At 34.5% G+C, this 72,089-nt stretch overlaps 1 protein-coding gene across 4 annotated transcripts; it reads right to left on the bottom strand.

Moving 5' to 3' along the window:
• Positions 1 to 38,383: 38,383 nt before the first annotated feature.
• Positions 38,384 to 61,754, bottom strand: LOC149535743 (uncharacterized). Of its 4 annotated transcripts, none has more exons than XM_089804434.1 (4): positions 61,285 to 61,754; positions 51,740 to 51,763; positions 38,957 to 41,047; positions 38,384 to 38,849 (listed from the first exon to the last, which is right to left on the bottom strand). In XM_089804434.1, the coding sequence occupies exons 1-4, from the start codon at positions 61,511 to 61,513 to the stop codon at positions 38,803 to 38,805; spliced, it is 2,391 nt and encodes a 796-aa protein (XP_089660560.1). In that variant the 5' UTR covers positions 61,514 to 61,754; the 3' UTR covers positions 38,384 to 38,802. The 4 variants fall into 4 exon arrangements, with proteins under 4 accessions (XP_089660560.1, XP_089660564.1, XP_089660561.1 ...); XM_089804438.1 differs by lacking the exons at positions 51,740 to 51,763; positions 61,285 to 61,754 and adding exons at positions 41,158 to 41,199; positions 51,694 to 51,728; XM_089804435.1 differs by lacking the exon at positions 51,740 to 51,763 and having other exon boundaries at positions 61,285 to 61,753.
• Between the last annotated feature and the right edge of the window lie 10,335 nt (positions 61,755 to 72,089).

Genomic DNA, 72,089 nt, shown 5'->3' with positions numbered 1-72,089 from the left:
CAGGGTTGTTTCTATTTGAGTGGTTGGTTGGGTGGTCCTTTTCTTATCTAGGGTTTACTCACTGCTTCGGCTCTACAGATGTTGGTTTCTAATAGTATGATTTTGATTGATCTCTGTCTATGGGGTGTTGTTGGTTCCCTATTTTGCATCAGCTTATTACATGTACAGTTTTTATGATAAATATAAGCACAAGTCTTCGATAGTAGAATTGCACCTTCTTTTTTGTAGCTATCTAGTTTTAAGGTAAATCTTGCATTTAAGGTTTGGTTTTTTAGTGCTCTTCTTTCGCTATTTGTGATGTAGTCATTTGTATTTTGATAGCCTCTCATAGCTGATAGCTATATTCTAGATATTGATATGTATCTTTTGATAGGTTAGGTTCTTCAACTATTTAGCTGCTAACTCACCACATCATCAGCTTTTGTTAGGTGACCAGGATGGGTGGGGTTGGATTAATTATAAATAAACTAGATTGTAAGTTAAATATTACACATTTTAATTAACTTTAAATACTAGGAATGAGAAGGAACATAATATAGATCTCAAAATAAAGAGTAGATCTAAACTTGATGTAACTAATCCTAAAAAGTAACAATTAGATCTTTCTATTTTCATAGTGAAATGGGAGGTATTTTGAATAAAAATGGTAAAGTATTAAATCATAACCATATACTATTATTAACCAATCCAAGGTAATTATTTATTCTACACAAATCAACCTAACAATTATCAGGAAGATAAAATATAGAACTGAGCTTAAAATTTCAACTTAATTTAAAGAAGACAAGTTCTTAAGTATTAAGTTTCAAATCAGTCAAGTATTTAATTTAGTTTCCTTTTTTTCTAAGCAAAGAAGAATATGAAGTGATAGATAGTATTAACTTTAAAAAAAACAAGTTTGAAGTGGTTTGTGATCATAGAGAATCAATAAGTTATTCCTCATTGATAGAGCACAAATTTAAAAGGAAATTAAGAGGAGGTTTAGGCTATGATAAAAAACATCGGTGGACTATTGATAAAAGATTTACAAAAGAACTTTGGATTCACCTCCAATGTTTCAATTGTATTAGATTTTAGTTATTAAAATTAGTAACAAGAGAAAATTAGTATAGAATTTCATATTATGATGATCAAACTCTAAAACTAGGGAATGCCCCTTTTATAAATGTAATCTGTAAAGGACTAAGGTCCCATGCAAGATTGGAGGTTTTCTTCTCCATTCTTTCCTACCAGTGCCCATTTGAATGGAGTAATGTGTAATTATATATTTTTATAATATTATATAAAGGCTTTGATTGTTTACCAATAAAAAAAAAAAAATCAATATTAAATCTTAAATATTTTAATAATCTTTATCTAAAATAGACTTTTAAATTAAAACACATATTTAATTAATTATATAATTTTTAATATTTTAATATTATCTTTTTAATAAAAAATTATTAATTTTCAATATTATATGAATAATCTAAAAATTATTATTAAATTTTTTACTTAGTAAATTGCATAGTCAAAATCACATAAAGGTAACATATGCACAACCGACCAAAACCAAAATAAAACAACACATGTAAAGATAAACTTAGAGGTTTAAAAGGGTAGGAGGTCAAATACACGCCCTTCTCAGGACAAGTAATTAGACTGTGGTTGGGATTGGACCTAAACATTATCTCCTCATTCTTCCATTGAGTTGTTGTAAAAGGCACACTTATCTTGGAAATTCAAGGAAGTCAATGTTTGATACTTGCTAACTTGTATAAAAGAGAGCATGTACATGTGCATATATATTTAAGCTAAACAAACAATGACATGGAGTGGTGTATTGTGTAGATCCTAACTAGGAGGTGACTATGACTCCCTCTCTCAACCACATCAAATAGGAATGCACACCATACACATGCAAGTATGGGGTAAGTATAATAGTAAATCCTAAATATAAATAACATCATATTCTAATATGAACATCTCATCATCATGAGAACACAATAAACATCTTTCAAAAACATATCATATGACATCACCTTGAAAGTAATTTCATTAACTAAGAGTAATTAAAGAATCATCATTGCAAGTAGGCAATTATTACTACCTAACATAATCAATTACTCAATATATCAAAGTACTGCATTTCAAATATCAATTAAGAGCTAACACATTTGACATAAGAGTCATATAAGATTTTAGCAATTAATTTTACAATGATAGAAAGTAATGGGTACTACATCCTTCTCCCCTTAAAATAGGCTTACTCCCTGAAGTCGACTATTACTACTAAGTTAACTAAAAGTCAAATGTTAAATTCAAAGGATCAAATAATTAAATTTACTAAATATACACATCCATCCACTAAGAGAAATATGGTTATCGTTTAAGCATAAATTAAAAACCACCTTGATCAACATACATTTTTTAACAATTTCTTAAATAAGTTTATATTCATATTCAATAAGCATCATAAATGATATCCAAAAAATATCATTATATTGAATAATAGATTTAGAATCTCATATAATCATAATTAATGCAACATTTACATGATCATAATTAATGTGGCACTCATGCAACCTATGAGGTCCAAATATGTTTCCTATATAATATCCTCTCTTATATGTACTATCAAATGTCCTTAGTGAACATGACAGAAAAAATACTTGTCACATAATAGGGCCAACAATACCAAACATTTAGATAGTCATTGTAGAATTCAAAGAGAAAAACTTGAGTGGGTGAATATTAAGTTCAACAGTAAATGAAAAGTACATTGCATAATTATTTTCAATAGTAAATCAAGGGTGACCAATGTTACAAAATAGACAATGAAAAGAGAGTAAGGTGACTATAATTCAAACATAAGAAAAAAAATCAAAATTTCAATGCTAGCCCACTCACATCACTAACAAATCATCAAATAAAGCATCTTCTATGATGAAGAAGCCTATGAATGGGCTTGCGAATGCTTTTAGGCCTACAATTTTGATCGTGTGTACACTTGCTCCTGACCCATCTTTCGCCTCTGCCCTAGTCTTGTCCAGGGTTGCATTTGTGCCTAGGGATGGATTGTTGTCTGCCTCATTTTTTGGGTTGTGCAACAATGCCCTAGCTCAGAACCTACCCTCTCCCGCTCATGCTTTTTGCATTGGCTTTTGTTTGGTGGCTCCTACTAGGATGGTTGTGGCTCTGTCTCATGGTGATGTTGGAAGATTTGCCATATCTTATGTGGATGTTGTTGCATACAAGGTCGACATTAGTGGTGAGAATGTGAGGTCAGGGTTCATGGTCGGTAGTGGTCTAAATGGGAGGTCGAGGTTCTGTGATGCTATGCTAGTCGTTGTTAGCAACCCGTTAATGTTGGATTTAGAGCCAAACATTGTTAAGGAAATATCCACTTATTTGGATGATTTCTCCTCTACTATTGCTATCTTCTGCTTTAAGGGTTTATGGCCCTCTCTGTTGGACTTACATGCATGGATTGGTCATGTTTGGTAGCCCCTCATTTTTGCAACAGCTCACATATACCCTATTGCAAGGGGTTTCTTCATCGTGAAGTTTGAAATTGTTGATGATAGAAATGCCATTCTACACCTTGGTTTCTCTTGGGAGGAGAAGTTTCTCTTGATGGCTAAACCCTAGTATAAGGATTTTGACCCCTTGAAAAAATCCTTTAATAAGATCCCTTTGTGAGTCATGTTGCCAAATTTTCCCCTTCACCTATGGGTGGATTTTGTCTCGGAGGCGGTGGGGGAGGCCCTAGGGGATTTCTTGCTGGTATATTTTGCTTCTTCCAATGTGTTTCACACGACATATGCTCATTTCCTAGTTGAGGTCGACATCTCCAAGGGACTCCCTGAAAAGATTAGGTTGGACTCACCGCTTGGATCTTGGATCCAACTTCTTGATTATGAGGGTATCCCCTTCCGATGTAGGAAGTGCTACAAGACTAGTCACCTTGCTGCTCATTGCTCCTTTGAAAAATCTAGACCAAAGAAGTCTCCTTGGTGTAAGGGTGTTTCAGATGATCATTACACTATTCATAAAGCCCCCTCTGTTGGGGATGGTGACTCTTCTCAGAAAACTTTGGGGGCAAGCATGAGTGTTCTCTTAGATGACACTCCTATTGCCCCTACATTGGTGATCTCCTCTGTTTAATCCCTTTCAGATTCAGGCTCTGGTGTTAATTCCCATCCTATAGCTCCATCTCCAGATGTTGCTACCCCATCTTTATATGTTGTTGTCCCTACTTCTATCATGATTAGTTCCTCACCTACTATTTGTGGTGTTACTGATTATGGTGATGTTATCTTTGCATGGTAGAAGGTTGTTGGTTTGGTGGAGGATGGGTGGACCACAGTAAAGGGCAAAAAGGTCAAGCCCTCCACTCCTTTTGATATGGCATTATGTTCTCAGAAAAAAAGGACCGAAAGGGAAAGTTTGATTCCCTTTTGTGGATGTCTCATTTTTGTTTTTCCTAGCTCCTTTCGCATGTTGTTTTTTGTATTCTATCATGGTATGTTTTACCTTGGGATTTCAAGTGCCCATTATAAACCTATTTTTGTGGCTGGAGAATATTGTTTATTTGCGATGCCACCCTAGTCACATGTTCTTGGTTGTTGACCTGTTTCACCTTGGGCCTATAGTATTTTTTGGTTTGGGCTTCTTTGAATATTTTATGTTATGTACAGGGTTTTAGGGCCCTTCAAAACCTATTTTCCTTAATAAAAAAACAAATCATCAAATAACCAAAAATGTTTTTCATAAAAATATGTTTCACATAACAAGATGACTAGTGGTAGCCACACCTCTAGGGAGTAACTGTTTCATGACATCTAGGGGTTTAATATATTAGATGTGCTAGAGAATGCACTTAAACAAAATTAATAGATAGATCATTAATGATTGTTACAAATATCTTTCATATTATTCCATGTAGTTATTACCCCTACTTACTAGTAATCATGCAATATTTATTATAATGGTCAATAAGATCCAATCAATACACATACGTCTAAGCATAAACTCGAAATCAATGTCACATAGTAAGCTATAAGATAACAAAGATGAAATGTGCAATCACGAAACAACTTTTGAAACACAAAGTGTTATGAACCCAAGTTTCATAGTTCAAAATTTCTATTGTCTCATATTAATTTTCCAAATTATTTGGTCTAAGTTCTATGTTGATAAGTTATGATGTTTAAATATTGTTGCAAGTTTAACTACTTGTTAACTAATGACACACAATATTTCTAGAGTTCCCAAAGTTGAAACTCAGGCTTTGATACTAAATGTAAAGCCTCGCTCGAGAACCCAAAAGAAACAAACCTAATATATTACAAAGTTCAATGAAGTAATTTTTTTTTGTTAAAGTATATACAACATCAAAGTAACAATGTAGAAGCAATATAGACATACACATCATTGATACTTATGTAACTACCATAAAAATTTTATTCCTCAAGGGTTCCTTCATGTTGAGTCATGTTTAAGAAAGTTTTATTACCTAGTTGTAATATTAAGTGCAATGTCCATATCATAGCTTAATAACATATACATAGTCTCATGAGTAGATACATAAATAAAACTCATATAATGAGGCATGTCCAAATAAAAAAATCCACTACACATGTCGCAAGGTATGCAATAATAAATACAAGTACATCAAAATACTATACAACATCCCATAGAATCTCAAATACAAGATACATAATACACATAGATACAACATTTGAACAAAAATATCCACGATAAAAATAAGAATGATAATGATACAATTGAATCATTGAACATCCAACATTTGTGAATTTGAGGGGGACCCAAATAATAAGAAGTCACTGCCTCCCAATCGCATGGTCACCTAATCAGGCTCCTACTCCCACCATGTAGGGGATATAATGTATGATCCGCACATGAATATCAAATCATAAAATCAATTCTAGGCAAGGAGTCATAATAGCTAAATCTACCATAAGGGTACAAAAACTATTGATAAAGAAATATAACCAAAGTCGAACCGACAATCAACGAATTCCAATACTAGATACCAAAGTTAACAACATATACCAAATATAAATCAATTATTGAAACCAAAGAGATACGACACTAAAAGAATAACCATTTTGAAATCAAGTGTCAAATATCAAAAGTACAATAACTAATAGATAACAATTGTATCAACGAGAGTAAATTTATAATCAATAACTCCAACAATAAATACACACCACCAATGAATAACAAAAATTTGTCAATAAAGGTTAACCATCAATGATAAATGACATCCACTCAATGAATAACAACTCATAGTAAATACACCAACAAAGTAACATTCAACAAGTACACCACTAGAGGTAAAAATAAAAATCACAAAGGAGATTCAGGTTACATACTAAGGAGTGTCATCACATGGTCAAACTACTTGAGTTACCTTGGATTAGTCTCTCACTAGACTATAGACCCTCAGGTATTGAGTTACCCTTAACTAGTCACTCTGGACCTAGATCCTCAACGTGACACATGTGGAACCAAAATACCCTCTCATAAAAATGAGAAAATTAGTCATACCTCTCACTAGGTGTTATCACATTACCATCCTTAGCCTATACAAGCACTCAAGGCATGGGCAAGGAAACATCTCTATTTTTTTTTAAAAATGTGTGTCTAAATATTTTAATTACTATGTTACTACTTATCACACAACTTACTATGAGTTACCCTGGGAGCAACTTTAGGCCCAGACCCCCATTGCAAACCACTCTCATAGAATGTACCTGGACACCTTCCAAAAGATCATAAGGCACAATTTTGTCCCATACCATAAAAGCAATACTCGTTGAATTTAGTTCCATAACAAGCAACCAAAAAAATACATTGGTTCTCAAAATTCAAATCATCATAAATGATTTTCAAATAAATCTCACAAATATAAACCTCAATTTGAATCATAAAATACATCATAACACCTAGTCAAATAATCGTCATAAAAGAAATGAAAAAGGAAGCCTCTGATGCACATCCTATTGTGGACAACTACAGGAGTCACTCCAAACCATCACAAAATGAAAATCACAAGACTTTAAACAAAACATAAAGAAACACATAGTTTTCAACTGTATGGTTTAATTCTATCATTTTTTGTTGTTTAGTTTGGGTCATAAAGATGTATTTAGCAATAAGATAAAATATACATGTTAATATAAATTTTTATGCTAATATACTTATTTAATTGAATAAGTATTTAAATGTTAAATTTCTTTGTGCATATAAAATGTTATGCAATATTATTATGCTATTAATTTAAATAATCTTAAATCATAAATGACGATTAATAACATAAATGTATATTATTAGATTAAATATTAATATTAATTTTATTTCTAAAATATTAATTTGACTTCTATTTAAATCCAATATCAATATTTACATTTTTTTTAATTCATAATGCAACTAGAGATAATGCAAAGTTAAATTTATAATCATAATGAAATTATTTATAATCTCTCATAATATTAAATATTCATAACTAGATGATTATATAGTGAACTCCACTATAACTTCTATTAAAATATAACTAAATCACAAATATATATTTATTAACTTAAAAACTCCATTTACATTAATAAATATATAATAGATTATATCCAACTAAGAGTTTTGAAAATCATTTATATTAAAAATTAGGAAATAAGTAGTATTTATTTATTAATTTTATATAAATCCAAAAATTAAATTATGTATTTTTAAAATAAAAATATGCATGCAATTAGTGTTTTCACATGCATGTGATCTTTTGAAAATATGTAAGCATAATATACTTTGTTCTCTATCTTAAATGAATTTGTTTTTCTCTAATTTTCTATTGTTGAAATTCTCATATTAAAAATGGTTTTGAAATAAACATAAAAATTATTACATTCTAATTTCTCTAAATTTTATTGTGAATTTCCTACTGGTTGCTCGAATCTAGATTTTTCAATACAAATTTCAACATTGTGATTCTACTGTTTACTTCTCACATAGTTTCCCAAACAATACATGAATCAAATTCTATTTCTAAATGCAAACCATAATTGTTTTAGAGATATCATCCTAAAAAAATTAATAAGTAAATTCCAACAACGTGGCAAGCACAAGGTAGAATGCATGAATCAAATTCTATTTTCAAATGCAAACCAAAATTGTCTTAGAGACATCATCCTATAAATTTTAATAAGTAAATTCTAGCAATGTGGCAGATACAAGGTAGACAGATTTTCCAAAATAATTTTCATAGAGAGATTCTTAAACCCTACCTCAATTTGACAGCTAATATTCTGGACAATATGATGAACATGTGCAATCCATGTATCCATGATCCTTCAATAATTCTTTGACTTCAATTCCTAAGTCACTCTTGCAAAACTTACGTGTTCAAATCACCGAAGAAGACCTCTAATAAAGAACCTTAATCCTACTTAGGGTTTCTAATCTCTAATTTATTAAAAAACTAGTAACTTAATTAAATACTAAATAGTTTAATTTATTTAATCTTTTCATGCACACTTACAACACTATTTCTTTAAAAGAATCTTCTATTTCTTTTCCTTCACTTTATTAGTTAGTGCAATCACTTTTAAAAGCATAATTTATTATTTGAATTCATAATGTTGGGATATCCTAGGTGTCAATCTATGGAAAGCAATAGAAGCTTCAAGAAATGCAGGATCACTACTATTGAAATCAACAACACCATTTTAACACTAATAACAAAAAGAATAAACGATGAGGAAACATGAGACTTCTGACCGATAGCCCTTTGCAATATGATATACAACATATTGTCAAAAGCATTAGTAAGTAGACTCGAAATCTTACTACCAAAACTAATCTCAGAAGAACAAACATGATTTGTTCTTGGAAGGTCTATGCTAGATGGGATCATCATCATCCAAGAATTAATAAACTCAACCCAAAACCAAGGAATTCTATATTCTAATGAAGTTAGACATTCAAAAAACATATGATAAGGTTGACTGGAGATTTCTTTGCAAAACTTTAGAAGTCTTTGGATTTTCTAAACAATGGATCAATCTAATCTTTACATGTATTGCAACTCCTAAAATATCCTTCCTTATTAATGGATCAGTAGTGGGATTTTTTTGCATTTCAAGAGGAATTAGACAAGAGGACCCGATCTCACCATTCCTCTTTATTATTATGCCAAAGGTATTTTGAAAAGCAAAAAAAAAGCACAAGAAGAGGGGAAAATATAAGGAATCATAGTAACAGAAGACATTCCTTACAGTACACGCCTACAATTTTTTGATGACACAATACTCCCTAGAGAAAGCTCGATTGAGGAAGCTCAAAACTTTAAAGAAATTATACAAACTTACATGGAGGCATTAGGAAAAAAGGGAAATCAGAAATTTTCTTTTTAAACACACATCCAGAAGTGGAAAAGAACACATATACCTTAATGGGCTTTGGGAAAGGAAACTTCCCTTGCAAATATCTAGGAATCAACTTAGAAAAAGGTGCTAAAGTTTCAAAAACTTGGAAACCCATAATGGAAAAAATTGAGAAACACATATATAGTTGGAAGGGGAAGTGGTTAACTAAGGCATAAGGAGAAAATAAGTTCAAAGTAGTCCTAACTGTTATCCCTACCTACCAAATGTCATGTATTCTGCTACCAAAAGGGGTAAAGAAAAAAATTAGATAGTAAACTTAGAACTTTCTTTTGGAAAGGAATTGAAGAGAAAAAGAAACAAGCAATGATTAAGTGGGAAAATATTTGTAAACCAAAAGATTTAGGAGGTTTAGGAATCACAAACTTAAGCTGAAAAAATGAAGCCCTAGGAGAAAAGTTAATATGGAGAATGTACTAGAAAAAAGAAAGGAAATGGCTCAAAATCTTGTTTCATATATACTTAAATCATACATATCCATTATCTATCTTCAAAACTAGAAATCCTCCTAAAGGCTCCAATACCTAGAATCTAATGCTACGATGTTGTCCTATTATTAACAACCACCTAACTTGGGACATAGGGGAAGGCTCAGAAGTTTTGTTCTAGGAAGATTCATGGGATAGACTCCTAGCTCTAGATAACTTCAACTTCCAATCAACATAAAAAATATCTTAGTAGTTTTGTGGGGTAAACATGTCCTAAACTACATAGAAGTAGTAAATGAAGAAGTGAATGAAATATGGAAATGAATATCAAGAGAAGAAGAAAATCTATCATCACAAGATAAACAAATCTTTAAAAATCTAATTGATCAAAGACAAGTAAATCATAAAATAAGGTAAGATAGATTGATTTGGGGAGCATCCAAGAACAGTCAATATAGTGTAAAGAGAGGATGTGATTTGATAATAAAGTCCCAAAGATGGGAAAAGATAAATATACCATTGAACTTATGCTAGGATACAACTTGTCTTCCTAAAGCAGGTATATTCCTATGGGCAGCAACAGAAAAAAGAATTTTAACAATAGATAGATTCACCAAAATGGGCTTTGAGGGTGCTTCAAGATGTCTCCTTTGTAAAAAAGACATAGAGATAACACTTATTATTTCAAAGTATCTTTTCTGAAAAAGTTGGCAATGGCTTCACCAAAAAATTAACTAGAATATAACCCTATCTGAGAACCTTGGGAATCATCTAAATAGTTGGCCAAATCAAGGAGAGGAAAAATTATATAGTTAACTTTTCAACATATCTCTGCCTATCGTTCTATGAGAAATTTAGAAAGAAGGGAATAGAAGAATATTCAAAAAAATAGAAACATCATTTTCCTCATTTTTCAACAGAATAGAAGCAAGCATCATAGAAGTTATGAATAATAATTTTAGAAAATTAGTAAAAGAGGAAGGAACATTCACATACTGGGATGCAAAAATGTGGAAGTATTTGAGCAACCTAATTAATCCACCATTAGTGTATTCCAAGGAAAATAAGAAAGCAAGAAAAGAGTGTAAATGGGAATCTCCACTAGTTGGATGGTTCAAATTGAATTCTAACGAAACATCCCGAGACAATCCAAGCAAGGTAGGACTAGGTTGTATTATATGTTCACAGAAAGGGGAATGGATAGCTAAGAGAACCAAATCTTTAGGAATAGTGTCAAATATTGTAGCATAATTACAAGCCTTAAAGGAAGGTCTACATCTATGTTTAAAAATGAACATTGCAAAAATAATTATAGAAGGGGAATCAAAAATTATATTAAACACAATTAGAAAATGAAGTACACTAAATTGGAAAATAAATTCAAAACTTGAAGATGCACTAATTCTTATTGATAAATTTGAAGAAATTAGAGTTCATCACATTTATAGGGAAGGAAATAAGGAAGTGGACCTATTGGAAAATTTAGGAGCAGATGGAGAAGAACTCTTATTAAAAAGATCTAAAAAACCAAGCAAAATAAGAATAATCCACAAAAATCCTCTAACTTAAAAGATGATAAGTAAAGAAAATAAGATCTTAAACTCTAAAACCTAATTGAAAAGTAGAAATTTTATACATCATCCCTCAAATCATTGACTTTTTTGTTTATTAAACTTTACCCAAAAACAAAGTATTTTTCAAATAGATTTCAAATTTAAACAAAATTAAAATTAAAAAGAACACATAAATACAACACTCAAGATGACTTTTAAATGTCATTTCTACTACATTAAAAAATGGAAGTCGATTGATCTGAACAATAAGACAAATGATAAGGAATGATTATATTGGAAATATTTTTTTGGACTAATGAAATTTTTAGAAAGAAGAATTACTAAGTTGCAAGAACCCTGGAGGAAATGCTTAAGAGACAAAATTGTTCCCAAAAACATCCTAAAATGAAGCGATGATCAAAGAGAGACAAAGGAAGGAATAAGATGTAAAGAAGAGAAAGCTCTATTAAAGTCCAAAATCTAAAAGGGCTTAAGTAGAAAGAAAGAAATACTTGTAATAACATCGGACTTTGTCCCAGGCAAGACTGGAGGTTTTCTACTCGGGTCTTTCCTACCAGTGCCCATTTGAAAGGAGAAATTGATATTTTGCTTCAATTTTTTTTAATCTATATATATCAAGGCATTGGTCGCTTACCAATTAAAAAAAATTAAAGCTCATTATTTTAATGCAATTCAAAATTAATTAAATAATTATAATAAATTAATATTTAATATTTAATATTTTAGTTCTCTTTATCGAATTTTTCAAAATAGACTTTTAAATTATCATTTTTGAATTAAAGCACACATTTTCTTAATTTCTAATTAATTAGATATTCTCATATTGTAATATTTTATTTTTAATCAAATAATATTTAATAATTCTCAATATTGCATGATTAATTCAAATGTTATAATTAAGTCATTTACCCATTAAATCACATACTCAAATTCACATAAAGGCAACATAAGCACGACCGATCAAAAGAAAAATCAAATAACACATGCAAAAACAAACTCATGGGTTTAAAAATGGTAGGAAGTCATATACATGTCATCCTTCTTAGGATAAGTAATTAAGCTATGACTAGGATTGGACTTGAACATTATCTCTTCATTCTCACCATTGAGTTATTGTGATAGGGCGCACTCATCTTGGTAATTTAGGGAAGTTTATGTCTAGTACTTGAAAACCTGTATAAATGATGAGCATGTACATGTGCATATAGATCTAAGCTAAATAGACAATGATAGTGACTGGTGCATCATGTAGATCTCAACTAGCAAGTGACTATGACTCCCTCCCTCAACCATATCAAGCATGACAAATAGAATGTAAAACAGACACAACATACACATGCAAGTATGGGGTAACTATATATAGTAAGTCTTGAATATAAATAACATCATATTCCAATATTAACATCTCATCATTATGAGGACATAATACACATCTTTCAAAGGCATGTCATATGACATCATTATGAAAGTAATTTCATTAACTAACTAAGAGCCACAACTACATTTGGGCTTGAATTACGATGGTAATTGTGATGGTCACTTGTCACCCAAGTGACACCACCATAATTTGGCTCTAGTCGAATGTGCATTAGACTTTTGTTGTTGCAAATTACAATAGAAAGGGAGTCTGTTGCAATTGTGATGGATAAAGCTGTCATGACTTGGAACAAGACCACGACAAGAGTTCATTTATACACAGTCATAATTGTGACAACTAGCTATTGGGGCCAAAATTGCAGGTATGATGAAAAGCGACAACAATGTTGTGGGAGCGACAACTAGCTGTCAGCACATGTCGTCGCAATAGCAATGGGTATGTGACAACAATTCAGTGGGAGTGACAACTAACTGTCTGAAGAAGTCGTCGCAATTGCGATGGCTTTCTATATTAATAAAATTATTTTCTTTGGCTCAAAGTTAGCTATGATGCTCTCATAGGTTGCAGTAGATTCACACAATTAGTTTTCATGCAATCATAGATTCACACAGTTAGTTGTCATGCAATCATAGGTTTATATTGAGCTTCACTTGGTTTTGAGAATAGTTTAATATTCTCTACTAATTAGGGCCAACCACGTGAAGGTGGAAGCTCATTTGGCCCCACCCCCCCCAGACATCTAAATTCCCCCCCATCGCACCCACCCCCGGCCAACATCTAAATTCCTCTTTAACATGTAAAATCTTTAAGAAATGAACAATCTTTAAAGTACAAAAAAAGATTCCAAACCTGCAAAAGTGACATCATTTTCCCATCTTCTAGTGCATGTCATTTTTTCCATTGCATCCAAAATAATATTGCCACTCTAAATTGATAATGCACGTGCAGTTGCATTCTGTATGCATGGACAATAGGCAAAGCTGAAAAAACCCAACACGTTTACATTTATTTAATGGGTCTATGCAAACCTGTTGGGTTTTTTCAGCTCCACCTGATGTCATATTCATATGAATTGAGATTGTGTATTGAACTTTGGCATCCTTTTGCATTGCTTGAAACCAAGAGATTCACACAGTTAGTTGTCATGCAATCATAAGTTAATGTTGAGCTTCACTTGGCACAACCCCCCTCCCAACATCTAAATTTCCCATTAACATCTAAATTCTGTAAGGATCAATCTTTAGGTACAAAAAAAGGTTGTAGACCTGCAAAAGTGACATCATTTTTTTGTCGCATCCAAAATAAGATTCTACCACTTTGAATCAAGAATGCACATGCAACTACGTTCAAATGCATGGGCAACAGGTGGAGCTAAAAAAACATAACACGATTACATTTATTTAATAGGTCTATTAAGTTTTTAAAATTATAGACCATCATGAACAATGTTTGTGATGGTCTATAACTTAAAATAACTAATTAAAGACCTCTAAAAAAATGCAAACCTGTTGCATTTTTTAGCTCCACCTGATGTCGTATGCATATGAATTGAGATTGTATATTGAACTATGGCATCCTTATGCATTATCTCAAACCAAGAGATTCACATAGTTAGTTGTCATGCAATCATAGGTTAATGTTGAGCTTCACTTGGTTTCAAGAATAGTTTAATATTCTCTACTAATCAGGGCCAACATGAAGGTGGAAGCTCATTTGCACCCCCTCACCTCCCCCAAATCTAAATTTCTCATTAATATCTAAAATCTTTAAGAAATGATCAATTTTTAAAGTACCTAGAATGTCCTCATCACCTCCTTCTACTTTCAAGGGAAGTCCATCTTCATTGCTCATAAGAAATTCATCACATGGGTACATCTGAGAATGTCCTCATTGCCTCTTGCATAAAATGAATCCGATATTACAAAATGCCCCCTAAGAAATAATAGTTCAAGTGAAATAAACATGAAAGATGAGAGAGAGAGAAAAAGAAGAATATACTTACCAATAGGTGTTGTCATCGCATTTGTGGCCATGCTACGTGTTGAGTGAGCTTTATTATTTTTCTATTGTGCCAAGATCTCTCTGTTTATATACATACATACATACATACATAGACACACACATATGTGTGTGTATGTATGTATATATACACATATACATATATATAGATACATACATATATAGAGATCACAAGGGCATGACAACGAGATGCAGAGATCACAAGGGCACGACAATGAGATGCAGAGATCACAAGGGCACGACAATGAAATGCAGCGATCACAAGGGCACACCAACAAAATCCTAGATCTCCATTGATCTCTACAATCCACAAGATCTCTATGTATACATACATACAGATATATACATACATACATATACACACACACACACACACACACACACACACACATATATATATATACACATACATACATATATATACATACATACAGATATATACATACATACGTACACACACACACACACACACACACACACACACACACACACACACATACATACATACATCCTTTGCATGGTTTAGAGGTAATTTCATTGTGGCAAAGGCTTCTGCAAGGGAATGAACCTCATGATTATGGAATTTACATAGAAGTAGAACTTGCTTTTTCAACTCCTTACACTCAACTCTTCACCGAAGTTATTCTTCCAGTAGTGAGAATAGCACTACAAATTCCTGGGAGCCAAGTGACCTTGAACCTATGCTACATTTTCTAGAGACATGGGAGAAGTTACTACCAACTTTAGTACTTCATAACATTCTGGATCATATAGTGATGCCCAAATTAATAGCAACAGTAGATACTTGGGATCCTTGTAGGGAGAGCATGCCAATACATGCATGGTTACACTCTTGGCTTCCATTGTTGGGCTAGCATATGGAGACTTTATATCCAACCATTTTTTATAAATTTGGGAATGTGCTTCATGCCTGGCATTCAAGTCATGCATTTGTATATGCAATTTTATCACCTTGAAAATTTGTATTTGATCCTGCAAGCTGTGAACAACTGATTGTTCATTTTATTGTACCTAATATGATGGTAGTTCTACAAGAATTTGTAATCAACCCAGCTAATCAACTACTAGACCAATTTAACTGGGTTATGACTCGGGCACGTGCGATTCCCATTTATCATATGGTTGCAATGTTGGAGGCAACATTATTTCCAAAGTGACAACAGGTTTGTATCATTGGCTTTGTTCAAGTCTTGATTTTAATGAGCTGATAAAGTGGTTTTTAGGGTGGAAAGGACTATATAATGAAGAGGAAACTTGAAAGCTTCAATGTTGAAAATGCTGAAATGAAAGCTATCGAGGATCAAACACCTATGCCAAAGTTACAACACAATGTGAAGTAATCATGTGTAACATATGAAAATTGTTGAATTGAAAATGAAATAGGTGCCATGGATGAGATAATATGCTATTGAATCACTCTAAAATCCCTTTACATTCAAGTCAAAAACTCCTTGGAAATATGTAATGTTTATTAAGTTATCAAGTCCCTTAACATCAATAGATTATTTATGTGAATGGCCTTGATATTGAGTTTTTTCTCCCATTTTCTAAACATATAACCGTACCCATAGGTTTCATCACCTTATACAGAATTTGATGGATTCTTATAATAAAATTAATAAAGAAATGAATGATCATAAGAAAAATGTATATGAAAATTTAATAATGGAAGTCACCTTGAGGAACTTGTGTAGACTCTTGGCAAACATGTCATCGAAAATGCTCATGACCATTTTTACTTCTACATGTTTTTGCATGGAGTCTTCACACACCTAGTGCTCACAAATGTCTACTTAAGAATGTATGTGAACCTGCAATGCACTGCTATGTGGTGAAATATGTAGAAAATCATATAATACTTCATCACACAAGGTCTTTCGCTTGGTGTGCTCATTCATTAAGTTAAGCACCCAAGTATGCAATATGCTTAAGCATTTGATAATTAAAACTACTAAGTCTACACTGTGCAATATGCTTAAGCATGTGAAAATTAAAACTACTAAGTCTACACTATGCAATGGCTCAGTTAATGGAGCACACAGACAACATTGGCCCTTGTACATGAAAATTTGACAATTGACTTCAAATGCTATCAACAAATCACTAATTGTCTCATCCTCTAATAATGTTTAGCTAAAAAATAAAAATCAACTGTATAAAGATTAGATATAAGATTGAACAAGACAGTGTGAAGAAGTCTTAATTCATCTTGGTTATAATAAGCTTATTGATTTTATCCTCATGATTTCCAGCATCTCCACCTTGAATGTAATGGTTCCAATTCATTTCTAGCCTACTTGATTGATCACTAAATATTGTGTTGCATGTCCACCTTCTCATAGCCTCTCTTATATATGATCAACTCATAGATACTCTTCAAGTTAGGATAGACATAAGTCACATACCTCAACCTTATGCAACATACTCATAGTTGCCTCCTTGACTTAAAGGAAGATTCTATAACAGATCTCCTTCAAACTCAACAATTGTAAAATATTCTCTATTTTTAATGCATGTCATTGATACCACTAACTCACATGAAAATGATAGCTTTACTCCCAGCTAAACAAAATGAAATTCCTATTAAATTAGCATGTCACTTCAAATTTTACTCTTGTTTTGAAAAAAAAATAAAGTCCGAAAAGGATAGCATCTACCTTTCAACTAGAATATATATCTTAGGAATGATTCAACAACTTAGAATTCTTTTGAATAATAAATGGTTTTAGTCACTTCTGTTTCAATGTTTCAATTCATTGTTTGATCTGCACAAGCAAATGATTGTGTCATTCATCAAAACACTACCATGAAATTAATTTATATATAAAATGCTCTAAAGGGTTGCATTACACTTAAGCATGCATTTTGGAATATGTATGTAGCTGGATCAATTTTTCTATTGTGCCAAGATCTCTCTATGTATATACACACATATATACATATACATATGTATATGTATGTGTATACATACATACATATATACATACATACATATACATAAATAATAGTAATATATGGATTGCATTTGCATTTGCTTTGTCATTGCTTATAAGAGTGTTTCAAGGTTGGGAACCACTTCAACATCCTTTGCATGGTTTAAGGGTAATGTGATTGTGGTAGAGGCTTTTGCAAGGGAATGAGCCTCGTGAGTTAACATATAATATCTTTAAAAAGTTAACTGCTACCTAACTATGTCCAAGTCATACTTTGCGTACCAGGCTGCCTACATACCTATATCCATGGGATCAAGACCCTTGAATTACTCACTCTAACAAATATGTAGTTCTAGTTTCTAATTTTTTTGATCTAGTTGTATTCCTATAACCATTGGTGAGCTTTACTCACCTAATATAGATCTTCGCCTTCATACACCCACTTGGGTGAATCAGACGGTTTTCTATAGTTACAATACTATAATACCCTGGTACAACCTTTGTGTTGTAGTTCATAGTTAATGTAAGTTTAACCTATATACGTCATAACTCACTCCTTATATAGTTATGTTTAAAAGCTTGTGATGACAATCAATGGGTCTAAATAGACCTATCAAGTTAATGTTGAAACTCGGAGTTTAGCCTTCTATTTTCAAAAGCCAGGTAGACTAGGTTACATCTACTAAAATGCCTTAAAATAGACCACAAGTATGGATTCTTCATTCTATAAGGGGACCCTTTATTCAAATGTAAAATTGGTTACACATGCATGATTCTTTTGTTTAATGCAAAGCTAGTTTTGAAGCACATAATCCTTTTATTGAATGTAAGGTTGATTACCTAAACATCCATACATGTATAAGCATGGTAAGTTATGTGGAATTTCATGAGATCAATCTTTGAAGTACCTGGAATGTCCTCATCACCTTCTTCTACTCTCAGGGGAAGTCCATCTTCATTGCTCATGAGCAATTCATCACATGGGTACATCCAGGAATGTCCTCATAACCTCTTGCATAAATTGAATCCAATATTACAAAATGCCCCCTAATAAATAATAGTTCAAGTGAAATAAACACATGAAAACTGAGAGAGAAAATGAGGAATCTACTTACCAGCAGGTGTTGCCATTGCATTTGTGGTCATGCTACCTATTGAGTGAGTTTTATTGTTTTTTCTATTATGCCAAGATCTCTCTATTTATAAACATACATACATACATATACACATATATATACATATACATATGTATATATATGTATATATATACATACATACATACATATACAAAGATCACAAGAGCACAACAAAAAAATGCAACGATCACAAGGGCACGATAATGAAATCCTAGATCTCCACTAATCTCCACAATCCATAAGATCTCTATATATATATATATATATATACATATACAAATACATACATAGACACACACACACACACACACACACACACACACACACACACACACACACACACATATATATTTATATACATACATACATATATACATACATACATACATACATACATCTGCATATGCAATTTTATCACCTTGGAAAATTGTATTTGATCCTACTAGCTGGGAACAACTGATTGTTCATTTTATTGTACCTAATTTGATGATAGCTCCATAGGAACTTGTAATCAACCCAACTAGTCAGCAACTAGACCAATTTAACTAGGTTATGACTTGTTTCTTTCTACAAATATCTGCTAAGATATGTTTTTTCCTAAAATTTCTTGTGAACTCTACCCATTTGTCTTGGTTTGCATTATTTTTGTGTAGGATCTTGAGCTAAGTCACTTAGCACAAGTTGAGTGAATTTTATTGTTTTATTATTTGGATTCTGGAATATGTATGTAGCTGGATCAATTTTTCTGTTGTGCTACTATGTAATAAGCACCTTAAAAAATATCTCTTTGTATATATAAAGACTACAAGTTGTGCAATTTGTCATGTATTGCATCTACATTTGCTTTGCCATTGCTTATAAGAGTGTTTCAAGGTTGGGAACGACTTCAACATCCTTTGCATGGTTTAGGGGTAATGTGATTGTGGCAGAGGCTTTTGCAAGGGAATGAGCCTCGTGAGTTAACATATAATATCTTTAAAAAGTTAACTGCTAGCTAACTATGTCCAAGGCGTCTGCACACTAAAGGCATGCTCTGCATACCAGGCTGCCTACATACCTGTATCCATGGGATCAAGACCCTTGAACTACTCACTCTAATGAATATGTAGTTTTGGTTTCTAATTGTTTTGATCTAGTTGTATTCCTATAACCATAATATAGATCTTCGCCTTCATACACCCACTTGGGTGAATCAGACGATTTTCTATAGTTACAATACTATAATACCCTGGTACAACCTTCGTGTTTTAGTTCATAGTTAATGTAAGGTTAACTTATATACATCGTAACTCACTCCTTATATAGTTATGTTTAAAAGCTTGTGATGATAATCAATGGGTCTAAATAGACCTATCAAGTTAATGTTGAAACTCAAAGTTTAGCCTTCTATTTTCAAAAGCCAGGTAGACTAGGTTACATCTACTAAAATGTCTTAAGATAGACCACAAGTATGGATTCTTCATTCTATAAGGGGACCCTTTATTCAAATGTAAAATTGGTTACACATGCATGATTCTTTTGTTTAATGCAAAGCTAGTTTTGAAGCACATAATCCTTTTATTGAATGTAAGGTTGATTACCTAAACATCCATACATGTATAAGCATGGTAAGTTATGTGGAATGTCATGAGATCAATCTTTGAAGTACTTGGAATATCCTCATCACCTTCTTCTACTCTCAGGGGAAGTCCATCTTCATTGCTCATGAGCAATTCATCACATGGGTACATCCAGGAATGTCCTCATCACCTCTTGCATAAATTGAATCCAATATTACAAAATGCCCCCTAAGAAATAATAGTTCAAGTGAAATAAACACATGAAAATTGAGAGAGAAAATGAGGAATTTACTTACCAACAGGTGTTGCCATTGCATTTGTGGTCATGCTACCTATTGAGTGAGTTTTATTGTTTTTCTATTGTGCCAAGATCTCTTTGTTTATATACATACATACATGCATATACACATATATATACATATACATATATATATGTATATATATATGTATATACATACATACATAGATATACAAAGATCACAAGAGCACAACAACAAAATGCAACTATCACAAGGGCACGATAATGAAATCCTAGATCTCCACTAATCTCCACAATCCATAAGATCTCTCTCTATATATACATATACAAATACATACATAGACACACACACACACACACATATTTATATACATACATACATACCTACATCTGCATATGCAATTTTATCACCTTGGAAAATTGTATTTGATTCTACAAGCTGGGAACAATTGAATGTTCATTTTATTGTACCTAATCTAATGATAGTTCCATAGGAACTTGTAATCAACCCAACTAGTCAGCAACTAGACCAATTTAACTAGGTTATGACTTGTTTCTTTCTACAAATATCTGCTATGATATGTTTTTTCCAAAAATTTCTTGCGAACTCTACACTTTTTTTTTTGTTTGCATTATTTTTGTGTAGGATCTTGAGCTAAGTCACTTAGCACAAGTTGAGTGAATTTTATTGTTTCATTATTTGGATTTTGGAATATGTATGTAGCTGGATCAATTTTTATGTTGTGCTAATATGTAATAAGCACCTTAAAAAATATCTCTTTGTATATATAAAGACTACAAGTTGTGCAATTTGCCATGTATTGCATCTACATTTGCTTTGCCATTGCTTATAAGAGTGTTTCAAGGTTGGGAACCACTTCAACATCCTTTGCATGGTTTAGGGGTAATGTGATTATGGCAGAGGCTTTTGCAAGGGAATGAGCCTCGTGAGTTAACATATAATATCTTAAAAAAGTTAAGTGCTACCTAACTATGTCCAAGGCGTCTGCACACTAAAGGCATACTCTGCGTACCAGGCTGCCTACATACCTGTATCCATGGGATCAAGACCCTTGAACTACTCACTCTAACGAATATGTAGTCCTGGTTTCTAATTGTTTTGATCTAGTTGTATTCCTATAACCATTGGTGAGCTTTACTCACCTAATATAGATCTTCGCCTTCATACACCCACTTGGGTGAATCAGACGGTTTTCTATAGTTACAATACTATAATACCCTGGTACAACCTTTGTGTCATAGTTCATAGTTAATGTAAGGTTAACCTATATACTTCGTAACTCACTCCTTATATAGTTATGTTTAGAAGCTTGTGATGATAATCAATGGGTCTAAATAGACCTATCAAGTTAATGTTGAAACTTAGAGTTTAGCCTTCTATTTTCAAAAACCAGGTAGACTAGGTTACATCTACTAAAATGTCTTAAGATAGACCACAAGTATGGATTCTTCATTCTATAAGGGGACCCTTTATTCAAATGTAAAATTGGTTACACATGCATGATTCTTTTGTTTAATGCAAAGCTAGTTTTGAAGCACATAATCCTTTTATTGAATGTAAGGTTGATTACCTAAACATCCATACATGTATAAGCATGGTAACTTACATGGAATTTCATGAGATCAATCTTTGAAGTACCTGGAATGTCCTCATCACCTTCTTCTACTCTCAAGAGAAGTCCATCTTCATTGCTCATGAGCAATTCATCACATGGGTACATCCAGGAATGTCCTCATCACCTCTTGCATAAATTGAATCCAATATTACAAAATGCCCCCTAAGAAATAATAGTTCAAGTGAAATAAACACATAAAAATTGAGAGAGAAAATGAGGAATTTACTTACCAACAAGTGTTGCCATTGCATTTGTGGTCATGCTACCTATTGAGTGAGTTTTATTGTTTTTCTATTGTGCCAAGATCTCTTTGTTTATATACATACATACATGCATATACACATATATATACATATACATATGTATATATATGTATATACATACATACATAGATATACAAAGATCACAAGAGCACAACAACAAAATGCAACTATTACAAGGGCACGATAATGAAATCCTAGATCTCCACTAATCTCCACAATCCATAAGATCTCTCTCTATATATACATATACAAATACATACATAGACACACACACACACACACACACACACACACACACACACACACACATATATGTATATACATACTTACATACATACATCTGCATATGCAATTTTATCACCTTGGAAAATTGTATTTGATTCTACAAGTTGGGAACAACTGATTGTTCATTTTATTGTACCTAATCTGATGATAGTTCCATAGGAACTTGTAATCAACCCAACTAGTTAGCAACTAGACCAATTTAACTAGGTTATGACTTGTTTCTTTCTACAAATATTTGCTATGATATGTTTTTTCCAAAAATTTCTTGCGAACTCTACACATTTTTTTTTGTTTGCATTATTTTTGTGTAGGATCTTGAGCTAAGTCACTTAGCACAAGTTGAGTGAATTTTATTATTTTATTATTTGGATTCTGGAATATGTATGTAGCTGGATCAATTTTTCTGTTGTGCTAATATGTAATAAGCACCTTAAAAAATATCTCTTTGTATATATAAAGACTACAAGTTGTGCAATTTGTCATGTATTGCATCTACATTTGCTTTGCCATTGCTTATAAGAGTGTTTCAAGGTTGGGAACCACTTCAAAATCCTTTGCATGGTTTAGGGGTAATGTGATTGTGGCAAATGCTTTTGCAAGGGAATGAGCCTTGTGAGTTAACATATAATATCTTTAAAAAGTTAAGTGCTACCTAACTATGTCCAAGGTGTCTGCACACTAAAGGCATACTCTGTGTACCAGGCTGCCTACATACCTATATCCATGGGATCAAGACCCTTGAACTACTCACTCTAACGAATATGTAGTCCTGGTTTCTAATTGTTTTGATCTAGTTGTATTCCTATAACCATTGGTGAGCTTTACTCACCTAATATAGATCTTCGCCTTCATACACCCACTTGGGTGAATCAGACAGTTTTCTATAGTTACAATACTATAATACCCTGGTACAACCTTTGTGTTGTAGTTCATAGTTAATGTAAGGTTAACCTATATACTTTGTAACTCACTCCTTATATAGTTATGTTTAAAAGCTTGTGATGATAATCAATGGGTCTAAATAGACCTATCAAGTTAATGTTGAAACTCAAAGTTTAGCCTTCTATTTTCAAAAGCCAGGTAGACTAGGTTACATCTACTAAAATGTCTTAAGATAGACCACAAGTATGGATTCTTCATTCTATAAGGGGACCCTTTATTCAAATGTAAAATTGGTTACACATGCATGATTCTTTTGTTTAATGCAAAGCTAGTTTTGAAGCACATAATCCTTTTATTGAATGTAAGGTTGATTACCTAAACATCCATACATGTATAAGCATGGTAAGTTATGTGGAATGTCATGAGATAAATCTTTGAAGTACCTGGAATTTCCTCATCACCTTCTTCTACTCTTAGGGGAAGTCCATCTTCATTGCTCATGAGCAATTCATCACATGGGTACATCAAGGAATGTCCTCATCACCTCTTGCATAAATTGAATCCAATATTACAAAATGCCCCCTAAGAAATAATAGTTCAAGTGAAATAAACATATGAAAATTGAGAGAGAAAATGAGGAATCTACTTACCAGCAGGTGTTGCCATTGCATTTGTGGTCATGCTACCTATTGAGTGAGTTTTATTGTTTTTCTATTATGCCAAGATCTCTCTATTTATATAAATACATACATACATATACACATATATATACATATACATATGTATATATATGTATATACATACATACATAGATATACAAAGATCACAAGAGCACAACAACAAAATGCAACGATCACAAGGGCACGATAATGAAATCCTAGATCTCCACTAATCTCCACAATCCATAAGATCTCTCTCTATATATACATATACAAATACTTACATAGACACACACACACACACACACACACACACACACACACACACACACATATATATATATATGTATATACATACATACATATATACATACATACATACATCTGCATATGCAATTTTATCACCTTGGAAAATTGTATTTGATCCTACTAGCTGGGAACAACTGATTGTTCATTTTATTATACCTGATCTGATGATAGTTCCATAGGAAATTGTAATCAACCCAACTAGTCAGCAACTAGACCAATTTAACTAGGTTATGACTTGTTTCTTTCTACAAATATCTGCTATGATATGTTTTTTCCTAAAATTTCTTGCAAACTCTACCCATTTTTCTTGGTTTGCATTAGTTTTTTGTAGGATCTTGAGCTAAGTCACTTAGCACAAGTTGAGTGAATTTTATTGTTTTATCATTTGGATTCTGGAATATGTATGTAGTTGGATCAATTTTTCTGTTGTGCTAATATGTAATAAGCACTTTAAAAAATATCTCTTTGTATATATAAAGACTACAAGTTGTGCAATTTGTCATGTATTGCATCTACATTTGCTTTTCCATTGCTTATAAGAGTGTTTCAAGGTTGGGAACCACTTCAACATCCTTTGCATGGTTTAGAGGTAATAACATTGTGGCAGAGAGAATAACTTTAGTGAAGAGTTGAGTGTAAGGAATTACTACCCTGAACCTATGCTACAAATTCTTGGGAGCTAAGGGACCCTAAACCTATGCTACATTTTTTTGAGACATGGGAGAAGCTACTACCATCTTTAGTACTTCATAATATTTTGGATCATATAATGATTCCCAAATTAACTTCAATACATGTATGGTTACATCCTTGGCTTCCATTGTTGGGCCATTGTGTGGATCCTTTATATCCAATCATTTGTTATAAATTGGGGAACGCGCTTCATGCCTAACATGCGAGTGATGCATCTGCATATGCAATTTTATCACGTTGGAAAACTTTATATAATCCTACTAGCTGGGAACAATTGATTGTTCATTTTATCATATCTAATCTAATGACAGTTCTATAAGAATTTGTAATCAACCCAACTAATCAACAACTAGACCAATTTAACTAGGTTATGGCTCAAGCATGTGCTATTCCCATTTATCATATGGTTGCAATGTTGGAGGCAACATTTTTTCCAAAGTGGCAGCATGTTTTGTATCATTGGCTTTGTTCAAGTCCTGATTTTAATGAAGTGACAAAGAGGTTTTTAGGGTGGTAAGGACTATATAATGAAGATAAGATAAGATAAGATAAATTTCTTAATGTCCAACAGGAGACCAACAAGGCTCTAAGGGATTGGAAACAGTACAAAGGGCAAATGCCAGTAGGGGAAGCACCAAAAAGTGTCCATAGAAAGAACGTGAAAGCAAAACAACAAAAGAACCAAGAAAAGGAATAACAACTAAGAACTCCTCACGAGTGAGAAGTAGTCCATAATGGAAAGGTGGGCATTAGAACAATCAGGTACTCTAGAAGGTTGTTGCCGAGTGTGATCTCTATGGATCTCACAGATCTGGTGTGACCCGAGATAGTATAGAGAGGCTGCTTCAATCCTCGACCAAGGACTGTAGGAATGAAGAAAGAGGTGATGAGCTGTGTGGGGGTCAATGTCGAGAAAAGTTGGAGTTGTATAGTGTGCTCGTGAAGCTGCATGATCTCCTAAAGGTAGAGTGCAAGATAATACTGGTTAATATATCTAAAGAATCAGGGAAGAGACCGACACACTCTGAACAAATAATAGAATCTCCCTCGAATGTCATAGTAAATGGGACAACAAAAAATAAAGTGAGAATTGGTCTCAACCTCCTCGAGATGACAAAGCCGATAGATCTTGTCCTCCCTACCAATCTAGTGATCATTCTGAATATGTGGCCGGTGAGATGCAAAGAGCATGAGTCCAATGGAAAGTGAGGTACCAAGGGCATAGGATGATCCCATCCTGGATATCAAGGAAGTGCTCAACATAGAAGGCCATACATGGGCGGAACCCACTATGGGGATTCCTCCAGGTCGTGATAACATACTTTTTGTAGACGTCAAGTCTAACATGCTCATTCAACTCCCGCTGAGGTGGAATAAGTTGGGCTAGAGCATCTAGAGAAAATTGAAAGGGGGGAAGATGATCCAAACTAATACCAATCGAATCCAAGAGGGCAGAGACCTGGGTGTACTAGCAATGAGCCTTGTGTCCAGAGTCTGAACCTGTAACCTCCATAGAGCAATAGTAAACCAAGTAGGAATATCTATGATGACCATCAGAGGAATCAACAAAGCTTCAGAGCTGATGAAGAAGCCAAACTAAATCAAAGATGGTCCCCAATTTGAAAGGGTGAGCACCAAACTCTACTAGAATGATGTTGTGTGGTGTGGACCAGTGACACCTGATAATGCACCAAAGGAAAAGATTTTGGACTCTCTCAACAAAGGCCTAGTCAAACTCCAAGAGGGAGGGGGCCCAAATAGTAGAGCCATAGAGGATAGTCGGCTTGACCAGGGAGTCAAGAAGGGACATCTTAGTCGTGGTGTCTTGAAAGTGGTGTAGAAAACACTGTCACTCAAGAATAGCAAGGGAGTCAAGCCCCTTCTAGACTCTGGGCTACATGGCTAGTCTTTGGCTGAACTGAGGTCCAGAAAACTTAACCCCCAAATAAGTAAGTGAAGATGCAATCTCGATCTCAGTACCTTGGAAGTAAAAATGGAGGTGTGATGTCCTCAAACAATTGAAGACCATAACCCGAGTCTTGCCCAGATTTACAACAAGCTCACGTGAATCGTAGAAAGAGGCGAAGCCATCAAGGAGCCATTGAAGACCATCGGGGGAAGATGCTAGGAGAATCACATCATCAACAAATAGGAGAATAAAGATCAACACCTGATGCAAGTAACAACCATCACTAGGGAGCAAGCAATCCTAGAGAAATGCCTCAAGATTGTCAATGTAGATGTCAAAGAGAGTGGGGGAGAGAGGGAAGCCCTATTTCACCCTAATAGTGCTCTGGATAGGGTCGGAGAAGCCCTGTGGAGTCCTAAATCTACCCACAACACACTCGTGTAACCTCATAATAGCTATAAGGAGAATCTCTGAGATCTAGATGTCCCTAAGATGCTAAAAGAGAGCCACCCGAAGAATAGAGTCGAAGGCTTTGCGAAAGTCAACAAAACAACAGTAAACTTTTGTTGATCGATGGTGAGCCTCCTCAATGATGGCTTGTAAGGTCAAAATGTGATCAGTTGTCTGAAAATCTGTACAAAACTCAACCTGACCTCTAGCCCGACAATGTCGCTAATCAATCTCTCTGGACAAGATACCATTAAGCACAGTTGCATAGAGTTTGGCAAAGGTATGCCCAATCATGATGGTCTTGTAGTTCCCAAGGTCGAAAGCTAGCCCAAATTTATGGATCAGATAGATAATATGTCATGACCAAGAGTCAGGAAAATTGACACAAACCACTCAACTAAAGAGCACTATAAGAAAGGGACCCAGGACAGAGATACCCAACTTGAAGAATTCATCTTGGAATCCTTCCTCATCTAGAGTTTTTCTACTACTCATAACTCTAATTGTCTCATAAATGTGGGAAAAGGAGAAGAGGTGACAATGGGTGGGGGAGGGGGGGGGGGGGAATGAGATGGAGCAGGGGCTGGCCAGGAATATCATAGAGGGTAGTGGTGTGGGAGGCAAGGGAGTGAAGGTACAAAGTAGAGGGAGGGGGAGGTGGCGAGGAAACATGGTGCGCCAAAAGAGCTTTAGAGATTGCAAGAACGTGGCACAAAGTGATCTACAATACAGAAAAATGAACTTCCATTTCTTATGGTGAAGAAAGTGGCGGTAGTCGAGCCTCAACTAAGAGGAAGAGGATGAAGAAGTGAGTGGAGCGAAGCATGTGGTGAAAGGATCTGCAGTCCTCATCGAACCACTGGTTCATGGGGCAAGATCTACGAGTGGGGCAAGGAGTGGGTGAGGAGGTGTAGTGGGGAATGGAGAGAAGGGTAGACTCCCACAAGACAAACACAAGTGAGTGGAACATGGAGGTGACGTCCCTAGAGTCAAAGAAGGGGTCTTGGGGAAGAAGTCATCTGAGGTGATGGATGAAGAGCTTTGCATCACCATTGGTGAAGCGAAAAGAAGTGTGAGTTTGTTGGGGGGGGGGGGGGGGTTGGGGAAGAGGGGGGAGGCCGCTAGAAGAAGAGGGGCAAGAAGAAGTAGATAAGAAAGGGAGAGGAGGTGTCAGGGGTCCTCGAAGGGTGATGTTAAGGAGGGCATGGTTAGCAAGAGGAAGGGGAGAGATGGTAAAGCAACGAATAAGAGGGATGAAGGAGGCCATAGAGAGAATATAGTCCACAACACTAGCACCACCACCATGTGGCCAACAAGTGAAGAGTTCAAAGCTAGGAAAGCAAGAGAGCCCATTCAAAATCACTATGTCAGATGATCAAAATCACTAAATCAGGAAAGTGAAGAGGAAACTTGAAAACTTGAATGTTGAAATGAAAGCTATCGAGGATCAAACACCTATGCTGGAGTTACAACACAGTGTGAAGTTGATTTTAGATATAAACAAAAAAAATCACAACATAAATCATTCCCCATTTGTTTTGATTGTGGAGATTTGTGTGCAAAAGAGGGTTGAGAGCTTCGAACGAGGGTGGAGAGCTATTAATGTTGGTGGAGATTTCATTGTCGTGCTCTTGTGATTGCTGCATTTTGTTGTCGTGCCCTTATGATCTCTACATTTTGTTGTTGTGCCCTTGGTGGAGATCAATGGAGATCTATGATTTCATTGTTGTGCCCTTGAGATCGCTACATTTCATTTCCGTGCCCTTGTGATCTTCGTGTCCTTGCTTTACAATTTTATTGCCATGTCGTGCCCTTGTGATCTCTATGCCCTTTGACACTACAACATTTGAGGTCAAATTGCGATGGCTGTGTAATTTGTGGTGTATTCAAGCCCAAATGTAGTAGTGCTTGCTCTGCAATTTTCTTCAAGGGGAGAAGAGGTACCTATGTAAATGTTCTTTCTTTTCCTTCTAAACATGTATCTCTTTATATTTTCTCCAACAGGTGATTAGAGAAGCTTCTCTTTATGTATATGTATGTGTATATATACATACATACATACATACATACACATATGTGTGTGTCTATGTATGTATGTATGTATATATAGAGAAGCTTCTCTTTATGTATATTTATGTGTATATATACATACATACATACATAGACACACATGTGTGTGTATATATGTGTATATACATACATACATACATACATATATAGATATACACATACATACATACATATGCATATGTAATTTTATCTCCTTGGAAAACTATATTTGATCTTTACTCAATCACCAAGAGATAATATAATTTGTAAGTATAGATTTCTGCATACTTAGTTTGGTATGAATAGTTTCGATTGAATTTGTTTGAGGAGAGTGAGTCTACTCATGATGATAATGGCTCCATGTATTGGGTCTTTAGAGGAGAGAAACTTACAGAATATTAGATGTTGTTTATGGATATGGGATGATTCGTTTGTGATGTTAATATATCCTCCTCCATATTGAATTTCTATATCATCAAATTGTTAGATACAAATCACTGGACTTGGTCTTCTGAAATGGTATGGGCTACTTGGAATTGTCAAACTTGAACCATTGAACTGTACATTTAGATTGATGAACCAACACTTTGAATCACTAGTTTCATGTTCAGAACCTTTGGCCTTTGATATGTGAACTTTGATTTTGATTTGTGGTGCATGGACTATTATGAACGAAAAGACACCTAAATGTTCTTAGAGACATCTGAAATCATCTGCACAAATTAATATGAACCATTCAATCTAAATTACAGAGTCTTTGAATCTCAGTACATATGAACCTCCTTGAACCAATGGAACCATTTTGAAATAGGTTTAATGAGGTTCAAAACCCAAGAGGGACTAAGATATAAACCTCAAACACGAGTTGCGTGCTTTGGTGGGGTAGGAGGAAGATGGTTGTGTGAATGGTTGATCGGGCAAGTTGCAGAAAATCAGGGTGTCAACTGCAAGTAGTTTCATCAATTTGATAAGGGAATCAGCTTTGAAAGAGGGACAATCAAAATTGGCATGTCCATCCTTATGTTAGATGTCTCTATCTCAGAATATAAAATTACCTCAAACGACAAGTGACAAATTACTAAATGTATGGAAAATCAAAAGAACATTCACCTATAATATTTTTGAAGGACAAAAATATAATAAAAATATAATTTGGTGAAAAAAGCTTGAGCTATGTGGCTCCACATTGTGGCTATTCCATTTTCTAGTAGTGGAAACTCTTCATGTTAAATATGAAGATCTTGAAATTAAAAAAGATATCTATTAGAGATCTATACTTATATTTTAGTGATAACAAATATATAGTCTAATTTTAAGAAAAACAATAGTCTTAAATGTATATGATTAAATAAAATAAACAAGAGTACTAGTTGTAACTGTATAATTCTAGTATTACTAATTATGTTAAACAAAATGTTCAATAAAACAAGTATGAAGTAACATAAATAGATCATTCACTCGATCCTACGATGACTTAATGTGAATGCACTTGATCATTACCTGGACAATATTATGCATGAGATCTTTAGTCAATCACCAAGAGATAATATAACTTGCAAGTACAAATTTATGCATACTTAGTTTGGTATGAATAGTTTTGATTGAATGCAAGGATAATTGCTTGTGTGAATTCAATACATGAATGATTAATTTAATTTAGCACAGGTACTAAACAAGTGTGTATGTAAAGTAGTTCACATAGTGAACTGATATACATACATAAATGCACATATGCATACAATCATCATAATCAGTTATCCTTGAATCTGACCAAAGCTATTATATATGAACAAGAGATACATGTTTAGAAGGGGAAAAAAAGAACATTTACATAGGTCCCTCTTCTCTCCTTGAAGAAAATCGTAGAGCAAGAGCATGGAGATCACAAGGGCACGACACGACAACAAAATGCAATGATCACAAGGGAACGACAACAAAATCCTAGATCTCCACTAATCTCCACCAATGTTTAGAGCTCTCCACCCTCTTTCGCGTGCAACTCTCCACAATCAATCAAAACAAATGGGGAATGATTAATTCCCTATTTTCTTTTCTTTCTTTTTATAATTCATAATCCACAATCCACAAGATCTCTCTATACATGTACACACACACACACACACACACACACACACACACACACACACATATACACAAATACATACATACATGAAAACAACAATGCACTTTCTAAGATTTTACAATTGTTCAACAAAATTAATGTTTTACAAGAAAATACACCTATGCTAGAGTTACAACACACTGTGAAGTTGATTTTAGATAAGGTAGAGGCATATATTTAGAAGTTTGATAATCAAAATTTAAGGCACGAGAGCGAAGGAGGAGCGGCTTTAGAAAGAGACTGCATGATAGAAACAACAACTAGACAACATAGAGGATATTATGGGAGCCACTGGATAGAATCCAGGAAAGTGTTGCGGTAGGTACTGGGCAAGAGCACAAACCTGTGTCACCTTTTATAAAGGAGAAGTGATATTAGAATTTAAAGTCTTCAACTTTAATGACATAAAAGTGGCATTTGTGTTTAGAATTTGAAGATGATGTAAACTAATGAAATGTGTAAAATTAGATGAAGTTTATATCTATAATTTTTTTGAAAAAAATTGAGTGAAAATTTTGTCTATTTTTTAATTTTTAAAGTCTATTTTAAATTTTTTTTAAATGCTAAAAATATAGAGTTTTTTTTCCATCAAACAAATATATGAAAATGTTCATATTTTGGTTTGATTTTGGAATATGTTAGAGTCAACATGTATACCTAGTGCACTGAAAAAGGATAATTGAAATTTGGCTAATATTTTCTAATTTATAACTGGTCAAAGTCAAAGTTATCAGAAATTGACAGTTTTTTTCTCCCGTCAAACTTTTTCCATCAAATCTACATTTTTTTTTTTTTAAATTACATATTCTTGAAGAAGACTCTCTCCTCTAGTGCAGCATTAAAAAATAATAATTTTTGAACATGATTTACTATTTTTTTCTTATTTTTGAATAGACATCTTCCTGAATCTTAAAATACCTACTTGTACTATTTTCAAATTATAACATATTATCCATAATCAAAATTTAAAAAAAAAAATAAATTATAATCTTGACTCCGAGACCTACAAACTATATTTTTAGTTTTAAAAAAACTTCAATTTAGTAAGTCAAATTGGCCTTCAAAGTGAGAAGTTTGTAGAAGTTCTTATTTTTGCTTATGTGGCTGCCACCTAGGATGCCACATAGGTAGTTCCGGCCGAAACCCCCAAGCTTATAAAATTATCGTCAATCACTTTTTGGCTATTTTTATGATATTTTGAGTCATTTGAAACATGGGGGTTACGATCGGAATTGTTTTGGCCGGAAGTGTTTCGACCGTAACCTTGCATGCCACATCGACAGGCAAACTTGCCACGTATGTACGGCCGAAACTTGTTCGGCCGAAACTTGTTCGGTCGTAACCGTTACGACAGAAACTATTTCGGCCATAACCCCTCCAAATATCACAAATGGTGACACAAGTTTGTGCTTTCACCCTACTATGACATTGGAAACACTAGTTAAATTGGTCTAGTTGCTGATTAGTTGGGTTGATTACTTCATTATTATATGATCTAATGGTAATGTTAGCTATTATTTTGACATACATGAAAACATTATTATTATTCATTACTATATATACATACATACATGAAAACAACAATGCACTTTCTAAGAGTTTACAATTGTTCAACAAAATTAATGTTTTACAAGAAAATGCACTTAAAGAACTATTAGCTTAGAAGCAATAACATGGTGTTGAAACAATATAGAAAGTGTTTGACATGAGAGGTCCGCAAGTGAGGGTGTCGACCAATCTTGAAAACTTGAATGCTAAAATGAAAGCTATCGATGATCAAACACCTATGCCAGAGTTACAACACAATGTGAAGTTGATTTTAGATAAGGTAGAGGCAGATATTCAAAAGTTTGATAGTTAAAATTTAAGGCACAAAAGCGAAGGAGAAGGAGTGGCTTTAAAAAGAGAAGGAAAAGGAGCGGCTCTAGAAAGAGATTGCACGACAAAAACAACAACTAGACAACATAGAGGATATTATGGGAGTCACTAGATAGAATCCAAGAAAGTGTTATTGTAGGTACTATGACATTGGAATCACTTGCAAGTGTCTTTGAGAATTTACAGTCCAAATATCAAATGCTTATAAGAGTGTTTCAAGTATTGCCACAGTCTCTCCCTAGAATGATCCCAAGTATCAAATCCTTATAAGAGTGTTTCAAGGTTGGGAAACACTTCAACATCCTATGCATGGTTTAGAGGTAATGTCATTGTGGCAGAGGCTTCTACAAGGGAATGAGCCTCGTGATTATGGCATTTACACAGAAGAAAAACTTGCTTCTTCAACTCCTTACACTCAAACTCTTCAATAAAGTTATTCTTCAATTCCTTGCATATGCAATTTTTTCACCTTGGAAAACTGTATTTGATCGTTAGTTGGGAACGGTTGATTGTTCGTTTTATTGTCCCTAATCTGATGACAGATCTATAGGAATTTGTAATCAACAATTAGACCCATTTAACTAGGTTATGGCTAGTTCTATCTAAAAATATCTGGTATGATATGTTTTTGTAAAATTTCTTGCAAACTCTACCCATTTTTCCAAGTCTGCATTATTTTTGTGGAGGTTCCTGAGGTAAGTCACTTAGCATGGGTTGAGTGAGTTTTATTGTTTTATTATTTGGATTATGGAATATGTATGCTGCTAGATCAATTTTTATGTTGTGCTAAGATGTAATAAGCATCTTTAAAAATATCTCTAAATATACATGTTTAGAAGGAAATATAAAGAGACATGTTTAGAAAGAAAATAAACGAACATTTACATAGCTCCCTTGAAGAAAATTGCAGAGCAAGGGCACGACATGACAATGAAATTGCAGAGCAAGGGCACAGAGATCACAAGGGCATGACATGGCAACAAAATTGTGAAGCAAGGGCATGGCAACAAAATCACAGAGCAAGGGAACGACAATGAAATGTAGAGATTACAAGGGCATGACAACCAAATTGCAGAGCAAGGGCACGGCAACGAAATGCAAAGATACACAACAATGAAATCACAAAGCAAGGGCACGACAACAAAATGCAGAGATTACATCAATGAAATGCACCAATGACAAGGACACAGCAACGTTGAAAGCTCTCCACCCTCATTCAGAGCTCTCCATCCTCTTTCGCACGCAACTCTCCACAATCAAAACAAATGAGGAATGATTTATATCTTTTTTTCTTTTTTTGTTTATACTCCCGCAAGCGTCGCAATTACGACGCCAACATCAGTATTGTGACAACGTCAGGGACAATTGCAAAAAAAAAAATGAAAGTAACCACAAATTACATTGCCATCACAAATTGTCATCGCAATTTGACCCCAAATGTTGTAGTGAGCAATTAAAGCATCATCATTACACGTAGGAAATCATTACTACCTAACATAATCAATTACTTAACACATCAATGTATTGTATTTCAAATATCAATTAAGGGCTAATACTTTCTAGGTATTATAGATGTTGAATGCATTTGGGATGAAAAGTGAGTAGAATATAGATATTTCTTTAGGATATGTTTGTAAGATTTTTGTAGGAGGATATAAAGTTTGATCTTTTGGAATTTAGATCTATATTTAAGAATTTCTTTGAGTGAATTTTCATGGAAGATGATTAAAATAATATTTTGAAGAGGTTTTGCCATCAACCATTATAGGAGACTCTTGTAGATTTCAAAACATAAAGAGCTTGGTTATGTTGATGTTTTGCCTAGAAAAAGGAGATAAATAACAATATAAGGTAGAATAAAAGTGCATAAATGACACAAGATTATCCTGGGAACCCTACCACTTGAAGAGGAGAAATCCAACCACACCAGAAAAATCTCTTTATTGATGACAAAATGTTTGAATACAATGCTTTCACTTTGATGCCACCTAATCACACAAAGCAATCATGAATATATAGGATTGAGAAAATCTTCATATCACAAATGAAGGTCTCTTTATGTTCCAAATACAAGACTCTTCATATGCCTCTTTGCACGACTCATGTCTCCATATATAATATTATTTCGAATATTATCATAACTAACTTCTTCAGTTGAAGATGACCATAACAATTATATTTCTATTTTCATAAAATTAGAGACAAAGATCTTTATCATAGCTACAATCTTCAATACTCCCACTTGACATATTAGAGTTATGGTGTCACACAAATGACTTCCACCATGCCTATGTGCCATTGCACACAATAACATGTGCAATGGTTAAAGGCTTTAATTTCAATGCCTACCTTTTCTATTTACATGTTCATCCATTATCATGTCCTATTATAACTTATACCCCATAGATAGAAAGCAACCACGACTTGATAAAAATATATAAGCCATTCTTATCATAGTTGGAAAAATCGCAGTTTAATCTACGATTAGATACAAATCCTCGAGTTTCTTTTTTGGGCGAGTTTTTCTCAGGAAAAATCGTGGATTCTATAAATTGGTTGGCCCCAAAAACTCGTTGAGTAATCGGCAAGTTTTTTCTAAAAATTCACAATTTTTCACTTAAAACTTGGCCGTGCGTGAGTTCCAGCAATATAGGAAAAAACATTATTTTTTTCAACACCAATTTTGTTTTGTGCGTTCGGAGGCTTGAGGAGGGGAGAGAAGGATTCCAAGGCATTCTTAGGTGATTGCAAGCTATTGAAGGTAAATTTGAGTGGGGATTTGTAAAGGAAGACAACTCTCTTTCATAGTCACGCAACTCACGCCTTGTCCCAGTGCGGGGCACATTTTCGAGGACTAGACCCCCTCTTTTTTGCTAGTAGCACTAGAAAGAGGAAGATGTGATTGCATTGGTGTATTAACTATTTAGCATTTACTTCTAGACTTTTAGTTTGACATAAACTATTTATTATTTTGATTCTCGCCATCAATATTCCTCATGAGAATGCGAATTTGCACCCACTATGCATTTATATATATCTAAACTCTACTTGTTTCTTTTGTCTTCTCTTTAATTAACTCATTAGATGCATCTTCCCATTGAAATATGCAAAAAAATGTACTTTGAATTAAATTTTAGCAATTTTTTTAGATTCCCGAGTTTTCAAACTCTACTTGTTTCTTTTGTCTTTTCTTTAATTAACTCATTAGATGCATCTTTCCATTGAAATATGCAAGAAAATGTACTTTGAATTAAATTTTCGCAGTTTTTTTAGATTCCCGAGTTTTCTGGAGTTTTTTTTTTTTTAAATGACTGATTTTTTCCTGATTAAACTTTTAGGGCCACTTGACAAATTGTTGCCGAGTCCGAGTTTTCCAACTATGATTCTTATATTTGCTTTTGACTAACCAGCATCACATTTTTCAAATACAAAAACTAGAGAAAAGACTTAGCCATACAAACGCCACTGCATCAAATTACATAAGAAATATAATCTTTCAAACGCAAAAATCAGAGAAACAGGGCAGAAAGCAAGAAATAGATTTTAAAAAGTCTTCCTCTGGATTCATAACAGACATCCTTTAACTTATTTTCATTTTTACACACCTTTTTCCCTCAATTAAAAATTTAATGAAATAATTATTGAAATGTTAGTTTTTGCATTCCACTCTAGACTGAAGTGGGGATAATGAATGAATTGATAATCTACACACACTATTGTTGACTTCACTGATCGTCTAATACATCAAATAGATGTATCAATGGAGAGTGATCTAAAAACATTTTTAACCTCTGTATCAAAGCAACATGATACTATCTTTTCTATTTTGTTCCTTCGACAAGATGTAAGAAGATACATAAATATGAATTTTGTTCATAATAGAAAGCATGAAACTATTCAAGATATAGCATTCACCTGTCAATGATCGAGAATGTTTGTCAATAGTTTTGAATTAATTCACTTGTCATTGAATGAGGGTGCTTGACGATAATTATGTAGGTGTTAATTCATCACATTTTAGACCACTGTGTGATCCATTAGGAGGAACCTGAACTCTATCTTTGTTTTGGCCTGCACAAATTTCTAAATTTATCTGTTCTATCAAATAATTTCAAAACTTATCACTAATATTTTAGTCAGTTTTCAAATAATGGACCAAAACTTGTATAATACATCATGCAAAGCAGGTCCAAAAAAGCAAAAATAACTTGGGTCCCAGCTATCAATTTTACCCATATAGCTCAAAACGCTGCTCAGTCAATATGCTGGATTGTTAATTTAATATCTAAAATGCAAAATTCTTATTTCTTGTAGTAATTTTGATGCCTTACATCTCATACAGAATTTTAGATTATTGCAATGAATGGAGAGCACAAAATCAAATGCCCGAGTAATTTAGTGTGAGTTTGTTGCATATCAGCATACATAAAACAATCCTAAGACAAAAGCTAAAAGCCCAGATAGAAGAGAAACAACCAATCTGCTCTTGCACACAATCCATGTTTTTAATTTTCGATATCTTTCATTAATAAAAACGAAGAGCTGCCACTATCTCTGTGATGATGATGAGTTGTCCCTTCAATTTCCTACCTACCTACCTATAATTTGATCATAATCCCATGATCAATGTTTATACAAGGATCTGACAATTATATTTAATAAAATATTAAGATCCTGGGATAGTGTCAAAAAATCATGACTACATGAATTGGTTTTGTCAATTTGACAGGAACAAGTTGAGACGGGACAACACTGTATGAGATCATATTATTCACCCATATGCAGCAATATCAAAAGAAGAATAAACTAGAAAACCAAGCAACATTTATGCAGTTTCTTATCGGCGTAAGAATGCCATTATGACAGGTAAATTACTATGTTAATCCAGGCTGAACTCCATTTACACCTGTAATCTCATTTCACTGGGTTTTCTTCCACATTGAGAAATCATAAATGGATTCCAAGCCTGCAAAGTCAACAGTTCAAACATTATTAGCAGTTATGAAGTGGCATATATTTTTTTAAATTATTGTACCAAAAAGAATTCTTGTGGGCTGAGCATATGAAACGTACCCCTTCCAGCAACTTGGATAATTGCTTCAGCTGGTGAAACAATGGTATGAACATTTGTCTCTTCATTTACTGCACGCTTTGCATTTTGCTCGGGTGGCTTGCAGTCCAATCTTGTGTCCTGTAAACTTTTGGTGCTAACAACACGCTCTTGTGGTGGGCTTTGCAAAGGACTAACAAGTACGTTACTACTCGCATTTAATTCCATAAACAATGGTTCTAATTTTGAAGTAACAAAATTCGAAAGCTCCCTGCCAAAAGACGTGCTACATGAAGAATCTTGAGAGCTATCAGTTCCACCGACTCCAGTAGCTTCCTTGCAAACGCTTTCATTCTCTCTCATATTTTGCAAGGCTTCAGCATGAGCAGCATCCCAAGAAGGGATATTTCCCTCACTCTGTAAACTTGAGAGGGATTGTTTGATATCTGCAGATCCTTCTAACTGATGGGTATTGGCATGTAAAGATAGGTCACTGATTGTATTAGAGAATTGGTCATCCCATTCACTAACCTGTGATCCTTGAGGAGGGCTACAGGAATCTGACTTGTTATACTCTTGAAAACCCATTAATGGCAATGTGTTCAAGCCCTTCGATGGCCATCCACTTTCAGCAATGGCCAACTCAGAGAACTGGTAAGAAAAATTCTCAAGAGAGATATGGTCCTTCCAAGTCACATTATTTGGTGACTGATCACTTCCGGAAGTAGAAGGGCAGTTCAGCTCTTGCTTTACTTCCTGCTTAGCAACATGATTAACCATGTTGACACAGAATTCTTCATTATATCTATTGAAGTTGGAATCAGGAATTATTTCCCTGACAAAACCTGTGGGATATAGTCGTGGTGGTCCACCTTTTGACTTATCCACTGATACAAGATCACTATACACTTCAACAAGGTTGGTTAGTTTCTTGTATCCTAGATGCTGTATGTCAAGACACTTTCCAGAAAACGACTCAAACGTTTTGGGAAGTTTGGATATGAGAAAACCCTGTGAGAATTCACCCATGCTCACCATATGCAATAAGAAGGCATAAAAATCTCCTACTGAAGCTTTTGGCATTGATTGTTTTTCTGCTTCGGGTTGTGGATTTGAATTTGGATTCAGGTGAGGTTGCGAATCAGGAAGAGGATTTACACCACATGGTGAATTTTCAGGTTTTTCCTTCATGTGTTTAGGGTTAGGGTTTGGTTTCTTTGTTTTTAAAGGGTTTTGTTTATTATTTTTAACAGGGAAAGCCAAATGGCATCCCTTTTTAACTTCTTTGATCTCTGCTAAATCTTTGCATTGTTCTAGTAGATTCATCATCTTGGGAAACCCCAGTAATGAGAAAGCAAGGATCTTCCCAGTTGCTTTCTCAAAGTCCATGCGAATGGGTGAAATATTATAACCATTCTCATTTTCTTCACTATTTACAACTTGTCTAAGCCATGACCTGAATTCGTCCATTGAAGCTAACATTTTGTTAGGCCCGCTTAATATAGGTGGCTTCCAGTCCCTATGTCTGTTTGGATTTACTGTTGGATTCATTGGTTTCTCAGTGGATTTATTAGCATGCCTGTGAAAACCAGGTCTCCCTGGTTGCTGCCCCGCTGCTGTGGCTGCATTTTTTAATGGAGGAAAACTGAATTGTTTTGAAGATTGTTCATTGTTATAAGATGGTTGGCAAGTGAAAGAATCCTCTGAAATAGAACCAAAACTAGACCTGTTTGTATATTCTTCCCACTCCTTGGTACTAACGGTAGATGCAGACCTAGAGGGGGCATTAGAAGAAGCCAGGTAATGCTCAGGACACCATCCATAATTATTGCTAGGAGATTGTAACTTTTCTTCACTTTGCTCTAGCATTTGCAGAAAAGTAAACCATTCCAGGCAGTCATTTGCTACATTTAACATACCAAGAGGCATTTGAGTGATGGATGCACAGACCAAGAACACATTATAAGATCTCTCCCGAAGCTTGTGAAACACATAGGAAAAATCAGCATTCCCTACAACAAAAATGATATTCCCTGGCGGGGGCACATCCATAGCCCACAAGAGCATGTCTGCCATCACAATTTTCTCAATTTCAATGGTATTACCTGCCAGTGCTGCCATGAATAACTTCAAGTGTCAAAAGAATTTACAAAAAAACAATATGCAAAATCAATCAAGGAAAACTCTGAAAAAATTGAACCAAAAGTTTCAAAATCAGTCTCACACTTTTCAATACTCTTTATCTGCCACGAATACCCTTAAAACCCTAGACAAAAGCCAAATATCATTTATGAAAAATTGAAGTAACTCACTCTGCTTTCAAAATATAGCCATAACGTCGTAAAAGAAAAATTAATTCTGGCATACCCTTCTCAAAGCCAACTATCGAAAAAGCACAAATGAATCCCCATTGCTTATTTAAGAAATTGAGAAATTGAATAGAAGCTCTAAATTAAAGAAATAAAACAGAGGAAACCAATTCCAAATTTAATATAAGCCTCATCAAAAGGCAGAGAAAACTTCAAAGTCTCTCTACCCTGCAAGATTTTAACATAAACCAATTTGACGACACTTTAATTAAATCCCTAGTTTTTAGGCACCCTTTTTAATATTAATGCATAAGTCAAAGTAAATAGTCTAAAATAAAATATATAATAAGCATATCGCATGGAAAGAAAACTAGCTCATATCATTTTATTCAATAATCAAAGAACTGAAATTTTGAATGGTAAAAACACACAAAATAAACAATTAGCTAAAAAGTACCTTTGACCAAAACATAGAAATTTACCAAAACATAGAAAAGTGTTGACTGCCAAGTGCTAGAAGACACCATAGATGAGAATTCGAAACTCCCGATTTCAAAGTTTTCCAGTTCAATTCCAAAAAACTCAGACTGTCATTTTAAAAAGCTAGGGAAATAATAACAAACTTCCCTAAATCATTTTCTTCAGTAATTGGGAATTAAGAACACTGTCCAAAGTTCCTAAAAAAGAGCTGTGGAGAAAACTAGATATTCAAAACCAATATGCGTTGCAAAGATTGAACTTAGAGTTTACAACACCACTATAGAATCCAAAATTGCATGAAAAATAAAAATCCTTACTTATGAAACATTATGCGAGTCCAATACAAATAAAGAAAGAAAAACTAACCTGAACCAGATTGTCTAAGTACTACTAACAATGCATCAAAAACTGTGTTTTCATGCTAACAAACCAGAATCTTGGCAAAGTATTATGAAATACCCTGCTTAATCTTAGATTCAGCTGCAAATTCAAGCCTGATCTTCTCTTGAAAGAGAAGAATAACAAACCAATCTCCAAATGTAAACCCCTGATCCATACTTCTGTTTTCAACATCTTGACCATTGGAGTCATGTCTTAAGCATGCAGCTCAGTTTCAGAGTAAAAAACAATCATCAAAGTGAGGCAAAAGTTGATTATCTGTGTATATTCATGTTCCTCTGAAATTGAATGTAATTTACATAAAAATGGCATCACGTTTTGAGGTTGTATGAAAAAGATATGGCTTCAGGAAGGTTGCTGCTTAAGTCACACAGTTTGCTGATGAAGCAAATTAGATGTGTTTTTAACCCACTCAAATTGTTAATGTTTGGTAGCTTCAGTTGGATAAACTCATGAGACTAAACTGAAGTTATATATATATTTGTGTGTGTGTGTGTGTGCCTAGTTAATTAATTAATTGTTATATTAATTAATTAAAATGAATAGACACTTTTTCTATGTTTCATCCTCAATATAAAAAGAGAGATTGCTGCCCTTGGAAAAGATTTACCGGACATGGCAGTGAAATTACATTTGCAGAGATCCTCCAAAACCAACATGGTATCAGAGCAGTGTTGCGATCAGGACACTAGATCAGAGATCTGGTATAAGGAGCACGGTGATGGAGTTAATGGGGTTATCTACATTCCATCACGGATTTTGCAAATCTGCCTTTATCATATTCTGAACATGGCAGTGCAATTACATTTGCAGCAATCCTCCAAAATTAACACAAATGATTATGAGGATTCTAATCATCCTGTGTGACAATTAGACATCTTAGAAGCATCCAGATTCCAAACCATAGCAGCAACAAGACGAGATGATGGAAATGCAAAATTGAATTTTAAAAATCTTCGAAGAGTGACTTTCAGCATTTCAATCTTTTGTTTCCGACCTTTGAACACAGTAGGTTGATGTCCTAGATAGTATCACCATGCCAAGAAAAGGGTATGACAGATGGTAGATAGTTTTGAGCCATTGTGGTAGACCACATGCATGCAAAGTCCATGCGAGCAAAGAGTGTTGGCTGAGGTATTTTGGAAATCTATAAAGTATAGAGCATTGTTGGGGCTTGTTTGGACCAGATTGGTCATTGTGAACCTCTGCTCTTCCTTAATGCTAGGTAGAACAAGAAAAAATTGTTCTTAGATCTGTGCATGTCACTTTAACTGTTTTTAACTTTTCAGAATTGCCGATGTTCAATATCTCTATTTTAGTATATAACAACATAATTAAGATATCAGCGTATTCATTTTAATTGGATTAAGTGCCCTATCTGGTTCACTTGAGGTATTGGCATTGATTAAATCTGTTACTAAGAGGCCAAGAGTGGCATTGCCACTGTAATTAGCGATTAAATAGTAGCAGAGTAAAACAACAACAATTGTGGGGAACCAATAGTGTCAATTGTAAAACAAAAGTTAGTGTCTTCTGAGCCTGAAAAGAGTCAAGAGAATGATCAAAGAAGGGCTAGAACAGTGAGTGTGGCAGAGAAAGATATAAAGACACGTTTCAAAAGATTGGCAGCAGATGTTGCAAGGATTATACAAGTTAAAATGATGATTGATAGGCTTGAGAAAATTAAGCTAGTCTTGATAAGGAAGATCAGGATTGCTAAAGAGCTTTCAAAACAAGACTCTTCATGTGCAAAAGAGTTACTTTCCATGAAAATTTTCAATGTTGACCCAAAAAGACACATTCAGCCATACAATGGTGAAATCAGGGCAAAGAAGCTCGTGCAATGGATTCCACAAAAGGAGGTATATTTCATCATCACAAGATGTCTATAAATCAGCAGATTTCCTTCACGCAGTTGAAGTTGTCCAGACATGCTCTCATGTGGTTTGAGACTAATGCCTGCTATACAGAGATGCAAAAAGTAGCACTAGTATCCATGCAGAAATATTTCAAGGAGCTGTTTTGGAAACAATTTTGCCCAGTTCGCTATGAAGAACAATAAGTGATTCAATGGCAATATTTGAAACAAGAGCTTGGGCAAACTGTGCAGGTGTATACTGTCACATCTCTCCTGACTACTGAAATTTGTGATGTTTTGTTTACATGGATGCCCTAGATTATATCTGGTTTTCGCAATCAATCGTTTTGTTTATATTGATGCCCTAGATGGTATTTGGTTTTCATAAATAGTGGTTTTGGTAAAATTGATGCCCTAGATGGTAATTGGTTTTCATTTCATGCTTATCATGGAACGGTAATTTGGATACTGTAAGAGGAATGATGTAATGATTACAATTTTAGCTAAGTTATGGAATTTGGTCATTGCATATACATAATTGTTGATATAACAAAGATTACGAACTACTTTGTGTTGACAAGTGGTTGGAGGAACTTCAAGCGAATAAGATTTTTTGTTTAACGAAATATATCATGTCACTCAACAACCAAATTGGTGGCCCTGTAGATGTTCTAGCAACCAACACAAAAGCCTATGGAAAGGTTGTCCACCAAGAGTTGAAACTCAAGAAAGATGACACAATTAGGGACAGGAACCGAAAGAAGGCAGAGTGGTCACAAACCTCATACCCCTCTAAGAAGAACATGGATGGATATGAGTCAAACAGTAATGGCTATAGGATATTTAAAAGGAATCGACAAGATTTGAGAGGAGACGGAAGGGGGACCACCAATATTAATAGGGGCAATAAAACAACAAACAAGGCAACTAAGAAGAAGGGGCCTCTAGGAGGATGTTATACCCATGAGGGCGAACATTATGTGAACCAGTGTCTGACGAGAACTTGAGGTGGAAAACTGCAGAGGGTTCCATTACCTAGCCAGCAAAAACATTCCAACAAAGAATCCACACAGCGGTGAATGATAGGCGAGCAGAGTACCAAATCACTCCAACTGAACCTACAAATACGATACCCAAGGGTAGTCAAGAATGAGCCCATTAAGGTGCTCGAGGTAAGTAAGCTTTGCTTGCAAGAACAAGGAAAACAAGCAATGCAAGATCTGGTGGGACCAATATCCTAAGAAAGTACTACCTGGTAGGACTATGATGAGATACATCAAAAACATCATTTACAGTTTAATGCTTTAATCATTTGAATTAGTTTGAAGATTACTTTAACGATGTAAATATGTTGTAAGCATTTTGTAGGCTTGATCGTGGAGGACGATTCCCAAAGGGAAGGATATATAACATCCATCCTGACTAATGAAACTTTTGATGTTTTATTTATATTGATGCCCTAGATAATATCTAGTTTTCATAAACAATGGTTTTATTTATATTGATGTCCTAGATGGTATTTGGTTTTCATAAACAGTGGCTTTGATTAAATTGATACCCTAGATAGTAATTGGTTTTCATTTCCTGCTTATCATGGAACAGTAGTCTGGATAATGTAAGAGGAATATTGTAATGATTATGTTTTTATCTTAAGTTATGGAATTTGACTATTGCATATATATAATTGTTGATATAACAAAGATTACAGACTGACTACCTTTTGTTGACAAGAGTTTGCAGGAACTGCCCCTCCTTCAGAGGAGGGGAGAAAGTATCACCGAGAATGGGGAGTGCAAACATGGTTATGAATGTAAGCTGCTTGGGTTCTGGAACCAGCAAGAACTAAATAGGTTTAGGCTAATGCAAACCAAGAGGTATAGGTCTTGATTAGGATCCTAGTAGGTCTTGCATTGTTAGTGAGTCGTATTGTTAGTAAATCCGAGTTGGATAGAAGCTTGTGTCTTATACATATATCTTCAAATGATCTTTTCCTCTACGCTGCTTTTGTATGTTAGTGTTATAATCCAGTTGGATAAATTATTTGTGATATATGTTAAAACAATAACTAATGTGAGTTAATATATTAACAAGAGACATGGCTCTTTATATCACATATATATTCATTGCAATAGAACTTGAAACACACAGAAATATAGTAGTGCAATTACAAGTTACAGAAAATGACAAAACGATCCTACTTTAACATGGTACCAGAGCAGGTTTTCAACCAGTCTGAGGTTTCACCGTTGATGAAAATACAAACATGGCAGAAAGAATAGGCCAACTCTCCATCGGATGTGAAAGCATTCGATGTAAACTAAGATTAAATAAGATGCAATTGCATATTTGATCAATATCAGAATTTGAAATTGAAGCGATTCCCATGCATATTTTCAATAGTTCTGGAACTTCCTATGGCTGCAGATGTTGCTGAAAGCGAGGACACCGAGACAGTTTTCAAATTCGTGATATCAGTGGCACCATTCAAAATGTGAAGAATCCAATAATGGATGGAGTTGAGAGTGTATGGAGTTATCTGAGTTTCTCAGTATTGGAGGAAATAGAGATAAATAAGCATATTAAGTCTAGTGTACTCACTTTCTTTTGCAAGCTGTAGAATTTTAGCTTAGCGGGACATGGCTCTTACCTCACAAAAGGGAAGAATAAGGGAGTGTCTCCTCCACCAGCCCACCAATTGGGATTTATTTAGTACCTCGCTTATATCAATGCAATTGCCATATTCATCAAGTGGCTAGAAAAACTTATGAGTGGATGGCTGCTAAATGCATACAGAGATTGGTGATTGTCGGCGTGAGTGTGCATTGTGTTTGTAGGAGACAGGTTCAATAATCACGACATACCTGTGGAAGCATCTAGATTCAAAGGCCCTAAGATTTACATGAAGATCCTACGAGGTTAAATGTCTCTGATTATTACCATACTACACAAATTCACATGTGACATAAGTTTGTCTTGTGCGGAACTTCAAGATATGAAATTGATTTGTCAAAATGATGTGGAGGCATTAAAACCAACACTGATATTGTTGGTGGATATTCATTTGCTGGAGTGGCAACGTATATAGTCGAGGATGAGAAATTCACAAAGGAGCTCGGGGTTTTATTGTTCTTTGCTCAAATCAGATAAAGGCGCACTCTAAGAAGCGCGACTCCAGTGTGTCAATCGATCCAAATGACATCGTTTATGTGAGGCCCACACTCTACTTTGAGAAGCTCAACTTGCATGCTGCCTATGGGTGGGAAAGAACTTGATGTCGCCGAATCAATGGTTGGCTCAGTGTAATGTGTGGGAAGCTTGATGCATGTGTGGCCCATTGGCTCTTGGGTTGATTTTGTATGGCTTCTAAGTCCGATCCCTTACAATTAACAAAATGGGGGAAGGGATCCATAATACAGTTACGTGAGGACGCTAATATAGTTACGTGCATAATGTTTCACAGTCCAGTAAACACTTTAGATTCCACCCTTACATTTGAACTATATTGAATTATAACCTAAAGATTAGAATAATTGATTGAATGAGTCATAGGAATGGAGACAAACCCATTGGTATTTTGAATATTCGACAAGTATCAACAACGACAACCCACAATAATGTCTCCTAGAACTCACATGATAAACTAGAATTATTAACAAAGAAGATTGAGTTGAAATATATTCGGTATTAATGGATACATATAATATTTAGTATATACAAATTGCCAACATATAGTTTTGCAGGAGCAAATTTCGGGAGAAGAAATATCATGAGCTTACTCTTTCTTGTGTTGGGAGGAAATAATATTAGACTTTATGATTTGGGAATCCTTTGTTCTTGCCCAAGTTACTAATATCAAGAAACTTGTTGACTTTTGGAAGCAAACATGATCGATGACTCCAAACTCCAAATCTTCTTATAATATTCCTTGAAGATCTCAAAAGCTTTGAAAACAAGATAAAAAGGGTGTTGATGTTAGTCTACAAAGAAGTAAGACTTCTTGAAGGACAAATTCACTAACCTAGTACGATTAAGATCGTATAAGAAGGGTATCCTTCCATGAATGGGGAAGTTTTTTAAAATTGATTTATCAATCAAGAAATTTGGAGTTTCATTAAATATTTGGTGAGAAAAAGACAAAAAAAAAAAAAAATTAGGAACAAAAGGATGTTTTTCATATTTGATATAATGCAGAATTGTTCAACAATATAAGAGTGGGAATTTTGCATTGTAGGGAAAATTATAATCAATGTTTCATTCCCACTTGAACCATTTTTAGAGGGGAGATATCAAAGAATAGACACTATTAGATTTTCAATTTGAACCATCCTTAGTGGGAAGATGATTCAAAGGAGAGATGTCTCTCGAACAATCTGAGAAAACATTTTCTAACTTGATGTAAATGGACCTTCATTAAAACAATTTGTATCAAAGTTATGCAGATAAATATTTCTTATCCTTGAGTATTGCATTTATCTACTCATTGTAGTCTCTCTCTTATTTGTGTTCGTATATGTACTATAAAGAGTTATTTGCCTTGATCTTTTCCTTTGTCTCTGGAGATGTTCTTGCAAGAAAAGATGGTTTGTACTTTACACGTATTGTGCAAAACTCAATCTTATGATAGTAGCTCCAACGAAGCTTTGATCTAGAATTCATTGGTCATCTGATGATCATGTTGGATAAAGTGAGGCTCTTGAAGCAAATATCTTTGATGATTGAGATTATGAGTATCCTTCTATATCAAGGAGTCTGAAAATTCATTACAGGCAACTTTGAAGAAAGAGAGGGATTAGATAGAAGATATGCTTCAATCGAACTTTTGATGATCTTGGTCATATTGATTCAGACGGAGTAGACCATGTCGAGATGGATTCTCCAGTGATCAGAAACTATAGTAGTTAAAGGACCATGATTCATGGGATAATGTTTCATGTGTGTAGGTTAGAAGATCTTATGCTACCAGGATACTTGTTGAACTAGGGAAACATGACACAACTAGTTGCCAGGAGGTCAAAAGGATGATATCAGAGTCAGAGGGAGTTTTGACACTCCCTTGTAATACACTCTTGTCTATGAGAGATAAGTTTGAGGTAAAAACCTTATTCTCTAATATGGTTCATGGTGGATGCCACAACAACACCATATGACAGTGTTCGTGGTGACTTCATGTAAACTTTTGATGTCATATGTGTATGGGCCTGCCCCCTATGTACATCATGACAAAATGATGACTTTCGAATGATCGTCACTTGTATTTGCAAAAGTTATTGGAAGGTGATGATCTTACAATAACTTAAATCATGATATACATTTTATGTAAATCTTGAAACAAATTGTGATGGATTATATCTTGTAAATCAACAACTAAGTGTTAGATGTCATTCACCTGATGGTCTATGAGTTTGCTTGTATAGATATATTTTGAGTACTTGGTGAATATCATGTGTTGATATTTTGAAAGGCCAATACTCATGATATCAAATGTCATATCAAAGTGTTAGAAATAGATAATACTGAGAGGGGGGGTGAATCAATATTCTACAAACTTTTGCCCACAACTAAGTATTGTTAATTACTTTATAACTTGCATATGAAAGTAAACCAACAAAGCTGAACAATAAATATAACCATACACAAAAAGAACTCATACTACCATTATTTGTTAACTAGGAAAACCCCGGCCAAGGGGAAACCTCGATGGGGATGATACCCACAAGATGATCCACTAAACAAAAGAATCTTGTTAAGGATATTGACGCTGTTAGGAGTCTATGAAATACATATAGTGTCTCGATTCTTTGTTAGAGGACTAGGCCCTGTTAAAAGCCTCAACCCTGTTAGGAGTTGGTAGATCGATTACAATGTATGCAAGAAGAGCCCACTACCTTAACATGCAATATACAACAAAGTTTCTTCACAAGAGTAGATATACACACAATACTGTCTTACTGTTGTATCTCGCACTTGTTCTAATCATACATTAGATTTTGCATCACATAAGGCTCGCATATCATTTAAGCTTACTTCACATATAGTTCGCATCACATTTTTTGCGCAAGATATGGTCTTTACTTATATCTCGCAAATTAATAAATCTCTGCTTAGTCAGCCTTTATGCTTTCACACATTTGACCAAATATAAAATAACTTTGGGTAAACATCTAGGATGTCGGCCCAACATGATTAAGTAATTATTTTGTTTCCAAAATAATCCCTTAAGCCATATACTCCAAATAGTTGTCGTGCTCTGTTCTACTCTGTTGATTACCCTGAACTGGTAATTTAACTGTGACTTGCATCATACAGTCCGTACAATCTGCGCACTGACATACGTCATCATGACCCTATCAACCATCAATACTCAACTACGCATGAACTAACTCGAAGTCTATTGTCCATACATATTGTATCTCTCTCTGCACTGTTGCAACCTGTCTAACACTTAGACAATTTTCTTACTTTGATTACATAAATGAAATGCTAAGTATATGTTGCCATAGATAACAACATTCAGACATCTATCTAGCCATATTGCCAACAATCTCCCCCTTTGGCATTGATGCCATACAAAATATAATAAATACAAAAAGTAATTACACAAAATTCAGTTGTGGGCAAAAGTTTGTAGAATATTGATTCAACCCCCCCCCCCCCCTCCTCTCAGTATTATCTATCTCTAACAATTGGTATTAGAGCTTGGTCACAAGTTCGAATCCTTAAACCCTTGGGTAACGTTAAGGGGGGATATTGTTGAAAATTTATTCAGCACTCCCCTCGGGATTTGTGACAAGGGCTTAACTGCCTCCTCTGTACTATAAGTTGAGTGGTTGTATTGGGAATTGACAGATCGGTCTTTTGGTGCAACGACAACCCCACTCTAACACAAAGACATCCTTAAATTTTGCCATTTTGAATATTACCAATGGTGTAATATCTATGTGTTTTATCCTTCTTCATTAAGAGGGAGTGTTAATGTTATAATTCAATTGGATAAATTAAATTATATATATGAGATATATAAATAATTTATGAAAAATAATATATATGCAATAATTTAACTTTTATATATATATATATATATATATATAAACTTAATAATCATGATAATATATTGAGAGAATATTATTTCAGATATGCATTAAAACAATACCTAATGTGAGTTAATATACTAACAAGAGGCATGTCTCTACAAGAGACATGGCTCCTTATATCACATATATATTCATTGGAATAGATGACAAAAGAATCCTACTTTAACATTGTAATTAACTTTGGTGTTGTCATTTCTAAAGAATAATAAAACCAAAAAAATTACAAATATATTTATAAATCAATAAGAGTATTTTTGGTCATATAAAAAAAACACACAAGCATGTATAATTGTTATTATGTATTTGAATTGCATTATTAACATGCAATCCTTTGATAATAATGCTTTAATTCATTTAACTTCTTATCTCTAATGAGATATCTAATTCCATTCCAAACTTAGGTAAAAGACACCTTACTAGTCATGTTGTGGCTAAAAAGCATGAGGAAATGAAATATTATATTGAATCAAAATTCATTATCTCTTGAAACCTATGAAATTCTGTCCTTAAGCCATGATGGAGGTTAGTATAAAATTAATATAATAGCCACAATAATGAATGAAGTAACGCAGCATAAAACTGCAACATTAAATGAATATAAGGAGCGGCATCATTATTCTTACTACATAGCAGATTAAGTCTGTAAATATCTATTGCAGAGGGAACCACCTTCTATTTTGTTGCAATTCACACCTACAATCAGGTTAAATAAATGTCAAAAAGAAGAGAATTTGGGCTTGCATTCAACAAAACAGATATATACATACCAAAATGACTTAACTGAGAGGAATAAAGCATTCACAGAAAAGCAAGAATTTAAAAAAGCTCTGCAAGATATATATATATATATATATATATATATAATGATTTGATATAGGGGGAGAATTTTGTAAGAAAAGACAACGAAATGGCATTTTTTGTTTTCATATAGGAAAATAACATATTCATGCACATTAGGAAAGAAAGAGAGAGGCTCGCACAGTTCAAGGAATAAGCTCTGAGTTATATTATAAAAGAAAACATCTTTAGCTACCAACTGCTGTGGAAGAAGTGGCAGGAGTTACACTGCGCGTACTCAGGGTGGAATTAGCAGCTAGGAAAAAAAAAAACTCTCATTAGTTTATCTCAGAGAAATAATTCTCATAGTTGGGAACAAATGTTTTGAATTAAGCATGAAAGGATGCTTCCTTGAATTGCAATGCATCCATTAACCGTACTCTAATTCTGGAAACCTTATCTTCTTAAATAGAAGCAAGAAACCTTTCATTAATTCTGAATGAATTCTTATACATATTTAGCTGTTGGAATTTACCACTGGAAATGGCCTTGTTACTTAGAAAGCATTATCATCCACAGAACTATTTTTTTAATCTTGTAGAAAAGAAAGTATTTCTAGAGCAGCTGTGAGTTTATGGAGTCTATAAAAGAAAAATTTGTAATAAGATGCAGACAAAAGAAAGATGTCATATATCCATATGGTTGTGTTAGACCAAGTTGTGACTGGTCCCTGTGCAAACACCATACTTTTCTTGAAGTTAGAGAACCAGTCAGCTTATGACTGTATTTAACAAATTACTTTAGTTCCTCAAACACAAGAACCTGACCGATAACGATAATTGAAGTGTAGAGAGTTTATGGAAAGGCAACAATGGCATACAAGCATGTTTAATGCAGAGATAGTAGCACATTCGTGAGAGTATGAAATGTTACAGAAACTATAAACTCTATACAAGCCAAATACAGTTACCCTTCAAGGAAAGACAAAGGGCTGAAACCTAAATTCATGCTAATGAAGTTGCAGAACTTAAATCAGAAAATTGATTGGTAGACAATCAAAACCGATTAAAAGATATTACTAATTATAATAGGACAGACATCAACATACTCCAAATTGGAACAATGTTTGAAAACTGCTGGTGGTAATTTAACATGGGTGGTTAGAGAGCTAATTGAATAAACTCATTTTATATGAGCAAATACAGCAGAGCAAGTAGCTTATTCACATATGCTTGGAAGGATACAGATGTAGTTCCCTTATAAGGATATGGGTGTATGGGACGTGTTGTAGAGCTCTACAGCCATTGGTTTTAAGTAAACTACAATTGCATAAGGTGAACAGAAACTATAATATATAACGAAGATAGAATGGTTGATCATGTTGTTCTTCATTCAAAGTATATGACTAGGAACCTCTTTTCTGTACTGTGTAGCAAGAGTATAATGACTAGGTTTAGTGAAGTCAAAAGTCTTGTGCAATTACAAAATTAGAAAACAGAAATCTTGTCAAGAAGTGGAATCAAGTCGGATAGGGTGAGAGCTAGACAACACGTCTTGCACGTGCTTGCATCAGAAACCTTGGCCAGGGTACGCTAAGCAATGCTAGTGTTAGTCAATTCGTAAGGATCTGGATACATCCCTATTTAGGTGTCATACTAAGTTAGCAGCAGCTATAGGATGCGCAAACTAAGGTTTGTAGGAACTTGCACCAGTTCCAAAATGGCTTGTTTATAGTAGCCATGATTACATACCTTGTAAAGGGTCGGGCCCGCTTCAATTAGGAAGTGAGCAAGGGGTATTGGTAACCAATCTGTGGTTTGGTCGTAAAATGCACCAATGATACTTACTCCCCCAAGTTGCATTGTAGAGCATAAAGAACGACAAAATGAAATCTGTTGCTAGTAATGCTCAGTAAGAATGTTTCCTTACTTTGTATTCTATATCAAGTTGTAGAAAAGATAATTCATGTTGGGAATGTTTTTAAAATTTTATTATTTCAATTTAATGCAATTTAATTATGTTTTTGGATTTAGTTGATGCACTTGTTTTTTAAAAACATAAAAACTGTTACTATGTTGCATCTAAATACAGGTTCATATTTCTTGCTTCAGCAGTCAGCTAGATATTAATCTTGCTAAGGATTTAGCCTGTTACATATAGCAATGAGTTAAGAAAATAAGTGGTTCAACTAGGGAATGCAATTAAGAATAACAAAGTGCTACTCAAGTATGGGTAAGGCTTTTTCTATTACCTACCAAGGGTGATATTCATGACCAAACCCCAAAACATAAATGAAGCATGTGGCCAAACACGCTACCTCGAATCGATAAGAAGGCGCTTCCTTTCAAAAAGCACAAGAGTCACAAGCAGCAGCATGACAAAAAGAATATGAAGAAAAGGAAAGAAGGGAAAGAAAATGGTAATTATTAACAAAGAAAAAGGGTGAAGGGAAAAAAAAAAGTTTAATTGCTTTCATTGTGACAAGTGTTAGGAACCTGTGTGTTCCTTCTGTTTATTTTGTTAGAGTAGTGTTGTTGGACGCATATGCTTTGTAAGTCGTCCCGTGAGTATATTTTATTATCCCACATGTATAGGTAGTATTACTTTTCTAGATCGTACCCAGTATATAAGAATAGGTTGAGGCCTTGATGGGTACGGACGAATTTATTGTATTGAGCTTGCTCAAAGGAGGTTACCCCCTCGAAGTGGCCTGCGATCAGTAGATTCATTCTGAGTTCTGCTATCACTTGGTATTCTGTTATTTCGAGCATTCTCACGATATTGCTATAAGGAGGTTCTTCACATCTGGTATCAGAGCACTCTCTTGGGCTCGCTGATTGCTTTATCCATCCCTGCTCTAGCTTTGAAGTCATGATTGCCAATGGGGGCACTTTACCTTGTAAAGGGAAATGTCGCAATGTGCGTCTCTCTATTGGAGATTATAACATGCGCTCTGACATGTTTGCCTTACCCTTAGGTGGCTGTGATGTGGTTTTGGGTGCCCAATGGTTACGCACTCTTGGCCCCATTCTCTGGGATTTTGCTGAACTTTGGATGCAGTTTTCAGCCGAGGGGCACCAACACACTTTGAAAGGCTTACAACCAGGGTCTCTCAGCATCATCAGTTCACACCGTATGGAAAAACTTCTTAAGAAGAATTCACATGGTGTCATCGCTCAGCTCCATTCCATTCAGATGCAGCCATCAGCAGTCTCTAGCACTCCTGCCGATCTCCAACACATTTTGGACAAGTATTCTGGTATATTTGCTGAACCTGTGGGATTACCTCCTTCTCGTCCAGAGGACCACCGTATTCAGCTCCTTCTTGGCAGTGTTCCGCCCAACATCAGGCCCTACCGCTACCCATTTCATCAGAAGACCGAAATCGAGATACTTGTCCGTGACTTACTGAAGCAAGGTATTATTCGCCCTAGTACCAGTTCCTTTTCTTCTCCAGTTCTGCTTGTTCGCAAAAAAGATGGGTCATGGCGACTCTGCATTGATTTCCGAGCACTTAATCATCTCACTATAAAGGACAAGTTTCCCATTCCAGTTGTTGATGAACTTCTTGATGAACTTCATGGGGCTCATTTTTTCTCCAAGTTCGATCTTCGTTCTGGGTATCATCAAATTCGGGTTCATGAGGAGGATATACCTAAAACTGCCTTCCGCACACATGATGGTCACTATGAATTTTTAGTCATGCCCTTCGGCCTCACGAATGCTCCTTCAACATTTCAGGCAGTGATGAATAACATATTTCGACCATACCTCCGGAAATTCATTCTAGTCTTCTTTGATGATATCCTCATATATAGCAAAACTTGGGCTGAGCATCTCCATCATCTGGAGCTTGTCTTGCAACTTCTCTCTGATCATCAACTCTGTGCAAAACTATCTAAATGTGTGTTTGGCCAGGAGGAAGTGGAGTATCTCGGGCATATTGTTGCACACCATGGAGTGCGGGTGGATCCTACAAAAATAGATGCCATGAAAACTTGGCCGCATCCTAAAACTCTCAAGAGCCTTCGGGGTTTTTTGGGGTTGACTGGCTACTACCGCAAGTTTGTCAAAGATTACGGGAAAATTGCAGCACCATTGACAGCTCTGTTAAAAAAGGATGCCTTCTCCTGGACCCCTGTTGCTGAGACTGCATTTGAACAACTGAAACAGGCTATGTGCAGTACACCTGTTCTCGCGATGCCAGATTTTTCCAAACCCTTCACTATTGAGAGTGATGCTTGCGGCAATGGATTGGGTGTTGTTCTCCTGCAAGATGACCATCCTATTGCGTTCACTAGCAAAGCCCTCTCTGGTAAGAATCTAGCCCTCTCTACTTATGAAAAAGAAATGATGGCTATTTTGCATGCTGTACAGAAGTGGCGGCCATACCTCTTAGGGAGTCATTTTTGCATCAGAACCGATCACCAAAGTCTGAAATACTTCCTGGAACAACGGGTATCCTCTCCTACACAACAGAAATGGGTCAGCAAACTCATGGGGTATGATTATGAGATCACCTACAAGAAGGGTAAGGAGAATATTGTGGCAGATGCTCTTTCTCGCACATTTGATAATCAAGCTTCCTTTTCCGCTATTTCTATGCCCATTCCCAATTGGTTAGCGTCTGTTCAGCAGGGCTATGACAGTGACTCTTCTTTATCTCAAATCATTCACCAGCTAGCCAATAATCCTTCTGCTATACCACATTACTCTTGGGATGGTGCTTCTCTTCGATACAAGGGTCGGCTAGTGCTTCCTCAGAACCCAGCTCTACATCAGGCTATTTTTTATGAACTCCATGCTTCTCCTTCAGTAGGGCACTCAGGCTTCCTCAAAACTTATGAGCGAGCAAGGAGAAACTTCTTTTGGAAAGGGATGAAACAGACGATTCAACAGATGGTGGCTGAATGTGATACTTGCCAACGCCACAAGGGTGAAACGACCCTCCTTCCTGGCTTGCTCGAACCATTGCCCATCCCTACACGGATTTGGACTGATATTTCTATGGATTTCATTGAAGGGCTTCCTAAATCCGGTGGCAAGACAGTGATCTTGGTTGTGGTTGATCGTCTCTCGAAATATAGTCATTTTTGTGCCCTCAGCCACCCCTATACTGCCTCCTCTGTTGCACAAATCTTCATGGACCAGATATTTCGTCTTCATGGACTCCCTTCTTCCATTGTCTCTGATCGTGATGCAACTTTTACCAGTCATTTTTGGACTGAACTGTTTCAGAAAACTGGCACCAAACTGAAGATGAGTTCGGGCTATCACCCACAAACTGATGGTCAAACTGAAATTGTCAATAAATGCTTGGAAACTTATCTTCGTTGCTTCACTTCCGAGCAGCAACATCAGTGGGCCAAGTGGCTCCCTTTAGCTGAATGGTGGTACAATACCTCTTACCACACTGCCTCTAAAATGACTCCATATGAAGCAGTCTATGGTCAGGCACCTCCAGTGCTCCTTCCCTACACTCCCAACAGCTCACCAGTCCAGGCAGTTGACATAGTTCTCCGCAGCAGGGATCAGATTCTTCGTACCTTACAGGATAATCTTCACATGGCCCGTAATCGGATGAAACAGCAAGCAGATCAACACCGTTCTGAGCGCTCATTTCAAGTTGGGGATATGGTTTTTCTTCGTCTACAGCCATACAAACAATCCTCCCTAAAGCTGAAAGGGCGTCATAAGCTGGCCCCAAAATTTTATGGGCCTTATAAGGTTCTGCAGAAGATTGGTTCAGTTGCTTATAAACTGGAACTTCCTCCTTCTTCCCGCATTCATCCAGTCTTTCATGTTTCTTGTCTAAAGAAAGTTCTGGGTACCACTGTCAGAGCACAAACTACTCTCCCTGAAATGGATACGGAAGGATCCATTATCCTGGAGCCGGTGGCAATCATTGACCAGCGCACTCGCCAGCTTCGCTCTCGCTCCATCTCTGAGGTCTTGATTCAGTGGCATGGCATGCAACCAGAGGATGCTACCTGGGAACCCCTTCTTCAGATTCAACAACAATTTCCACACCTTAAGCTTTGAGGACAAAGCTTTTTTCTAAGGGAGAGGGGATGTTAGGAACCTGTGTGTTCCTTCTGTTTATTTTGTTAGAGTAGTGTTGTTGGACGCATATGCTTTGTAAGTCGTCCCGTGAGTATATTTTATTATCCCACATGCATAGGTAGTATTACTTTTCTAGATCGTACCCAGTATATAAGAATAGGTTGAGGCCTTGATGGGTACGGACGAATTTATTGTATTGAGCTTGCTCAAAGGAGGTTACCCCCTCGAAGTGGCCTGCGATCAGTAGATTCATTCTGAGTTCTGCTATCACTTGGTATTCTGTTATTTCGAGCATTCTCACGATATTGCTATAAGGAGGTTCTTCACAACAAGAATGGGTACTACAAGGAAAGGTGTTGGAAATTTCAACCTAAATTGGCTCCTTCTCATAAGAAGAAAGATAAGAGCACTGTATAAGTGAAAAAGAGCATGGAAATCAACATTAATTCCTTGAATGGAGGATGACATATTGCTTACTCAAGAAGAGCATTTTCAAGGAAACAGCAAGCTCTTGTGGTGAAGAGTACCTTGTCCCAAATACTCCGAACAAGAGTGCAAGTGAGGACAGAAGTTGGATTCTTTATTTGATCATATTCTTAGTCAATTGCATTTTTCCATGATCATTAGGAGGTTGTGCAGCACCCACTATGCAAAATGGTGTCAATATGAGGGCTATAAGAAACATAAGTTGGTTTATAGACTCCAAGTTCACAATATAAGGATGAAGTTGTGATTGATCTTGTATTGATATAAACAAGCGTTTTGATTTTTCACCCTACTTGCATTTAAAGATATTAAATTTATGCAAGAACTCAAATAGGTTCTAGTTGAAGGGTAGAAATTTCTTTGTAAACTCGTATGCTGAACAGCGAAAGGTATAGAATTGCCATAACTAGCACCTTGAATTCAAAGAGTCTAATTGGTGCTCATGGAAAGTTTGGCTCTTCAACAGATGAGGGACTCCACATTCACAATGGGGCAGTGCAAGTACAACTATTACACAATGGAAAGCATGTACAAGTGGAGAGACAATTAAGACTATGAGTTCAAAAAGGTAACTAAAAAGGTACTGAGACCTTTTCCTTTCAGTTTTGCTGATGTAGCAAGTGGATCAATCAAGGGACCAGTTGGTGTCTATGATTGGTTCACATTTGCTACATAAGAAGCAGTCTTGGATGATCCAAGCCAAAAACAAGAGGAATTCTTGAGACTACTTGTGAGTGCTTAGCAATTCTTCAATTGACTCTCTCTTTAGTCAGTTTCTAGGAACCAGACGCTTCCTGATGATCTGGTATGGCACATAATCACATCCCTTTTCCATATCTGGTCCACTGGGGACATGCCCTAACTGTGTAGCTCTATTGCAGGGCTAAAAGCAGTGGTAAAAAATGGTCATAGTTTAAATATTCGTATTCCACATTCCTCTCAAAACTTCATTCGATTTTAAAGTAAAAGATACTGCATTCAAATTCATATATGAAAATTATCGCTTCATGAAGGTTGCTGCCAAGACAACAAGCTCTTTCTGAAGTCACTCAGTTTACTCCTGAAGTGAATTTCACATGCTTTTAACCCACTAAAACAATCCCTAGATTATTTTCAATGCTTATTAAGAGTTTTCAGTCATCATATGTGGCAACTAAACATGTTACAATAATTCAAACCATAAAAGATGTAAAAACTCACACTTAATTAAAAAACATCCAAGAGTGGCTTTTGGCATTCTGAAGCATGTGACCTTTGGTATTCCCATTTGATCTTTTGTTTCTGACCTTTGAGGAAGCTAAAGGGGTGTATTAGATTGTATGCCAATCTTGAAAAAAAGTTAGACAAATGGTAGGTTGTTTTGGACCATTTTAGTAGATTGCATATGTGTGCAAAGTATATGCGAGCAGGGAATTGTTGGCTAAGGTATTTCAGAGCTCTTGAAAGTGTAGATGATGCCTGCTTGGACCACCCCAGTCAATGTAACCTCTATAATTAATTATATCTTAATAAACTGGGAAATATTTAGTCCTTAAACTCATTTTTTGACAGAAAGGGAAGCTTTCTTCATGTTAAATGCAGTCCCGGATTTGTGCATGTTTGTTGAATTATTTTTCAAGTTGAGGATGTTTAACGTATGTTTAAGTGTAAAACACATATTGGTAATGCTAGCACATCCATTTTGAATTGTTTAGTTCTACTTCATTTGAGGCATCGACATCAATTGAATCAGTTGCTAAGGAGAAAAGAGTAGCATAGCCATTCTGTTTACAGATCACCCCCAACAATAATTCATTAGTTATTGAAGTAATAGTGTCACAAAAGATTTAACCAAGCTGCATCCCACGATTCAAACAATAATACATTTTTATTTCACCCTAGCAGAAATTAAACTTGCAGGAAACCCACTAATTTTGAAATTCCTGTTAATCCAAGTCCAAAACAAGAGAATATAAAAACTAACTCACAAATTTTTTAGGTAAGCTACTAAAAATGAATCAAACAATTGGATAAGAAAATTGACAAATACTGATCCTTAAATATTGCAAAGAACTTTAATTATTAAAATCAACAAAAGATCTTGACCACCACACATGGAAATCAATACCACAAAAAGGAAGTGTCAAGAGTATGATCCGTCAGATCACAATCAACAAAGTTTCAAAACCAATTACTAGATTTAAATTCTGATACACTTCTACATAACCCATCCGAACATAAAATTAGTGACCATAATTACATTCCTCATAATTAATTTATTCTGTAAAACGTTGCTCAATGCAAATTCAAAAACCCAACTCGATGGTTAAAAAGACGAACGACCTAGGTCCAATTAGATGAGTTATTGCATAGATTTCACTGTGGCCCACATTTAAAATCTTATAGTGCAAATAACGTCATCCAAGCCACACATAACCAAAAACCAACAAAACCTAACCTGCTTGATTTTTTCCAAATACTAATTCTTCAAATTCCCTTGCTAAACACATTACTCTGACTGTCAATTTGATTTCTATTTCTTAGGCAAAATGTAGCACAAAAAGAAGTAAATTAACCCTGGCCAATATTAATTTCTTCAGTTGTTAAGAAGTTGAATTAGCAGACATGAACGGAACATTTTGAACTATGACAATTAACCTAAAAAAGAAACCCTGCCAAAGGTACCAAACAGGCATTGCAGCATTTCATCATAGCCTCACTTCTAAAAAAGAAACGAAAGTCTTTGAAAAGAGACCTAATTAAGTTGCAAAACGAATGAAAAACTGGGCTGCATTATTCTCTTCAGCGATTGCAATCAACAAAACAGAAACAGAAACATTCCCAATTACACAACCCTCCTAGAAGTGAGTGAGCGTGATGAATTAGTACATATATTATATAATACTAACCAGGCTGAACTAATTGCAGGTGGATTCCAGAATTGAACAAAGTCTGACCAAGCTCAATATCATCCTCCGTAACAGATGGGTATTTATAAGCACTGAATTGGGGAACATCACTCCCGCGCAATTTAAAACTCTCAAGCAAAATGTTTGCCATCGACCTTACGACAAAGAGATCCATGTGGGATGGCAAGCGGCAACTATCCATGTCCCACCACAGAGCAACTTTTTCCATAATGCTCTGCAATCTTCTAATACCAGGCCCTTCTAATTTAGAACTGGATTTCTTCTTCCTACAGACAATTTCTGTAAACAGATTTTACCAAGTTTTGCTCATCATTAATCTCCGCCCTGGATTTTTAAGCCCACGTTAGCGGACAAGCTTCCACATAACAATTCTTATGCACAGGCATTTATAGAGAGAGTATTAGCGTTCGGGGAAAATGGCTATGCCGCTAGTTATTTAGATAATTTATGGAGGCTTTTTAAAGGAACTAGTAAAGCAATTCCTCCTTGGTAAGTTATCTAAATTTATGGAGGCTTTTTAAAGAAAAAAGTAAAACAATTCTTCCTTGGTAAGTTATCTAAATTTATGAAGGCTTTATAAAAAAAAAGTAAAGCAATTCCTCTTTGGTAAGTTATCTAAATAACTGGCTGTATAGTCATTTTCTTGTTTGGGAGCCATGGTAAACATCAAATTTTAAGCTAAAAATAGTAAGTGTACAAGCTAAAATTAGTGGAAGATTGTTTTAGAAAACAAGGGGCGAGAGATTTTATTTAATAAATATACTAGTACTTGCACCTAGAAGAGCAAGGGGTACACAGAGAGTGACAAAAAGTGCGAGCTTATATAAGATAATTAACATATATATTATTTTGAACTACTTGTTTGATTTTTCTTACATGGTTGCTTTAGTGATATATAAGCTTGTGTTGAGTCAATCAATGCATAGTTTGGTTTGGATGATTCATGAGACTTGGAGTTTGATCCTTACCTTTCTATTATTTCTTTTACATTATCATTAATAATTAATTAAAAAATTATACAATTGATAATATGATTAAAACATAAAATTTCTTAATATTCAATTTGGTACATGTATGGTAATTTAGCTATGTATATCTAATATTATTTACATAAATAAATAGATATAATCATACTAAGCTATTAGTGTTAAGGAATTCTTATGAAAGATCAAACTTTATTTCTTTTCAATGAGAAAATTCTAATCTTTTTATAGTTACATTGATCCATGTCAACGCAAACTTATTGGCTCTTCTTTCATGAGTAATGGTTAGGAAGATCGCATCTCTCAAAAGAATGAATAAAATACTTAGCACTTACTACATCTAGTTGATGCTCACAAAGATGAAGAATGAGGTCTTTCCAAAAGATAACCTATTCCAAAACATTAGACATTTACAATTATCATCTCAAAATCCTTAACGATAACCAAAATTTATACTTAACTATCATTACATGGCAGAAATCTAATTTCTAATCTCGTTAAATAGAAGAAAAAAAAAGTTTTTATAAAGTCATTCAAACTATTATTCTATGTTTTATAAAAAACTTATAAAATAAAATACAATTTTCCTTTAGACTAATTTTTTATATAATCTAAATTTTAAAAAAATTGAGTTGCATACATGAGAAGACTTTGCATGCCTTTTTGTTTGTAGTTTTGTCAAAGCAACGTACTCTTGACAGTTTCTAATCTTTGTAGAATTTTATACTAGATGTATAAAGATGAACTTATTTATTTCTCTAAGATGTGTGAGAAAGATACAAAATGAGCTTTGTGAAATCTACTCCAAGAATACTTGTCACTATCAAGACCAACACAATTGTACTACGATTTATATCTTGACTTTTATTGATGAGGTGTATAGTATGGTAGCCTTTGGGATAGACCACATTTCTATAGTAGGAGATATTTTTCACAAGTCAAATTGTGATATTGTTATCATGGTTAAACTGTGCACTTCTTGAGTCAAACATATTGATCTGTAAATAACTAATTATCCAAGGAATCAATAGTATTAACAATTCAATTATCATGCTCTTATCAATCCCTTCATAAGCTAATTGTCACTAATTAGTTAATGATAATATATGCTTTTCAGAGTGACAGGTAAGTTAATCTCTCAGAAGTCTAGTAGTGGAAATAGTGTAAGATTCACTAAGCGCTAGTGTTTTTTATTCTTGTTTGACATTGAGACTTTGTTAGGTTAGCATCATATCTTTGGAGGTTGTATAGATTATCTTGATAAGTAGGAATCTTATTTTTTTATCAATAGATTATCTATTTGCTTTGTTTTATTTTAAATAATTTAAGTTCACATGTTTTTGAATTTGTATGCGATTATTTTAAAACAAGTGGTGTTATGAGTTTTCTAAGGGTTTAACATTTCAAGTGCTAAAATCTATATAGATAGTGATGGTCTCAAGTAAATAAATATAAAAGATATAATAAATAATTGAAAAAAAATGAATGACTTCATAAAATTAACAATAAGTAAGAAAAAAGCTTAATTTGATAGCAAAACTTATGATCCCCCACATTCTACACTCACTTAAAAATCTTGTCAAAGCTCCCTCCAATAGAACCCCAACCTAACACCCAAATATGTGATTTCAATGATTAGGCACTAACCTATCTTCTCAATGGAACATCCCGCATTTTAGTACACAAAGTAAAAAATACAAAATCATAAATAACTATACACAAGGTAAAAAAATTATTGGGGAAAAGGAAAAATAATTATGTATATATTTCTCACAAAAAATTGGAAATTGTTTCAATTTTGTGATAAATATAATAGGCCCCTACTCACTGGCAAAGTAACTATTAAAATGGTTATTGTATTGTTGTTGAGTTACAATTTATTTTAAATAAAAACTAATTATCTTTCAAAATGAATAATATAGTGAATAACAAAGTAATTTGGATAAAAAAAGTCAAGATGGTAATTAAATATAAATATTTTTTAAGAAACGATAAAAAGGATTTGCTTTAACCCAACTTTGTAAGTGACTTGTAGACTCTTAATTCATGGACAAATGTAGTAATGAATTATTAATGTTTTGCTTCAGATTTAGTTATTACACTCTAGGTTCAATCTTGAGTTTTAATGTCACACAAGTATGGCTTGAGAAATGGAACATCTACACTCTAGATCACAAGATTGATAGAAGAGAAGACATTTAGGGCATTGATTGTTGAGTGTACGTGAATAATTTTTCTTGTATAGAGCAAATATTTCCATAATAGCATATTTATGATATGTTCCATCTCCTATTGAACTCACTTAATGTAATCACCTTAAGAGTTGAAGTTATAGATTCTGCTCTCCAGATTTGTTAATTGTTTTGCTTATGTTTGTTGTACCAAAAATAGAAAGGGTACCCAACAACATATCCAAGTTTGATTGTTTTCTATTTTTTTACTTTGAAATGATTGATTAGAAATTTCCAACAATTGTGAAATATTTTCTTATTATAGCATAGTCAAATTATTGATTTATAAAATGTTTATAAAATAAATGCATGAAATCATTCTTGTAATAATTAATACATTCCACATGAAACTATGTGAAGAATTATCATTTATATTGAACATCTTTACTTTTAAAAATAATCACACATTCACAATTGAATCAAAGTTTCAAAAAATTGAATGTGCAAGTAACCACTTTTATGTTCGTGTTACATAAAACTGATGAATAAGTTGACACTGGGCACTTAATATAATTTTTGATGTCTACATTTTAGTTACAAAGTTAAGCCCTAGTCAATTGAGAGTCAAGGTGACCCTTTTAAGGTGTTCAATCTTCCTCAAATGATAAATGTGTATTATCCCCAATTTTAGAGATTTGAACTCGTGCTTCCCATAGGTGCATCGTTAATTTACTAACAATTGGTCTCTTGATTCAAACTAATGATGACCAATCCTACACCTCCATTAATGAGACATGAAAGAAAGTAACTAATTGTGTGTGTGTGTGTGTGTGTGTGTGTGTGTATCTTAATAAGATATTTAAAATAATAAATCTATAAAGTTCCTAAATTTTTGTAAGAAACTAAAAACTAAAACACAACATTGAGTAATAATTTTTAAATTATATTTCAAAACAAGAGCTTAGGAGGAGATAGAATCCCCGCCTTTTGTGGGAAATGATATATATAAATTTATGTTTTATACAAAATTGAAGATGTTTACATTTTTTATGATTTGCATTAGTACATGGTTGTGTTTGGAAACCATTTTATCTTGCTATTTTGATTTGAAAGTTGTGTTTGACAGTTTTGAAGTGGTCATTTTCCCTTGTCTATAGTTGTACATAATTATTTTCATGATGGAATGGAGATTTATAAATAGATTTGAAAGATATGGGAGATACGTGGTAAAGAATTTTTTTAAATATTAAAAACTAAAAAATTATAAAGAAATGAATGTTAAAGGCTTTTTTCAAATTATTTAAAGAGCCCTTGCTTTGTGTTCTCACAATTTGTATTTTGAAAATAAAATGAAAAATAGATTAGCAAATAATTGTTGTAAGATAGAGAGTGAATTAGTTTTCCCTTCATTATATTAGTTTCAATTTGAAGTATAAATATAATATTAAAAAAATTACGTGGTACTAGGATTTTTTTAAGTTTAAATACAATGATAAAAAAAAATTATGTGGCACTAGGATTTTTTAAATTTAAATACAATGATAAAAATAATAATTGATATCATATTTATGATTTATAGAAACTTCATCTCCAATATGATTACATCACATTAATTTAAATATTTTAAATATTTATCGATTAAGAATTAAAAAAACATTTATCTAATTTGATTATTTAATTCACATATTATTCATTGAGAATATAAAGATAATAACCTAATTTAAATGTAGAATATCTGGTATTGGGCTTATGCCCCTGATCATAAGTAAGTTTTTGGGACATCCCATTGATTTGAAAGTTCCCTTCAGGTCTCTAATGAAACTTGTAGAACATTGTAAAATTCAAATTAACAAAAAAATGGTTAAATGAGAGGTCAAGCTTGAAATGCAAGATATCTTGCCATTGGATGGAGAAACTCAAACAAAGGAAAAAATGAAGAATGGGCTCTAAATAGAGTTTTTATGTGAAATTAGCAAATCCAACCGACAACCAACAAAAATAAAATCTCTAAGATAGATCGCACTCAGACAAAATCTATGTTACACTATGTTTGTTGCAGTTGGGCAATAGCTTTGCCAGTTCTTTCTCCTAGAATTAACATAGAGGTAAATGACACAACATAAGCCATAGGTAAAAATTCCTCTTTATACATAAAATTCAATGGAGCATCCGCCATAGATCTGTGCCCTTCTCACAACAATGATGCCAAAGCTCGATCCAGTCTCATTAAAAATACATAGGAACCTAAAATCCTCACTCTACATAAACAATAGCGGTGTACTTCTCTTTGTCTGATTCTAATCAAAACAATGTTGTGATTTTGGTGTTTGCACGAAATATACAAAAATCTGAAGTTGCATCGGCTAGGCCCATGGAGGATTCTAGAAAGTTTTTTTCCTAATTATTCGAGTCAAAAAAATCAATTTTATCTCCCAGCATTTTGCTGGTAACCAATCAAAGAATTGAACTTTCTAATTGAAAATTAATTTAAAAATAAAGTAATTTTTGAACTTTATAAGTTTGTTGGTTTTTGTAGAAATTGAATGCATCCACACAAAGGAAATAGAATAAAATAGATATTTTTTACACAAGCCTAGCTCTGCTAAGCATAGACTAATTTCTTTTATTCCATGGACACTAATTAATTTGATTACATTACCTCTTTATATTACAGAGGATTGCATATTATTCAGCCTAATTTTCTCATCTAAACTAATTGTCCAAATCTACAATCATGGATATCCACTCCATTGGAAGTAGCTCAAACATATACATATTGCTAAGTTCTCAAATTGATCTTCTTGCATGGGCGTGCCATTTGGAGAAGACTCATACACAACTCTTTCTAATTGATACTTTAACTAGCGTAAATGGTGGAGATAATCTTGGATTTACATTTTCTTTAATTAGTCCTTGTTGTTATGCGGTGAACTACCAGATCACACTCAATGATGGAATTGGAGTCAAGCAGCAGTAATCTATAGTTTTGTCATAAAAATTAATTATAAAGTACAACCGGGAACATTAGTTCCCTGCCTCTATATATAGGTAGGGACTAAAAATTACCACCAAATTTTGCTCATAGTGTAGACACCTAAAAATCCTTTAGAAAATAAAGTATTTTTATTTTTTGAAAAAAAAATCCTTGATGACATCATCATTAATTAATTAATTATTTAATTAATTTATTTATTTTTATGCCATTAAATCTCTTTATCTTAATTAAAAATATTTAATTAAGAAATCCCTCCCAAAAATGTTTAAATCTTATTTAAACATTATTTCCTTATTTATTAATTATTTAATTAATAAATTGACAAAAAATCCCAAAATAAATAATTTATTTTTTTTTTGCCCAAAACTTGGCCAATTTCCTTAAGACCACTAATCTCTTCCAAAATCTTCTAATCCTTCTTTAATGTTGATTAAAGGCTAATCTCATCATTTCCTAACCCTAATCCCAACTCAAAATATTTAATTAAGATTAAATATTATTCTTCATGTTTATTAAAAATATTTTAATAAATATCTCCTCAACTCAAACCCTTGAAATAAATAAAACTTTATTTATTTCCTAAAAAACCTTATTTATCCTCATCCTAGAAGCCTAGACTCTTCTAGAAGATGTCAATCCCTATCCTAATCCCCCCTCTAACTTTGTCACATTCCCTAAACAAGGTTAGCCAACTCCTAAGCTAATCCTAATCCCTCTTCTAATCATGTGCACAACTTAAGCAAGGGTTAAGACTTGCTAACCCAAGCCAAAGTCAATAATCTCATCCTCCTCCCAACCACCTCTATTTATAACCCAAACCAAAGTCAACAATCTCATCCTCCTCCCAACCATCTTTATTTATGACCCAACCATCTCTATTTGACCCAACCATCCCCATTTATGGCTCAACCTCCCTCATTACTCCTTTGACCAACCCATATCCTACCCTCTCACATCCAATCACCTTGTGACATGTGTCACCTCCTAATTGGCTTTAAACAAGCACAATCCATGTGCTCCCCTTTGAGTGCATCCTAGCCCTCCCTCACCATCTTGCCATCATTGCATCCTGACCGTTCATCCTTCCACCCCTTGGCCTATAAATAGAAGCCTCTCCCTTCACTAAAATCATCCACTTTTGAAGCAAACTTATAATGCTATTTTGAGAGCCTAAAAACTACCAAAATACTATTATAATGTTGAAAACCCTCCATACCTTCATTGTTGAATCATTCATCCACACTCATATTTGATTATCGCTCATCCATTTGGAGCTTGAGCACATCATGAGCATACATCCACTATCCATCAGGGACATAGCTTCATCATCATGAGAAGCACTTGAGGAGTTTACCATCTTTGGTCTACTTTCCTCAATTTTATCTTCTTTGGTCCTATCTTAAGTGTTTATTTGTTTTTAGTATTGAGAATGCATTTTTAGTGTTCATTTTACTCTACTAAAATAGGTGATACATTTTGGCACGCCCGGTGGGACCCCACTATGGGTCATTCATTCATCCATTTCAATCCATATTCGATCCATTTTTATTTTTTATTTTTGTTTGCAAACTAACGATCTAACGTTTGTTGTTGTTTGAGGGTGTTGCAAGGTGTCTTGCTTGTTTGTGCAGGTTGAAAGACGCATTTAGGAGGAAAACATATCCTGAAATCTTTTTTTTTTTAAATCTCATCTTCTCTCTTCTTCAAATTTTCTTAAAAAATAAAAAAACAAAAAAACAAAAGGGTACACCTTTTTTTTGTGAAAGTTTGGTAGAAATATGCATATTCATATATATGTGTTGTAAAAAAAATAAAAATTCAAAAAAGTACAAAATGCGTGCTTGTCTTTTTGGAGTGGCACGGATTTTGGCCCCCAAAATTTCTCAAATTTCTTGCAGGTACCATCCAGACCCATCCAAACCAATTGGGCAGCCACCACAATGTCATTTCTAGTCACAGCCTGCGGCCTTTGAAGACCACCAACACTGTTGCTCTCATTCATTGGGTTCTAGCCATTGTAGTAAAGCATCATCATATTAAATCACTATCTAATCATGCATAGTCCACGCCCATTGGATCTGCCATGTTAGCAGGTCAAAAAAAAATTGTTTATGCCTATGACATCCATATGGCCATGAAATTTAAACTTGCACTTTGACGATGTCAGCACGACATCATTTCTACATGCCCTTTTAAGCCTTGAGAAGCAACACTTGGTGTTTTGCTCATAACTTGAGCATTCGAACTTCGTTTTCAAAAAATAAAATATCCTCGAAAAGCTGGTTCCGAGCCCGTCATGATGGTATTGGTTTTTATCATATTTTTCAGCCTTTTAGATACTTATTTTCACTATCAATGACTGAACTTTGATGATTTTTGCAGGGATATTTGCTAACTCATGCATTATCAGTTGAAGACTTCTATGAAACCACTAATCATGTTTCTTGTAGGTTCTCCTTACATGGTTTAATACTCTTGAAAAATGAACTTGAATGTTTAAACACTTGTCTTTGAATGCATGTTGCTCAAATCAAATCTTGAATGCCATGGATTAAAATATAACATTTTTATTCGAATGCATGATCAACACAATCTTGGATGCTAAAGGTTAAAAAGAATGAATGCGATGAACACTTTATTTTAAGGTGCAAATGAACATTATGTGCAAACACTTCAATTTTGGGGCTTAAAATAAATTCATCAAACCTTGAATGCTCTAAAGTGAAAATGTTCTTATTCCCTCCTTTTTAAAAAGCTTTCACGCGCACGATTTACTTTTGTTGACTCGATTTTACTTTTGTTGGCGACGTTGTCAAGTTGGAATGAACATCTAAATGCTAATCACGTGTCTTCAAAGTTGTATGATAGAGAATCTAAAAGTGTCCAAATAGCATTTTAGCGCATCTTAGACTTCTCTCTTTTCATGCAAAGTAAGACCATTAAAATACGTGACGCATGTATCAAAAGTTGTTAGCAAGATCATTCGCAACAACCTAGGAGTGCTTCTAGCGAGTTCATCCACCTTTGGGAAGCGCATCCCCTTTGGTGAGAAGCTCAAATCGGTAAATAGTCTAGCCGGTATATAAATGAGGGGAAGGGTAAACCTTCTCACTCCATCTCTTCAGCTCAAGCGAAATGTTTCTAGGGGTAGCCTGAGGTGGGAAAACTTTCCCACGATTTCAGCATGTTCAGAATAGACCCTTAAGTGGATCACAACCAGTAACAACCTTTGCGAAGACTCCACAGACCCATTTACAACCCTCTTAGATCTAAAGTATCTCGCTTTCTTTCATGGTATGCTATTCACGGTGCAAGGGAAACAACATCCCTCAAGATTACTCACCATTGTGCTCCCCTGGTAGAGGCATAAGGCCACTTGGGTTTCATCTCCAAGGGTCATTGTTCCCGCAAAAGGGGAACTTCTATTTGTCATGCCTTGAAGGTTCTCTGATGTGTATCCTTTGTTGATTGACTCTTGTATTGACTCAACTCTTCGATTAGAGGGAAATATTGCACTAGAACCAAGAGACATCAAGCTGTTGGCTGTTGAATAGCATATGACAATCAAATTCTGACTTGTAGGGATAAAGTGCGTGTTTGAACTATCTTAAATTATGCTCAAGACCTGTGAAAACATTTTTTGAACATACACAATTCAGTGGTTACTATCGAAAAAAATCCTTTTGCTAAAGAGATCAACTATTTGTATTTCTCAAAGTTGCTTTGTCCTTTGATAAATTGTTTGCTCATTTATCCCCATATTAGAAGAAAGAAAGTTTCACCTTTGTCATCTCAAAACAACAGTTGTTAGCAAGTCCATTCGCAACAACTGCTTGTCTCGCTGGTCCAATTTGTCCGTTTGTTTCAAAATGATCTACTTATTCCCTCAAAAATCACTAAGCAAAATCTAAGTTACAAATCCTTTGTTGGCCCAAAGTCTTGTTCTTTTTCAAAAATACTTTTCCATTTACCCTATCACAAATTTTATCTTTGAGAGACCTCACCTTCAATATATAAGAAATGGTTGTTAGCAAGCCCACTCGCAACACCGTACTTGACTGAAAATGCCACATTGTTTTCCCTGACTAGAAGATAGTTAGCCAAATTAATCCTGAAAGAATCCAAAACTTGCTATTTCTTAATTGATTTATGTTCCAACCCAAGGTCTAGAAGGTATACTTAGCATAGTCACTACCTCCAAAACCCCATAGTTGTGATCAAAATCCCTTGGAAATATCTCATGTTAGGCCAACCTAAGGCTAAGTTTAAAAAGGCTAAACTTCCACAAATACCAGTTTATGCTGAGATAGAAGTCCTACATCAAAAACATACCCCCAACCCAAGGATTTCCAAGCTAGACCAAATTAAGAAAGATGGAGCAGACGTTGCATTACAAACCGAATGGCATTACAAGATTTAGAAACTAACTCTCCGATGAGGTGTTAACCATAGCCTTATCAATAATTCTTGTGTGAACTACTTTGATTAGGTCCATATTTTTCCACACACACTTATGCACTTGTCTCCTTGTAGGTTTAGTCTCTCTGTTAAATCTTCATCCCATCTAAACATTTGGTATAATCATCTCCTCCACTTTTTGTCATCAAACCTTAGGTTTTTTAGAAATCCTCCAAA

This window comes from Cupressus sempervirens, chromosome 10 (assembly GCF_028749045.1).
Source record: "Cupressus sempervirens isolate cs-2001-9-10 chromosome 10, ASM2874904v1, whole genome shotgun sequence".
Lineage (NCBI taxonomy): Eukaryota > Viridiplantae > Streptophyta > Pinopsida > Cupressales > Cupressaceae > Cupressus > Cupressus sempervirens.
The sequence above is the reverse complement of the archived record's forward strand: the minus strand, read 5'-3'. Positions and strand labels throughout refer to the sequence as shown.

Coding starts and splice junctions, on each gene's coding strand:
- LOC149535743 (XM_089804434.1), bottom strand. CDS start 61,513: ATGGAAAAAGTTGCTCTGTGGTGGGACATGGATAGTTGCCGCTTGCCA. Junction 51,764..61,284: donor CCTGCAATTAGTTCAGCCTG/GTTAGTATTATA, acceptor ACCTGATTGTAG/GTGTGAATTGCAACAAAATA. Junction 41,048..51,739: donor GAATTGCAACAAAATAGAAG/GTGGTTCCCTCT, acceptor TATTCATGGCAG/CACTGGCAGGTAATACCATT.